The sequence below is a fragment of the Scyliorhinus canicula genome, chromosome 5 (genome assembly GCF_902713615.1).
Source record: "Scyliorhinus canicula chromosome 5, sScyCan1.1, whole genome shotgun sequence".
Classification (NCBI taxonomy): domain Eukaryota; kingdom Metazoa; phylum Chordata; class Chondrichthyes; order Carcharhiniformes; family Scyliorhinidae; genus Scyliorhinus; species Scyliorhinus canicula.
In genome coordinates, this window is record NC_052150.1 from 54,005,531 (window position 1) to 54,077,619 (window position 72,089).

Here is a 72,089-nt window from a genome sequence, read left to right on the forward strand (position 1 = left end):
GGTTGTTGTATCAGGCTCCTATGGCGAGCGTACGGATGAATAGGACAACGTTGGACTATTTTAGGCTGCATCGGGGGATGTCGTAGACAAGGATGCCCCCTTTCCCCACTGTTGTTCGCGTTAGCCATAGAGCCGCTGGCAATTGCACTGAGAGCCTCAAGGGGCTGGTTCGGGTGGTATTGGACCCATTAGAGGGATGGAAGAAATTCTAAGGATTCTGGGGAAATTTGGCCGGTTTTCGGGGTATAAACTAATGTGGGGAAAAGTGAGATGTGTGCGGTCCAAGCAAGGGGATAGGAGAAGCAACTGGGGGAACTGTCGTTTAGACTGGTAGGGGGTAGCTTTCTGTACCTAGGCATCCAGGTGACACGGCACAAGCTAAATCTGGCCCGACTAGTAGACCAATGAAGGACGATTTTCAGAGGTGGGACGCACTCCCGTTGTCACTAGCTGGGAGGGTACAGACAGTGAAAATGACGGTCCTCCCGAGATTCCTGTTTGTGTTTCAGTTTCTCCCCATCTTTATTCCGCGGTCCCTTTTTAAAATGGGTCAATAAGGTAATCAGACAGTCATCGAACTCGAAATGTTAGCTCTTTTCTCTCCCGACAGATGCTGCCAGACTTGCTGAGATTTTCCAGCATTTTCTCTTTCGTAATCACTGGCTTTGTATGGGCGGGAAGACCCCACGAGTAAGAAAGGGGATGTTTGAGCGGAGCTGGGGGGACAGCGGGCTGGTGCTGCCGAACTTCAGTAATTACTATTGGGCAGCGAATATAGTCATGATCAGGAAGTGGGTGGTGGGAGGAGGGTCAGTATGGGAGCGTGTGGAGGCGGCTTCATGCAAATGCACCAGCTTGGGGGTGTTGAGAACGGTGCCTCTGCAGTTCCTGTCAGCATGGTACTCCACCAGCCCCGTGGTGGTGGCGGCTCTGAGGGCAATGGAGGAGGCATGTGGGAGCAGAGGGAGCATTGGTGTGGTCTCCAATCAGTAATAATCACCGGTTTGCCCCAGGAAGGATGGATGGTTTCAGAGATGGCAGAGAGCAGGGATTGAGAGGATGGGGGATATGTTTATAGAGGGGAGCTTTCCTTGCCTGTGGGAGCTGGAGGAGAAATTTGGATTGGCAAGGGGACACGAGTTTAGGTACCTGCAGGTACGGGACTTCCTACGTTGGCAGGTTTTAACCTTCCCGCTCCTACCACCAAGGGGGATACAGGACAGGATAGTTTCCAGAGTGTGGGTGGGAGAAGAGAGGGTCTCTGACATTTACAAGGAACTCATGGGGTCAGAGGGGGCGCAGACGGAGGAGCTGAAGTGCAAGTGGGAAGAGGAGGTGGGAGGAGAAATAGAGGATGGTCTCTGGATGGACGCGTTGAGTTGAATCAATGCATCAACAACATGTGCCAGGCTCAGCCTGATACAATTCAAGGTCGTTCACTGGGCTCACATGACAGTGGCCTGGATGAGCAGGTTCTTTTGGATCGAAGATAAGTGGGCAAGGTGTGCGGGAGGGCCAGCGAACCATGTCCACATGTTCTGGACATGCCCAAAGCTTAGGGGATTCTGGCAGAGGTTTGCAGATGTCATGTCCACGGTGTTAAAAACAAGGGTGGCAATGAGTAGAGGTGGCGATTTTCGGAGTGTCGGAAGATCCGGGAATCCAGGAGAAAGAGGCGGACGTTCTGGTCTTTGCTTCCCTGATAGCCCAGAGACGGATACTATTAGCTTGGAGGGACTCAAAGCCCCCAAAGTCGGAGACCTCGCTATCTGACATGGCTAGCTTTCTCTGCTTGGAGAAAATGATGATGTGGAGATGCCAACGTTGGACTGGGTTGAGCACAGTAAGAAGTCTTACAACACCAGGTTAAAGTCCAACATGTTTGTTTCAAACACTGGCTTTCGGAGCACTGCTCCTTCCTCAGGTGGCAAAATCAAGTTTGCCTTGAGAGGGTCAATGTTAGGGTTTGCCCAGAGGTGGCAGTGTTCGTCGACTTCTTTGCAGCAAATTAACCATCAGCAGAAGCGGGGGGGGGGGGGGGGGGGGTTAGCTTAGTTTGGAGTAGGGGGTTAGTAAAGGTGGGACCTGTAAGGGAGGAAGACAGCTTTTGCACTATGTTTATAAAATTCATGTACATTGTTTATTTTGTTGTTGTTGTAAAGCCACAAATACCTCAATAAAATGTTTATTAAAAGTATATATCACATTCCAACACATCTAAAAAGTGACATATCTACAGTGATGTTACATATTGATGATTGACAACTGACATTCCAACCAAATGCATTTGAGACTCATCCAAGCCAATTAGCGCATTACAAGGGTAGGGACAGATGGAGCCAGACTGAACATTCTCCTTAAACAGAGGTACAGGCAGCCATTTTTCATTCCGGGATCACTCTATACTATTTACTGAACTACTTGCTGTTCTTATTTTCAGATTTCCACTCTAACTCTTAATGTCTGCGCAAGCTGTTTTTGCTTTGAGCAAGAAACCATTATTGTATTTTGCAAGTTAAATCTGTTTGTAAACTAGTAAGTCGATTATATCTCTTGAAGTCTTCTGCTGGCAGGGCTTATTGAGAACATTTGATTTGTAACCACAAGAAGATCTCAAACTCGCAATTATAATCAATAGACACAATAAAAGATTTTATTTCGCACCCGAGATGTGTAACTCAAATTTCTACTGAGTTCAAAGTGTATACGAGACAACACTTAAACCGCATGGTAGATTTCTACAGGGGTGCTGATCAAGCTAGCTAGCTACTGGATTGTGTCGAGCCTAAAGTGTTGTTGGAGCTGCAACATCCAGGCAAGTTGTGAGGACGCTGCCATACCAGAATTGTGCCTTTTAGAGTGACAGGTTTTGAGGAATCAGCAGATGAGTTACCCGCCCTTTTAGAGTGACAGGTTTTGAGGACTCAGCAGACGAGTTACTCGCCATAGAATTCCCAGCTTCTGACGTGGTCTTGTAGTCACAATATTTATATGGTTGGCCCAGTTCAGTTTCTGGTCAAATTTGTCCCAGGATTTTTTTTCCCTCTTATTTTTCAAATGGCAGCTATTCATGATCCTACATACCTCTTGTCTTTTTCCACTTGTCCCATTACAACTTTCTTTGGCCTTGCATTGTGAACCTTTCAGTCATTTAACCTTTTCTGCCCGCCACCTTCTCAAAGACATTTCCTTTTATTTCCAACCCCCACTTGTTTAAAACTCCTTTTATTTTTATATCTTCCCAGTTCTGATGAAAGGTCAAGGACCTGAAATGTAAAGTGTACTTCTCTCTCCACAGATGCTGCAATATCTGCTAACCGATTACTTCCATCATTTCCTGTGTTGATTTTACGCAGAATTTTTATGCATACCATCGTTTTCACACAAAGTTGCTGCAGTTTCAGTCATGACTTGCTTATTCGTTTGTAGAGACACCATATAAATTGCTTCTATAGGCTGTTTGCTGATAGTCTTTCCTGTAAAACAGACTGCTTGCTGCAAATCCTGCTGTAACCTACATCCTACCTGCAACCAATCTTAATTGATCACTTCTTTCCGAACATTCCACTCAAGTGCTGCAACACACTGAAAAGGTACAATAGTAGAAATCTACACTTTTTACAAATTCAATAAGCAAGTGAAAGTAAAACCTTCCCATCTAATTGATCATGGATCATAGAATTTGCGGTGCAGAAGGAGGCCATTCGGCCCATCGAGTCTGCACCGGCTCTTGGAAAGAGCACCCTACCCCCTACCCAAGGTCAACACCTCCACCCTATCCCCACAACCCAGCAACCCCACCCAACACTAAGGGCAATTTTGGTGCAGATAAATACCATCTGCTGTCAAATAGAAATTGGAGACAAGCTTGAACGAAGATTTCATATGGAACAGCCTTGCACAGGTAAAGATCAATTAAAATGGGGCCACCAATAACATAAATTATTCAATTATTTTATTTATAGGTATTTCTGTACAATACAATGATTGAATGTTGTGACAATACTATTCAGTTAACAGGCATTTATAAGAAATAACCTTATAAATCCAAAGAATCACAAAAATGTTGATCTTGTAATTAAATTCACGAGTCGATAAAAGTCCTTCGTCATTCGCTGAAACCTATTGCTGAAAGCACCAGTATTTGTTAAAGTGCTACCATTTGAAAACATAACTTGACCTGTTCATCACTGTTTGGAAAGACCTGTGAATATTTATACAAATTCATTAAAAAATGACTTCACTTTCATGCCGAGCAAGGGCGGGTGGTAGTGTTGTTCCACAGGGGCCTTGAAAATTAAATCTGCAACGAGAAATATATTCCATCAGTTAGATCAATTTATTTCTTGGAACGGGCAGGTGTAGGGATAGAAAGAACACAGGACTGGGCGGGAGGAAACCACTTCAGCTACTCCAAATTCTACAGAAGGCTGACACAAGCAAACAACACTTTCCCAACTCTTTTGAGGATCACTGTAGAATTAGGTGGTTAGTCAAAACTTTCACCACCTAATTTTTCCATATAGAAGGGCCCCGTTACCCATTTAAATTGATGCATCACCAATTCACCAGGTATGCCTAAAAACAGTAAAGATCAATTTGCTGGCAAACATGCACTCGTACAGGTTGGGTGCATCGACTTTATAGTCAGAAATTAGATACATTATATCCAAAATATATACCAATTTGTACCACTGTGCCCAAATAGCTTTTATATAACATATAATAATCTTTATTGTCACAACTAGGCTTACATTAACACTGCAATGAAGCTACTGTGAAAAACCCCTGAATATAGCCTATGTCAGAATGTTGGATTATGCCCACCATGCAGGTTGAGTTTGACACCCCTATCTTAGTTCAAATGTACCAAAATGGTCATCGTACTGTTGTTTTAAGCAACCAATTACTGGTAGGTTAATATAGGAAGAATCAACATTTTCCTGTCTCCATTTTTTCAGTTACTCTTCATTTCCAACTGGAAATTGTAGTTGCCAAAGGAATGATATACAGTTGGGGGAATTTAGCAAAGTTGCTTCAATTAATATAAAATCTGATTGAAATCTTGCTCTGACACCAAGCAAATGGATTTTCAAAAGTTGAATTTCCTCTGTCACCAACAAACACTCTCAGCAAGTCGCACTAACAAATGTTAAACTGATTGTTTTCAGCATTGTAGGGTCTGATCACTCAAACAGCAATGAGAGATAATTAAGGAATTATTATTTAAAGTGCCCATTTTTTCCCCCCAAGCTGCCGCTGTCCCCTGAGCAGGGTGCTTCGGGGTCGGACGGGACCCGAGAGGGCCCGTTCCACCCAGCACAATTTAGCACCCCGGACTTGTTCAATTTCTCAGGGGAGGGGGTCAGCGATAAACCCCTGCTTCTTAGCGGGTTATAGTTTGGAAGACCCTCTGCCACCATCCCAGACCTGTTTCCGGAGTTGTATTCGGGGCCTTCCAGTGACGAGGTGGGGGGGGGGGGGAAGCAGGCATCTGCACCACCGCCTCCCGCTGGCACAGAGCCCTGGGAGGAGCCCGAGGAGGTCCCTGTCTGTCAATGATCCCGGTGGCAGGATCAAGGCAGCCCCCGAGTTGGTTGATAGGCCCGTGTTGCCCGCTGCACTCAGTGTGGTGGAGGATTCGGGCCCGGAGGGCGACTGTCCGAAGAGTGCCAGCTGCCAAGTGTCGGGAGCGCAGGATGCACGAGATGCTCTGCAGCGGGGTGCGGGTCTCACCCGTGCCTGACACTGTGTCGCCCCTCACCCCCTCTGGGGGACTCCCGGAACCTGGCACATCATAATTGAAGGTTCTTTTGTTTTTCTGCCTCTGTAGACAGTTCAGGCAGTGCCATATTTGTCACCCCTTCACCAATGCCCTGACTCCCTTCCTCTCCGCCACCCTTCTTTCCCCTCTCTCCCCCCACCACCCCCTTCCTTTCCCTTCTGTTGATACAGAGGCGAGGGTATCTGGTCTCTCTAGTGCAAAGTTTAGTGCCTGTACCATTTGTTTTTGTAGAAACGTGTTGTAAACTGTTTTAATAATCAGAGTATCCACACCACCACCCCCATCCCATACACTGGTACTGAGGGGAGGGTACCCTGTTTTTCCAACATGAAATTAGTGTTTGTACCGTTTGGCCTTGTATATATTTTTTTACTGTTTTAATAAAAAGATATGGCCAATCCATCAACCTTTCACATCTTTGGGTTGTGGGGGCGAAACCCACCCAAACACGGGGAGAACGTGCAAACTCCACACGGACAGTGACCCAGAGCCGGGATTGAACCTGGGACCTCACCGCCATGAGGCAGCAGTGCTAACCACTGCGCCACCGTGCTGCCCTTAAAAATGTTGTGTCCATCTTGACAGGAAACAGAAAAAGGGCAGAAAACAGGTTGGAAGCTAGCCAATAAATTTAATTTGTAATTTTATTTGTTGAGAGGTTAAACTAGGATTTTTAAACAGCTTTCTTTAAACACAAAACTAAGATTACAATAATTTAACTATTATCAGCACCCCTCCCAAAAGCACCATTAAGAGTTCTGAAGCTGATGTCGCAAAATAACAGATCCACCTGGGCATCAAAATCGTTAAGTTCCTGAAATTCAACCCAGTATAGTCTCTACTCTCATCAATAAAGGTTCTGCTCAAAAAGCACCCACCGAAGATAAAGTAATTCAAAACCAAACCATTAATTCCAACATTAAAAGAGGTTTTATGAAGCAAAATGAGGGATGGGGGCTTGTTCAAAAGGATGTAAATTTTGCATGTATGTAAATGCATGAAAAATGGGAAACGGAGAAGCTAATAAAATTTAGTGTAAAGCCCTCTCTACTGCCATTGTTATACGACTCACCAGAACACTGGTCCAATCACAGTTCAGGTGATGATAAATATCCTATGATAAACTGAATTCAAATACTCGAAACTGGCATGATCGGATTTGAATACACCTTCCCTCGATTGCTAATGCAGTAACATAACTGCTGTACTAGTGTACCCTTACTAATCCCAGGAATGGGCAGATTGCCTAATGATGAAAGGCTTGGAGAGGTTAGGTTTTCATCCATTAGAGATTAGAAGAGTAAGAGGTGCCTTGATCCTGAGGGGTATTGACACGACGGATGTGGAGAGGGTGTTTCCACTTGTGGGAGAATCTAGAACTGGGGATCAATTTTTAAAAATAGTGATTTAAGACACAAGACAAGGAGAATTTTCTTCCTGCAGAGGGTGGTGCGTCTCTGGAACTCTCTTCCTCAAAAGGCACTTTGAATATTTTTCAGGCTAGGTAGATAGATTCTTGATTAACAAAGGGGTAAAACGTTACCAGAGGTAAGCAGGTATGTGGAGTTGAGGTTGCAATCTGATCAGCCATGATCTTATTGAATGGCGGAGCAGGCTCAAGGGGCCAAGTAGCCTATTCCTGCTCCTAATTCGGATGTTCGTAATCCGAGATAAAGTTAACAGTCACTTGGACAAATGTGGTTTAATCAAGGAAAGCCATCACAGATTTGTTGAAGGCAAATAGTTTAAAATTTCTAATACAAAAGCAAAAGAAAAATACGATGGATGTTGGAAATCTGAAATAAAGTTAGAAAATGCGAGAAATACTCAGTGAGCCAGGCAGGATCTAGGATGAGAATTTATCAACCTGAAATGTTAAATTTGTTTCTTTCTCCACAGATGCTGCCAGTACTTTCAGAATTTCACAGGGTTTGAGAGTGTAATTAACTTGATTTAAATTTTTTGATGAAGTAACAGAAAAGGCTGATGAGGGTAAAACAGTTGTTGGGTGTTTATGGATTTCCAAAGGGTGTTCAATAAAGTGCCACATAATAGGTCATCAGCAGAACTGAAGTCCATGGAATAAAAGGGACAGTGGGAGCATGGAGACAAAGTTGGTCGAATGACAAGAAACCGGGTAGCATGGTGGCGCTGTGGTTAGCACTGCTGCCTCACGGCATCGAGGTGCCAGGTTCGATCCTGGCTCTGGGTCACTGCCTGTGTGGAGTTTGCACATTCTCCCTTGTTTGTGTGGGGTTCGCCCTCACAACCCAAAGATGTGCAGGGTAGGTGGATTGGCCACTCTAAATTGGCCCTTAATTGGAAAAAATGAATTTGGCACTCTAAATTTAAATAAAAAAGAATGACAAGAAACAGAGCAGTGGTAAACTGTTGCTTTTCAGTTCAGAGGAAAGTGTATGATGCAGTGTCCCCAGGATGAGTACAAAGACTAATGCTTTTCTATGTCAATGAATTAGATACACAGGGCACAATTTCAAAGCTTGCAAATTACACAAAACTTGGTAGTACCTGAATTGTGTGGTGGCTTCTGTGATAACAGTATTGAATTCTGCTACTGGTACACCCCTCGCAGCCACCTGGGGAGCAAACAATGCTGCAGGATAAACGATCGATGATGTCCCAACCTTCGAAAACAATTTCAAAAGATTGTATTGAAATTGAAGCAAGACTAATTTGTCGCAGAAACTTTCAGAGGATAATCTGCCAGACTTTGTGATTTCATTAGTGGAAAGGATCATAAGTGGTCAGTTTTATTAGTGCGCTGCTGAAAGCTGAAACATATTTAAGGTAGCATATTAGAAACTCAATTCTGGGATATCAGAGGAAAGAGATCACACAATAAACATTTCTTCATGAAGTAGACAAGATCCATAAACATGGAATCGTTTCCTTCTAACTTGCACGAGCAGCTTTACTGAGAAAAGTGTATACTCATGTAATATACAAATTGTACAGGGCAGCACGGTGGCGCTGTGGGTTAGCACAACCGCCTCACGGCGCTGAGGTCCCAGGTTCGATCCCGGCTCTGGGTCACTGTCTGTGTGGAGTTTGCACATTCTCCCCGTGTCTGCGTGGGTTTCGCCCCCACAACCCAAAAATGTGCAGAGTAGGTGGATTGGCCACGCTAAATTGCCCCTTAATTGGAAAAAATAATTGGGTAATCTAAATTTTAAAAAAATAAATAAAATATACAAATTGTACTAATAATACCACTGAAACGCGGCTTTGTTCAGAATCAGTGTTCTATTGTAATGGTGCAGGTGGTGAGGAAGAAGAGGGGAAAAGAGGGGGCAAGAAAGAAGCAATAGAAGGAAATCTATGACAGTGGGCAATAAAAGGTCCTGGGGAATGTAGATCTGAACAAAGAGAGGAACCAGGGCAGTACGTTCATGTTGATCATCTGCACTCACTCCGCCAAGGAAAGCGGGAGTGCACCCCATCTCAGTAGGTCCTTTTTTACTTCCTCCATCAGACTGGTCAGGTTCCACTTGTGGATCCCTGTCCAGTCATGGGCAATCTGGATCCCCAGGTAGCGGAATTTGCTTTGGATTAGTTTAAATGGTAGACCTCCATCTGGGCCCCTGCCCCTCTCGGGTTCACCAGGAATACCTCGCTTTTGCCCAGGTTAAGTTTGTACCCAAGAAGGCTCCGAAATCTCCCAGGAGCTTCATGATTTATTTCATGCGCTTTGTGGGTGCGAGATGTAGAGGAGCAGGTCATCCGCATAGAGTGAGACTCTGTGCTCTCTGCCTCCTCTTCGGATTCCCTTCCAGCTTCACGCCACTCTCAGGGCGTTCGCCAGGGCGAACAAGAACGGGGACAGCGGGCATCCATACCTTGTGCCTCGGTGTAGCTGGATGTATTCAGAGCTGGTGGCGTTGGTCCGTATGTTCGCCTTGGGGTGTTGTACAGGAGTTTCAACCATGAGGTTCATAGAATCATAGATTTTACAGTGCAGAAGGAGGCCATTCAGCCCATCGACTCTGCACTGGCCCTTGGAAAGAGCACCCTACTTAACCCCCACACCTCCACCCTATCACCATAACCCAGTAACCTCACCTAACTTTTTTTTTTCTTTTTTTTTAAATATAATTTTTATTGGAATTTTTTACAGAAAATATAAAACATAACGACAAACAATGAAATGCAACAAAATAACCCATAATAACCGTACCACCCCCAGACTGTATCGACGCATGTATCCCATCCCCCACCCCCCCCAACCCCAATGAACAACAAAAGAACTTCAAATTAAATTTAAATTAAATAAACAAACATAGTCATCGTCCGCCCCCCCCCACCCACCTTTTCCCTCCCCCACCCACCTTTTCCCTCCCCCTTCCCCCCCGGGTTGCTGCTGCTACTGTCCCCGTACCCTATCGTTGAGCCAGAAAGTCGAGAAAAGGTTGCCACCGCCTAAAGAACCCTTGTACCGACCCTCTCAGGGCGAATTTGACCTTCTCTAGCTTAATGAAACTCGCCATGTCATTGATCCAGGTCTCCACGCTTGGGGGCCTCGCATCCTTCCATTGTAGCAAGATCCTTCGCCGGGCTACTAGGGACGCAAAGGCCAGCACACCGGCCTTTTTCGCTTCCTGCACTCCCGGCTCCACCCCAACCCCAAAAATCGCGAGTCCCCATCCTGGCTTGACCCTGGATCCCACCACCCTCGACACTGTTCTCGCCACCCCCTTCCAGAACTCCTCCAGCGCCGGGCATGCCCAGAACATATGGGCATGGTTCGCTGGACTCCCCGAGCACCTGACACACCTGTCTTCACCCCCAAAGAACCTACTCATCCTTGTCCCAGTCATGTGGGCCCGGTGCAGCACCTTGAATTGGATGAGGCTAAGCCGCGCACACGAGGAGGAAGAATTAACCCTCTCCAGGGCATCAGCCCATGTCCCGTCTTCGATCTGTTCCCCCAGTTCCCCCTCCCATTTAGCTTTCAGCTCCTCTACTGGAGACCCCTCCATCTCCCTGACTCCCTCAACGCCATAGCCAAAGGTTCAATCGCCAGTGCAAAGAGCAAGGGGGACAGGGGGCACCCCTGCCTGGTCCCACGGTAGAGCCTAAAGTACTCCGATCTCCTTCCATTTGTAACTACACTCGCCATCTGAGCCGCGTAGAGCAGCCTCACCCATTTGATGAATCCCTCCCCGAATCCGAACCGCTCCAGCACCTCCCACAGGTACCCCCACTCAACTCTATCAAACACTTTCTCCGCATCCAGCGCCACCACTATCTCCGCCTCCCCCTCCACTGCCGGCATCGTAATAACATTTAGCAGTCTCCGCACATTCGTGTTGAGCTGCCGTCCCTTGACAAATCCTGTCTGATCCTCGTGTATCACCCCTGGCACACAGTCCTCTATCCTGGTGGCCAGGATCTTCGCCAGCAACTTAGCGTCAACATTGAGGAGCGAGATAGGCCTATATGATCCACACTGCAAGGGGTCCTTATCCCGCTTTAGGATCAGAGAGATCAGTGCCCGCGACATCGTCGGGGGCAAAGCCCCCCTCCCATGCCTCATTGAAAGCTCGCACCAACATGGGGCCCACCAGATCCGCATACTTTTTATAAAATCCACCGGGAACCCGTCCGGCCCCGGCGCCTTACCTGACTGCATTTGTCCAATCCCCCTGACTAGCTCCTCCAGCTCTATCGGCGCCCCCAGCCCCTCTACCAGCTCCTCTTGAACCCTTGGGAACCGTAGCCTGTTCATGAAGCTCTCCATCCCCCCTCTCCCCATCGGAGGTTCTGACCGGCACAGTTCCTCGTAGAAGTCCCTAAAGACCCCATTTACTTCTGTCCCCTTCTGCACTACATTCCCACCCCTATCCGTCACTCCACCAATTTCCCTAGCCGCATCTCGCCTGCGGAGCTGATGCGCAAACATCCTGCTCGCCTTCTCCCCATACTCATATACCGTGCCCTGCGACCTCCTCCACTGTGTCTCCGCCTTTCTGGTGGTCAACAAGTCAAATTTGGCCTGCAAACTGCGCCGTTCCCCCAGCAACCCCTCCTCCGGTGCCTCCGCGTATCTCCTGTCCACATCCAGGAGCTCTCCCACCAGTCTCTCCCTCTCCTTCCTCTCCCTCCTTTCCCTATGGGCCCGGATGGAGATCAGCTCCCCCCGGATCACTGCTTTCAGAGCCTCCCAGACCATCCCCACCCAGACCTCCCCCGTATCATTGGTATCAAGATACCCCTCAATACTTCCCCGGACCCTCCTACACACCTCCTCCTCAGCCAGCAGCCCCACATCCAGGCGCCAGAGCGGGCGCTGGTCCCGCGCCTCCCCCATCTCCAGATCAACCCAGTGCGGAGCATGGTCTGAGATCGCTATGGCCGAATACTCTGCATCCTGCACCTTCGGGATCAATCCCCTGCTCAGGATGAAAAAAATCTATTCGGGAATAGACCCTATGGACATGGGAGAATAAGGAATACTCCCGCGCTCTCGGCCTCCCAAACCTCCAGGGATCCACCCCTCCCATCTGGTCCATAAACCCCCTCAGCACTCTGGCCGCCGCCGGTCTCCTACCCGTCCTTGAACTGGACCGGTCCAGTGGGGGATCCAGCACTGTGTTAAAGTCTCCCCCCATGATCAGGCCCCCTGCCTCCAGGTCCGGAATGCGGCCCAACAAGCGCCTCATGAAGCCGGCATCATCCCAATTCGGGGCATATACATTAACCAGCACCACCTTCTCTCCCTGCAGCCTACCCTTCACCATAATATATCTGCCCTCCTTGTCCGACACCACCTCAGCCGCCTCGAACGCCACCCTCTTCCCCACCAGGATCGCCACCCCCCGGTTCTTCGCGTCCAATCCTGAGTGAAAAACCTGCCCCACCCACCCCTTCCTCAGATGAACCTGGTCCGCCACTTTCAAGTGGGTCTCCTGGAGCATAGCCACGTCCGCCTTCAGCCCCTTCAGATGAGAAAATACCCTGAATCTCTTAACCGGCCCATTCAGCCCCCTCACGTTCCAGGTAATCAGCCGAATCAGAGAGCAACCTGCCCCTCTCCCCCGCCGGCTAGCCATAGCTTATCGACTGCTCGCCCCAGGCCAGCTCGCCCCGCCTGACCCGTTCCCCATGGCGATAACGCCTCTCCTCTACCCCCCAGGCCCACGCCCGCTCCTTCCTGGCCATTCCAGCAGCAACCCGGTATCCCCCCCCCACCCGGCTAGGACCCCACCTAGCCGCGACGCACCCGCCATGGTACTTCCGTGAGTCAGCTGACTTCTGCTAACCCGGCAGCTCCTGCCAAAACCCATCTCCTCCCGGCATGGGGTCATCCCCCTCTTGCCACACCTCCTTGGCACCGTCTGGTGCGGGAAAGAAAACCAGTAGAGGCCACGTCCCCACCTCCAGCTCCGCCCCCCCCTGCCCCGCAGCGCGGACAACCAGAGGAAAGCCCGCGCTTTCACACTGCCACACCCCACCCTTCCGACGCAGCTCCTCAAAATCCAGTTTCACCCCAACCCCCGGCCCCGTACAGAAGCGAACATATAAAGCACATACCCCCAACGTTCCCCACATACCCCACACCCATACCCAACAGACAAACCCAACAGACAAACCCACCCGGAAACAGAGCAAAAAGAAAAGCAGCATAAAAAAAACACGTGTCAAAATTGAAGAACAGCAACAGCGAAAACAGCAACGGCCATAGTGTGTCCCCAGATCCTAGTTCGAGTCCAGTTTCTCCGCCTGTACAAAGGCCCACGCCTCCTCCGGGGACTCAAAGTAGTGGTGCCGGTCCTTATATGTCACCCACAGACGCGCAGGCTGCAGCATTCCAAATCTGACCTGCTTGGCATGCAGCACCGCCTTCGTCCGGTTGAACCCGGCCCTCCGCTTTGCCACCTCCACACTCCAGTCCTGGTAGATTCGTACTACCGAATTCTCCCACTTGCTGCTCCTCTCTTTCTTGGCCCAGCGCAGCACACACTCCCGGTCACTAAATCGATGGAACCGCACCAGCACCACCCGCGGGGGTTCATTTGCCTTAGGGCTCCTGGCCAGCACTCTGTGAGCTCCCTCAAGCTCCAGGGGCAAATGGAAGGACCCCGCTCCCATCAACGAGCTCAACATACCACGGGAGATCCGACCCCTCCAGCCCCTCCGCCAGGCCCAGGATCCTCAAATTCTTTCGCCTCGTGCGAACGTCCAGCTCCTCCAAGCGGTCTTGCCACTTTTTGTGAAGTGCCTCGTGCAACTCCACGGCCTCCTCCTCCCTCTCAGCGGCCTGCTGCTGCAACTCCCGGATAGACACCTCCTGGGCCGCCTGAGCTCCAAGCAGCTTGTTGGTAGTCGCATTCAGTGAGTCCAGCAACTCGGCCTTCAGCTCCGCAAAACAGCGCAGAAGAGCAGCTTGCTGCTCCTGCGCCCACTTCCACCAGTCCTTGGGTGTTCCGCCGGCCGCCATTTTGTCCTTCTTCCCCCGCTTTTCTTGGGGAGCTGCTGCAGCCTTTTCCTTTGCCCCACTCCGGGTGAGCACCATAAATTATGGGGAATGCTCCTCTAGACACCTTCCCCCACCGGGATTCGTTGCGACAGCGCCGTTTGGGGCCCTCAAATCGGCCCAAAAGTCCTTAAGTAGCGGGAGCTGCGGTGCGGCTTAGCCGCAACTGCATAGCCGGTTTTCTGACCGCTCCACTCCTAGTCCAGGCCATCCACCGGTGGAGAATCTGAGAAGGAGTGTTCCCACACGGGGAAAATTCCAAACAGCACCACTACGAGCCCTTAAAAGAACCCCAAAGTCCGAAAATAGTGGGAGCCACTGAACGTGCGGCTTAGCTCCGCATCACCGCTACCGGAAGTCCGTCTCCGCTTCTTCAATGGCCTTGGTGAGATCTTTTCACAGTTCTTCCCTCTGCTGCTAGAATTCAGCTTTCATAAAGGCCCTCAGGTCAGCTTGAGACCTATAAGCTGGCCCTTCCCCCGCTAGCATGCTTGCAGAGGCTTTTGTTTGTTGCTGTTCAGACAAATCTTGCACTGTTTCTGAGGGTCTGATAACCAAGAAACATCCTATTCCTGGGGGAAAATACTCCTTGAACATTCACCCACGCCTTTTCATCGAAATTCCAACTCGTGCTGCCCAAAAAAGAGCTCTTTTCTGCAACCTTAGGCAGGAGCTGCCTCTGTGTGCTCACTCACTTCATGATGCACACCGGAAGTCCCCACCTAACTTTTTTGGACACTAAGGGCAATTCATCATGGCCAATCCACCTAACCTGCCCATCTTTGGACTGTGGGAGGAAACCAGAGCACCCGGAGGAAACCCACACAGACACGGGGAGAACGTGCAGACTCCACACAGTGACCCAAGCTGGGAATCGAACCTGGAACCCTGAAGTGGCGAAGCAACTGTGCTAACCACTATGCTACTTTGTGTTGTCAAAGACCTTTTCTGCGCCCAGAGAGACAATCATTCACCTCTGGTGTCTCTCCCCAGATGGCTTCATTATCACATTCAGCAGTCGTCTGATGTTTGCATCATTACCCTTACTAATATTCATTTTTTTTTTTAATACAAATTTTATTTTAATTACCAATTGCCAAGTGTGCGGTGGCATAATGTTGGGGTAATATGTGCAGCCAGTGGCTCCCACTAGATTACTGCACTTTTTGCCAATTTCTCTCAATTTCAGGGTGTATCTTCTCTAGAACACCCACATAATTAATGGGATAAGGATCCTATATGATTGAAATTCCCAGAGAAGTCAGGGGAAAGAAGGTGGACGGCAGATGTTTGTCGACGGAATCGAAGGTCTCTCAGAGCTCGTTGGCAAGTAAAATGACGGAGACAGCCTCTGGGGCTCTGGCCACTCCAATAACGGCCAAGGTCCTTTAGAGTGCCTGAAGCTAATATTCAACAAGTAAAGTTTAACAGACTTTTGGTTCCAGGTATGGTCCAAGCATCCTGGACTTAGTGCCTCCCCTCCGAAAACCTGCTGCCATTCCCAACAACGTAAATCTGTGAACAGATTTAACACTTGTGGGGCTGGAAGCAAAGAGGAGGAACTGGTTGAAATGTGGAGCCCGACATGAGAATGAAGCTCTCTAGCTTGGAACCAAATATAACTTCACTAGTGTCTCGTCAAAAGCTGTGATGACATTTTTGCAGTGGAAAGCGAAAGTGGGGGAGGTAGGATGGGTAGGTGAATGTTGAGTCCTTTTACCCACATAGGTGGTCCATGGACAAAAATATTTGAGAAGCACTGGTATAATGCAGGATAGAATTAGAATGCACTATCTCTTCTGCCAAAATTATGTCTTGTATACATACTTGTGTACTCCCTGTTGCATCAGTAAGCTTTTTTATTTCCATACATTAGCCATCTTTACAGCCAAAGTGAGATTGTCAATACGCAAGCAACTCTGTGTCATCAAACCACACTCGCTAGCAATTTGGTTGAAACATCCAAACCGTTTCCTTTTAAGATTTTCGTAACCGTAATGAAAGAATGAAGAATCCAATCAGTCCAGGTTGGTTATAAATTCAGATCTTAGGTCGTAGAAGGACAGACAACCACTCCTCAAACAAACTGCTTTCAACATTTCTTATTGGCTTTTGTGTACTAAGCCTCAAGCGCAGAATCTTTGTTAGATTCCATCCGGAAGCTAGGATCTCACAGACATGATTCACAGGATAGAGTGCACCTAATGATCCAGAAGAACATCAGTCTGTTTAATAAAATCTTCTTGTGCTGCAAAGGAACCTGCATTCAGTTTGAGGTAAAATGTGACATTAAAAAATGTAGGTCGGGGCAGCACGTGGCACAGTGGTTAGCACTGCTGCCTATGGCGCTGAGGACCCGGGTTCGAATCCCAGCCCTGGGTCACTGTCCGTGTGGAGTTTGCACATTCTGCCCGTGTCTGTGTGGGTTTGACCCCCACAACCCAAAATGTGCAGGTTAAGTGGATTGGCCATGCTAAATTGCCCCTTAATTTGGAAAAGGACAATTGGGTACTCTAAATTTATTTTTAAAAATGTAACCCCTATTAGTTATATCTGGCATGTCATGTGCATCTGATCAGTCTTCCACACAGGATCTAAAATGCCACGTACAATGGCAATTGTGAGAAGGGTGAGAAAGTACAGCACGTTCAACCATGATCATACTGAACGGTAGAGATAGCTTAATGTGGTTTACTTCACTTTGTCAAAGCTAAATTGGAAATTAAGAGAACAGGCAAAATCTGGAGTTCATAAGAGTTATTGCGGACAAAAAGAGGCCCTTTGGCCCATCCTGCCTGGCTAGGCTATTGAACATCTATCTTTTCTAATCCCATTTTCCAGCACTTGGCCTGTAGCCTTGTATGCCCTATTATTTCAAGTGCTCATCTAAATGCTTCTTAAATGTTGCGACGGTTCCCACTTCGACCATCACTTCAGACGGTGAATTCCAGATACCCACCACCCTCTTGGTTTTTCCTCAAATTCTCTCACCTTAAATCTATGGCCCTTAGTTTTGACCCCTTTAAGGGGGAATGCCCCTTCCCATCCACCCTATTATCTATATTCTTCATAATTTTGTATACCTCGATCATGTCCCCTGTCAGCCTTCTCTACTCTAAGGAAAACAACTCCAGCCTATTTTCATAACCGAAACGCTCCAGCCCAGGCAAAATCCTGGTGAACCTCCTCTGAACCATCTCTAGTGCAATCACATCCTTCCTATAGTGAGGTGACCAGAACCAGATACTAGCTGTGGCTGCGGAGTCTCAGGCCTTTCTCCCAGAATTTTGATATAATAAACTGCTTCTTTACTCATCCTCAGGCCTTTGTGTGAATATTTTCATCTCTAACAGAAAGGGATCATGTTACACTACTTTAAAGATAAGATCTGACTCCTGTCAGACCCATGCAGAGACTCTACCTGTATTTCTTAAGATGCTTCTCAGCTTGTTCTCAGACAAGTCTGCACCACTTTCAAGACTGTTAATCTCTTTTAACTGAACTGCAGTGACAGCAAACTGCTCAACTTCTGGTCACAGCTTCATTCAGATCAGAACTGAACTGTTTTCTGCAAAATGCCTGATGCCTTAGCTCCACCCACTAACGACACCACCGTGAAATCTAATTAACTCCGCAAGGAATCCCCTTAATCAAAACAGCATTCTAATACCCTAAGGTTTTTACAATGGTTTAATTGCATCCCTGGCTCCCAACCTTTCAAACTACAATTTATTTTAAAATATAGCTGCAGCAGTCTCACACACTCACCCAAACTTTTAACCCTTACTGCACCAAATACCTATAGAATACATCGGAAATTCCTACATTCATCACAATAATCAGCCATGATCATAATGAATGGCGGAGCAGGCTCGAAGAGCTGCATGCTCTATTTCTGCTCCTATTTTTTATGTTTCTAAATCAGAAATGTTTCCAATAATTTCCCTACCACAGATGTTATCTCTACTTCCCTTTCTGAATAATGGTACCACATTAGAGACAGCATGGTGGTTAGCACTGCTGCCTCACAGCGCCGGGTTTGATTGCAACCTTGGGTGGCTGTCTCTGTGGAGTTTCAACATTCGTCCCCTGTCTGCATGGATTTCCTCCGGATGCTCCGGTTTCCTCCCACAGTCCAAAGATGTGCAGGTTACGTGGATTGGCTATGTTACGTTGCCCTGAGATGAGGTTACAGGGATTGGGCTTAGGCAGGGTGCTCTTCGGAGGGTTGGTGCAACTTTGATGGGCTGAATAGCCTCCTTCTGCACTATAGGGATTCTATGATTAGCTGCCCTCCAGTCCACTGGCACCTCCCCTGCGGCCAGAGAGGATTTGAAAATTAGCATCTCATCACCTGCAATCTCCTCTCTTGCCTCACACAGCAGCCTGGGATACATCTTGTCAAGCCTGCTAAAATCAGTAATGCCTCCTTCCTCCCAATGTTAATTTGTTGAATTATACCACAGACCCCCTCCCTAATTTATAGATCTACATTCTTCTCTGTATCATACACAAATGTAAAGAAAACCTAATTTGAAACCTCACCTACATCTTCTCGCTTCTCATTCATATTGCCAGTTTGGTCCATCACGGGCCCTACTCTTACCCTGGTTACCGTCTTGCCCTTAATATAGTTACAAAGTACCTTGGAATTTTCCTTTATTTTGCCCGCCAGGGTTTTGTCATGCCCCCTCTTAGCTCTCCTAATTGTTTTTTTTTATGTAAAAGTATCCCTCTTCACTTTCTATACTCTTCCCGGGCACCACTGTTTTGAGTCCCAGGTATCTTCCATAAGCCTCCCCTTTTTTCCTTATCCAATCCTGTATATTCCTTGACATCCAGGGTTCTCTAGACTCATTGGTCCCGCCATTTATCTTTATGGGAACATCACTGTGGATGCTGTCAGTCCGCCTTGGTCACATTTTGCATTATGTTAAAATTTACTAAATGGGGAAGTACTTCTGAAAGCGGAAGCACAAAGGGATTTGGGAGTCCTTGTTCACGATTCTCTTAAGGTTAATGTGCAGATTCAGTCGGCAGTTAAGAAGGAAAATGCAATGTTAGCATTCATGTCTAGAGGGCTAGAATACAAGACCAGGTATGCACTTCTGAGGCTGTACATGGCTCTGGTCAGGCCACATTTGAAGTATTGTGAGCAGTTTTGGGCCTTGGGAAGGATGTGCTGGCCTTGGAAAGGGTCCAGAGGAGGTTCACAAGAATGATCCCTGGAATGAAGAACTTGTCATATGAGGAACGTTTGAGGACTCTGGGTCTGTACTCGCTGGAGTTTAGAAGGATGAGAGGTGACCTTATTGAAATGTACAAGATACTGCAAGGCCTGGATAGAGTGGACGTGGAGAGGATGTTTCCACTTGGAGGAAAGACTAGAACCAGAGGACACCATCTCAGATTAAAGGGACGATCCTTTAAAACAGAGATGAGGAGGAATTTCTTCAGCCAGAGGGTGGTGAATCTGTGGAACTCTTTGCCGCAGAAGGCCGTGGAGGCCAATTAATTGAGTGTCTTTAAGACAGAGATAGGTAGGTTCTTGATTAAAAGGGGACCAGGGGTTATGGGGAGAAGGCAGGAGAACGGTAATGAGAAAATATCAGCCATGATTGAATGGCGGAGCAGACTCGATGGGCCAAGTGGCCTAATTCTGCTCATATGTCTTATGGCCCTCCCCAATTCAGAACTTTTGCTTCTAGTCCATCTTTGTCCTTTTTCATAATTACCTTACATCTTATCGAGTTATGGTCACCATCACTGACACTTCTACCACCTGCCCAGCTTCATTCCCTAAAGTCAGGTCCAATTCCACCCCTTTCTCTTGTAGTACTTTCTACATGCTGGCTCAAAAAGCTCTCCAGGATGCATCTTAAGAATTTCGACCCCTCTAATCTTTCACACTACTATCCCAATTAATAATGAGAAAGTTGAAATCCCCTATTATTATTACTCTATTATCTTTACACTTCTCTGAGATTTGCCGACATCCCCGATTGTTTGGGGGTCTATTGCACATTCCCAGCAACATGATTGGCCTCTTTCCTCAATGCAGTAATCAGCTCCTTGATCAATAATGGAACACCATCTCCTCATTTACATCACCCCCTCTTGCCTGAAGATGCTATATCCCAGAATATTGAGCTGCCAGTCCTGCCCTTCCGTCAACCATGTTTTTGTGATAGTAAATCGGAGATCATCCTCTTTGGGCTCAAGATGGAAAATAGTCTGATCCAAGTGCCGAGGAGCTGTGAACGAGCAGGTTAATTTAGGGGTCCATGTACAGAAATCACAAAAATTAATACATAGGTAAAAAAAACTTAAGAGCTAATCAAATGTTAGCTTCCATCATAGGGGTTGCAATAAAAAGTTGAAGTTATGCAACGGTTATGTAAAGCACTGGTGGAACCTATATAGAGTATTGCGTTCAGTCCCAGGCATTGCACCTCAGGAAAGATAATTTGAACAGATGAAGCGGGCCATTGTTTGCTGCTGTACTATGCAGTTGCAATAAGAACGGTATTCTCAACTAACAGAATGTTGCTATCAAGCCAAAAAGATGTTCTGCCTATCACACTAATGAGTAATGTGATATATGAATTTCAATGCCGGTGTGATGCCAGATATGTAAACCCCACACAATCCAACGACTGGCAGATTGTATCAAATGGCACGTCCATTTGGCTGTTCATAACAGGCAAAGTACTGACCATTCTCAACCAACCCATGCTTGCAAAATACAAATCATAGTGTCCAACATTAGAGTTGATTCCACAACTGGACAACACTTGCTAAACAATCCTGACTGTCCTAACAATTACACTGAAAACCAATTTAAGATGGTCAGTGTGGCTTACTTATGCATGCTAAAAGTCACATATACTGACACACAAGGCTCTGTTCTTTGCAGACAGTAGGGGCATGTCCACACTTTTGCATCTTTTTTAACTAAACAAAATAATTACTATGGTTTATTCACCCCAGGGTAATTCCTTGACCAATTGGAGTCAACCTGTCTGGTTTAAATTTGAACAATCTAATTGAACTTATGATTAAGAGGAGTTGATAAGGTAGACAAACTATTTTTTCTGCTGTGATAAACTGAAGGGTATACAGCCTTGAAGGATTCGGAATTTGGGTTTACCTCCATTTTGGATTGTTCCTCCATTTTGTGTTGGTCAGAACAGAACAGATTGTCTGTTAATTCAGCTAAATTTAATTTTGGACAAAACATGCAAACCAGACCTAACCTAAGGAGGCTGGCCCCTCTCATCTGCTTTGCTTACTCTTAGGAGTAGCTCATGGTCAAATGACATTGGTCACTGCTCATTAAACATGTGTTGTTCTATTTGCCTTCAGAAATAACTTACAGCATGCTGACAGAAACGTAATTTACTTTTGCCTCAGCAACATCTGTCCGATTGGCCAGTGAAGATAACCTAAGAGGCAGTAGACAAGGGCCTCCGCTTCAGATAACAGAACCTGTAGCGTTTGCAGGATACGTGATTGGTGTTATCCGAATGGCCGAGCTGAATGAGACTTTTAATAAAACCAGAAGGCTGTTTATGACACCCATTGATTCAAGGCCTGAGACCAGATGAACGAAGGACAGACAATTATCACAGGAGTGCTAATCCGTCAAGGCAACTGGTCTATTCCAATGTTGCTATCAGCAGAAACAGCAATTAGTGGAGGACTGTGATATCAGAGTCCTGAAGTAGAAACATAGATGCTAACATAATGATGTGTCTTATAAGTGTTAAGAAGAAGTAATTACATTTGGCTCTGTATTGGATTCTGTAACAGTATATGGTTACTTGTAATGACATAAGTTTTAGCTATCATTATTTTACACTATGTATGAAATAAAAAATATATAGGGAGTGGTGTAGGTCACATTATAATCTGTGCCACATATTTATGTTATGAATTCGCTCTGTATAACCTTTATAAATGGTAATCATGGATATACACTTATTTTAAGGACACACCTTGTATAACCTTAAGTATAATTCATATTATAATCTAATACACCAAGCATTATAAAATATTCTGTGAATTAGGAGTGGTGCCCATATTATCCTTTGCATTAAAAGTAAAATGGTTTGGGGCAACTTCTAGGTTCACTGTATGAGGTTAGTTGGGGCCTCATGGCCAGATAGGTGATGAGAGAGGCTGACCCTTTGTTTTCATAAGAATCCATGCTGCTGCATTAGCCATTATCGGAGAAAAGGAATTAGAAGCCATAAATTCCTCCCCTAGAGGATGGAGTCTCTGGCTAGCACATATCTAGAAATGGGACCTATTACCAATTCTAAAGGTTACCGGAGACTCCTCGGATATTAAGGATAGTAGCATCAATGTAAGCCTACGTGTGACAATAATAAGGATTATCATCAAATGGAGATCTTGAGGGTCTTGAATAAACATTACTTGTTAGGGAAGGGCGAGGCTAGAAAATAGTGGGAAGAGCAAAGAGACTAAAAATGTATTGCGCCCTTGTGCCTGTAAGCCAAGATGAGTTCTGTTTGATTTCTGACGTGGTGTTAGGGCAGACCTGTTTTCCCGGCCACCTCAAGATCTCTAATAAAGTCTATTAACAGAACTCACCACGCCTGATCCTTGTCTACTTTTTTGATTCTAACAGCCTTAAAAATAAAGCGAGGCTTTTCAGGGCTGGATGATGTTGTGAAACAATCACTTCTTCTTCAAAACGTAGGGTGGAAATCTCAAAACGTTGTTGAGGATAGGTTAATTAAATTTGAACACAGATTGAAATATTTTGTCCAACAAAAATTGTAAGAGATACACAGAACTAGTGCAGGTAAATTGAGTGAAGATATGGGGTAACCAGGTTGAATTGAAGAACAGGCTTGAGGAGTTGAATCACTATTCAATTTATATGCCCCAAATCCAAGATATAATTTATATTTAGTTTAAGTCCCATCTCTTACAAATTTAAGTCTTGGTGGTCATAACAGTTAGAGTTTTCACTTAATGAAAAAACTAATGAATCAGTAATTGTCCTGTACATTTTAGTTGAATCAGGATCTACCTGGAAGATCAGTTTGATTTTGAAAGGATGATGTTTTCCACTTTGTATCAGTGTTTCAGAACCTACAAGGATTCCACTACTGAATGTGGAAGATATCTTCCAAAAGACACCTTCCTGTTTAATAGTTGGCCAGTCAAGAGAAATAAAGCTTGATAAATTTATTTCATCAACCAAGACAAGCAGTATCATTGCCTAACTTCATGGCATCCTTTTATGTCATTGATTTGAGTTTTAAACGTAAGCAGTGTGAAAATTATAATTGATACAAATATGCATTTCTATGATGTTTTCATACTATTTTATGTCAGTTACAAGTAATGCCACTCAAATGTGGAGCTTCAACAATTATACTTTTACATTATTAGCTACAAAAAGCACTGGTCACCATGCTACTAGTTTAGTGAGTCTTGTTTTTTAGTATCATAGAATTTACAGTGCAGAAGGAGGCCATTCGGCCAACCGAGTCTGCACCGGCTCCTGGAAAGAGCACCCTACCCAAGGTTAACACCTCCACCCCATCCCCATAACCCAGTAACCCCACCCAACACTAAGGGCACTTTTTAGACACTAAGGGCAATTTATCATGGCCAATCCACCTAACCTACACATCTTTGGACTGTGGGAGGAAACCGGAGCACCCGGAGGAAACCCACACACACACGGGGAGGATGTGCAGACTCCGCACAGACAGTGATCCAAGCTGGAATCGAACCTGGGACCCTGGGGCTGTGAAGCGATTGTGCTATCCACAATGCTGCCCTATCAAGGAATATTGCCCTCATCGACATTGAGTCACATTCAGAAAACAATCCTGTCTGTGTAGTAACAAAAAAAAACTTACTAAAAGACAAAGGTCACAGATTTCAAGTTCCTTGTTCACTTCCATCAGTATATCAGAATCTAGGGTCTCTCCAAACCACACCACATGTGGACGAAGTAGACCATTACAGCCAGATTTTTCACACCTAAAGAAATAAACAGAAAATTGAACTCTACCAAATACCTATCAAAATCACATAGAGGTGTCTTAACATTACATTTATAGAGAAAAGCTGTTCCATACTCTCAACAGATATTTGTACGAGCTTCTAGAGACCCTGTTAATCACCACCACAAATTAAAGATGGAAATCCAGCTCATGGTTCATAGCAAGGGGAGAGCAGAATAGGGACAAACCTACGTCCAATTCTTTATTGGCACCCCACTACGTTGGGCCAATAGTCCTGCCCCTTAAAAATAAGTACATTAAAACTACTTCCTTACTTGAGCATTCCTAGTTGGTTCCATACATCTGACTATAACACATGGGCTGAGAGAGCAGAAACCAAATTAACAAAGGAGCATTTGGATCAAGGAATAGCTTTTCAGTCCGTGTTTAATGCTCCACGTGCATGATCATATATTCTCAGTTTACTTAATCTGCTGAGAAAGTTAGCAACCTTCACCAACATTCACTATATGCAATAAGATATGTCACAGCACTTTGCAGGGGACAACGAATATACACAAAAGCAGATGGGGAAAGGAGGACCAAGACTATCAAGAGAGCAAAACCACTGCCAACATTGAAAGTCTTGAGTAGACTTTGAAAGGCAGGGAGATGGCAAAGAGAATAAGCTGAAGGAAGGAGAAAGACATTGAAAAATGGGATACCAAGGTGGTGTAGAGTGTCCCAAGTAGGCTGGGATTGGAGGATTAAAACGTGCAGAGAAATGGGACTGTAGATCACATTATAATCTTTCATCCAGTACTTTTGGTGAGCCTATCAACACAGAATTTATTTCTCACAGACATTGCTCTTTACTCTCTTGCCCTAATCTTTATCCTCCCCCGATTATGTACCTTTCCCAGCCAATTCGTCAGACAACTGATATCCCAGGCCTTTGTCATTTCTATTCTAGAGATTCCATTCTCAAAAACAGCAAGAAGAACTTTGCAGAATAAGCAGATATCACAATCCTGCAGTACAGCAATCTTGGAGGTACTTAGAAACCCCACTGGATCAAGTCTATATTAAACAAGTTACGATACTTCAACGTAATTCATTTTGAAGAGCCCCAAGAAATGTGGGAAGGTGCCAAATAATTTCAAGGTGTCCCATTTGTCAATTCTAAACCATTTGATGGGGAAATAATTTGGTGAATTAAAATGTTCTCGTCAACTAGTCTGATGAGTCCTTCCCTGGAGGAGACAGTCTACAGTGTGATGTACTTGCATTGATTTTACAGTGTAGAATGTAGCAATTACATTTGTTTTAATATATAGTTAATAGGGAGGTAGAGCAAGTGATTAGGAAGACAATTGGAATGTTGGTGTTGATTGCAAGGAGAATAGAGCATAAAAGAAAGGAAGCGTTGTTGCAGTTGTACAGGGGTACAGCAAGATTACACCTCGAGTATTTTTAATAAAAGTTAAGGGTCCCACATTTAAGACTGAGGGGGTTGGGGGAGGGTTAATGGTTGGTTACGGGGAGATTGACAGGAAAATGGAGTTGAGGCCACAATCAGGTCAACCTATCGAGTGGTGAAGCAGGTTTGAGGATCCAACGGTCTACTCCAGTGCCTAGTACATTGTGTATTGTAATATGTTCGGTGATCAATATGTGAGGGTATTAGCACTATTACCTGGGAAGATGTTCAACTGGAATTTTGGCATCATCTGTATTGGGATCCGGTGCACTAGAAATAATTAAGAAGCATCATAAATATACCATAGCAAGATTTCCAGCTTCCTTAAAACACAATTCTGCAGTTTTTCAATATACATCTGCCAAATGCACAGCAATTTCTTCTGATTATTCCCAGTAAACAAGCTTTAATCTAATTTCCAAAAAAATGATTTTTAAAAAAAAAATATAGAACAGTACAGCACAGAACAGGCCCTTCGGCCCTCAATGTTGTGCCGAGCAATGATCACCCTACTCAAACCCACGTATCCACCCTATACCCATAACCCAACAACCCCTCCTTAACCTTACTTTTTTTTTAGGACACTACGGGCAATTTAGCATGGCCAATCCACCTAACCCGCACATCTTTGGACTTTATCACATTTTTCTTCACTTCATCCCCAAAAATTAATCATGCAAAGTTAGGATTAAGTAGGACATTGCAAACCACAGATCTCAAGAGAAATTACTGACTGGACAGAACATGCTCAAGACATCAAAAAGGATTCCCAGCCTTTAAGCTGGTTTCTATCTTTTTTACCCCTCAGACAAGCCAGCAAAACGTTGCATTCCTTCAGGGTTGGAATGCCAAGTACAAACAACAGTGAAGACTACAATTTGGCTTTCTTAGCTGCACTGTGTTATTAGTTTTACAGAATCATCACATGCACCTCAAAGTTAGTTCTATTAAGTCATTACCCTTTTCCGGCTAAAGCTGGACATATGGGACTTCTGTAATTCTCTGCTACATGTTTACAGATTGTGCAGCGTGTTTTGAATAAACTGCCTAAAAGAACAAAATTAAAGATTAAAAATTAAAACAAAACATTAAAGCATGAACATACAAGTTTAGTAAGGAATTGAGAAAACAAGTTACAAAAAATACATCTGCTCCAAATTAGTGTTAAAAAGATTTTTCTCAGCTCTAATGAATACCAGTCGGTCATCCTAAAGGTGAGAGGATTGATGGGCCAAATACCTGGTGGCTCACATGTCAGCACAACTACAAAGTGGCGTGACACTCCTTTTATAGGATACTGCCATAACTTTATATTAACTGGTGGTTTATTTTCAAGTACACAGTAAACTATCCAGTCCGGAATGCTTTTTGAGTTATGTTTAATATTTTATCACTGTACCTGATACCTTGCTCGCTTCAAAACTGTGCTTCCAAAAAATTGCACCCTCCAGTCAGAAAGGGTTAAATGTTCATTATCTTTACTAAACCTGCAGTCTCAATTTGTTGCACGCCTGAGCAGTTGATTGGAGAATCCATGAATTGCTTGGGGCTGCTCAACAAATTACCTAACAACTGAGCTTTCCAAACAATAGACTTCTAGACTCGAAAGGCTAGTGCATCAGTTAGGAATGGGATTCACAGACCAATCACCTAGGGAAATGTTAATGCTCCACTGTTGGAGTTTTTAACGTTCGTAACCACAGTCCCCGAAGACATTTTGTCCAGAAAGCAAGAAACTAGGTGTACTGAGGGGGTTTGTGTGGAGATAGTGAATATGTATGTCAGACGATAAAGTATGGAAAATGTGACCAATTTCTAATAACTTACCTATGCATGATAAACAGTGAAGGGTATATATACACACTTCCATTTCACAAACATTACATCTTGTTTACAAGTTTTTGGTCATGTTTTTAGGTCCGTGTGCACTTCCAAATCAACAGTTCTATGTTCAATTCCCACTATCTTAACACAGTTCAGCGTTCTGGCCATCGGTTGGCTCTGTGGATCACATCCCTGAAGTCTTTCCTCACAAACTGTATTTCTATTGTATCTATGTATTAAAGCAAATTCATCCAATGGCTGTGTTTGGGTTGATTTGGGTTTAGAGGTATGATGGTTTTGCCAGGCAAGTTTCTAAAGGGGCCGAGACTTGTAATTTGGGCTGACTGTCCAGAAGTTACTAAATAAATATACAGCATACACTTCCGTAACACCTCACTAAATAATCTATCTTTTGCCTATGCAAGAAATACCACAAAAGATTTGCTGACATTAGAAAACATTGTTAATATTCAACAGTCTTCTAAAAGGAATTTTGCTTCAGAGAGAACAGTTATCACTCCAGATTGCTGGAGCAGTGCATCTCACGATTAGCAGTGAATTTGAGTTCAGATTGATGGTTGGAAGTATTAGTTGAGAATGGTGTGGCAAATTCAGAATGTTTCAGGATATCCTGAACAGCAGGTTTTACGGTTTCTTAACCAATTAAATTTAAGGATAGAAAAAAGTCAACAAATAGAACATAGAACAGTACAGCACAGAACAGGCCCTTCGGCCCTCCATGTTGTGCCGAGCAATGATCACCCTACTTAAACCCACGTAACCCGTATACCCGTAACCCAACAATCCCCTCATTAACCTTACACTACGGGCAATTTAGCATGGCCAATCCACCTAACCCGCACATCTTTGGACTGTGGGAGGAAACCGGAGCACCCGGAGGAAACCCACGCACACACGGGGAGGACGTGCAGACTCCACACATACAGTGACCCAGCCGGGAATCGAACCTGGGACCCTGGAGCTGTGAAGCATTGATGCTAACCACCATGCTACCGTGAGGCCCAATGAGAAACAATGAGAAATGAGAAACAAATAATTTCAATGAGCGTCAAATCAGAGACACATAGAAAAACACGAGGCAGCTGGGTCTTTGGAGGAGTTGGTGGGGAGGCCTGTTTCCTCAATTACTGTTTTAAAAAAAATTTAGAGTGTCCAATTAATTTTTTTCCAATTAAGGGGCAATTTATCGTGGCCAATTCATCTACCCTGCACATCTTTGGGTTGTGGGGGCGAAACCCATGCAGACACGGGGAGAATGTGCAAACCCCACACCGACAGTGACCCAGATCCGGGATCGAACCTGGGACCTCGGCGCCGTGAGGCAGCAATGCTAACCACTGCGCCACTGTTCTGCCCCATCTCAATTATTGTTGATCATTTCATTTACCTTGTTGCTGGTTTTACTAAATACTTTAATGCATGTATTCACATTATCCACTGACTCAAATGAAGGCTGTGAGGAGAGGAAGAGAGAAAAATGAAGAACTAAAAGAAGAATAAAGGGCAACAGGGATTTTTAATTTGGAATTTTGATAATTAAAGACAAATGTAATCATAGTTGCTTACATTTTGAAATGATCACCTAAAGATTAGAAAGGTGTTTATAATGCTCACTATATTAACAGAAGGAGGCTTTGTCTGGATCTTGCAGACTCAAAGCGGTGCCATGTTTGATGCAATTGAGAGCTGCAACAGCACTGCAACTTCCGGCGATCCCACTTACACTGAAAAGTGGAAGTTGCAGGACACCTCAGCAGACTCTGATGGAACACAAGCTGATGGTTTTGCGGAGCAGGTTTCTGAAGGGGCAGAGACCTGTAAATTTGGGCTGACTGCCCAGAGGCTACCCTCGTTTTGCTGGGAACGTTTCAGGGTTGCTACGAGTAAGCGCAGTTCCTGCTGAGGAGCGTATACCTTTAAACCCAAACCAACAACCCAGCTCAAATGCAACCGTCGTATTCTGAAAAAGTGATGGATCTCCAAATCCAGTTGGCTCCTATTTAATCCATGCCACCCAAAAGCACCAAACTGATTGAATGACCATTTACCAAATTACAATAATCAAGAAAAGAATAACATGAAGTATATTTGATCTAATTAGACAACGATTTGCTTTAAAGCAATTTTCATGCTGACTGGATCCTTAGACGTTAAGGCTGCTGAGACTAATTGCCTATCAAGTTGAATTGTCTGTCATTGCATTTGGTTGGAACATTTCATTTTTTACACTGGATGACCAAAGAGATCATGTCATTATTTATGTAATTCAGGCAAAAATATCAATGATTAATCTTCTTCAGGATTAGTTTGGCACCAGTTACACACATTTTATTAAATTATAATGGATCGGCTTTAAATTTTAATTGCAGTATTAAAACTTAGGCTATGACTGCACAAATTTTCACTGGATTAAAATCACAGCATAAATGCCTAGATATATGGATGACTAAATTATTATATTAATTGAAAAAGAAACTGCAAATTATATTTTAAATTCAAAAGTATGAACTCCACCTTGTTATGTAATAGATTTTCACTGGTCACCTCCAAGGTAATTTCCACAAATTTTAAAAGTATTTTAAAAGTGTTAAATGTGATTTATAGTTTCCAACAGTTGAAAAGTGCCCGAATAATCTTTAAATATTAAAGATAATTTTTTAAAACCTTGGTCATTGAGCTAAACACAGACCTCAAGGGGCTGCTCTTCAGCACTTGGCGTCAAAAAAGGGTGTGATTTTGGGACTTCCGGTGGCTGTGATGGAGTAAGAAGTCACACATTTGGGAGCTCCCGTTTTAAAGAGACTTTTCGGCTCTTTTGAGAGCCCAAAACGGAAATTTTTCGACGTCTCCCGGTGGGGGAAGGTGTGCTGAACAACTTTCCCCGCAGTCCATGCCTCGAACTCGGAGTGGAAAGGGGGAAAAAACGGCAGCAGCTCCTCAGAAAAAACAGGGAAGGAATCCAAGATGGCCACCGGAGGAGCCCCAGAGGATTGGAGGCTGTGGGCCCAGGAGCAACAAACTGATCTCCTGCGCTGCTTTAAAGAATTCAAGGATGAGGTGCTGAGCTCTCTGCAGGAAACGAACAGAAGGCTGTCAGAGATTCAGTCCACCCAGGGTGCTGCCATCAAGGAGTTGCAGACGCAGGTCACTGAATGAGAGGAGGAGGCCGTGGTCCTCGTGAGTAAGGTGGAGGGGCACGAGGCACTCCACAAGAAGTGGCAGGAACGCTTCGAGGAGCTTGATCACCGTATGAGGCGGAAAAACCTGCGGATCCTGGGCCTTGCGGAGGGGCTAGAGGGGTCGGACCTGACAGCCTACGTGGCTGTAATGCTGAACTCGTTAGTGGGGGCCGGGTCTTTCCATCTGCCCTTGGAGCTGGAGGGAGCGCACAGGGTGCTGGTCAGGAGGCCTGAGGAAGATGAACCCCCGCGTGCGGTGCTGGTGAGGTTCCACCGGTTCAGTGATCGGGAGTGCGTGCTGCGCTGGGCCAAGAAGGTGAAGAGCAGCAAGTGGGAGAATGGGGTAGTACGGATCTACCAGGATTGGAGTGCGGAGGTGGCTAAGCGGCGGTCCGGATTTAATCGGACGAAAGAGGTGCTTTATAGAAACTGGACTTGAACTAGGGGTTGGGGGTTGCGAGGATTGGATAGAGTTGGAGATGGGAGAGGTGCGGGAACAACGTCCGTTGTGGCGGTTGGATGTGGGGTTGTTGGCGGAGGAGGAGGTGCGTAGGAGGGTCCGGGCAAGTATTGAGGGGTACCTTGAGGTGAATGATACGGGGGAGGTTCAGGTGGGGATGGTCTGGGAAGCCCTGAAGGCAGTAATTCGTGGGGAGCTGATATCCATCCGGGCACACAGGGAGAGGAGCGAGAGGGATAGACTGGTGGGAAAGATGCTGGAGGTGGACAGGAGGTATGCAGAGGCACCAGAGGAGGGACTGTTGGGGGAGAGGCGCAGCGTGCAGGCTAAATTTGATTTGCTGACCACTAGAAAGGCGGAGGCACAGTGGAGGGAGGCACAAGGGGCAGTGTACGAACATGGTGAAAAGGCGAGTAGGATGCTGGCTCATCAGCTCCGCAAGCGGGATGCGGCTAAGGAGATTGCTGGAGTGAGAGACAAGAGTGGGATGTGGTGCGGAAGGGGGTGGAGGTGAATGAGGTCTTCAAGGACTTTTACGGGGAACTGTACCGGTCGGAGCCAACGGGGGAGAGGGGGAGAATGGAGAGGTTCCTTGACAGGCTTTCTTTCCCGAAGGTGCAGGAGGAGAAGGTGGAGGGGCTGGGTGCGCCGATTGAGCTGGAGGAGCTAGTTAAGGGGTTCGGGCAGATGCAGTCAGGGAAGGCACCGGGGCCGGATGGGTTCCCGGTGGAATTTTATAAAAAGTTTGTGGACCTAGTGGGCCCCTTGCTGGTGCGGACACTTAATGAAGCGTGGGAAGGGGGGACTTTGCCCCCGACGATGTCGCGGGTGCTGATCTCGTTAATTTTAAAGAAGGACAAGGACCCCCAGCAGTGTGGTTCATACAGGCCCATATCTCTCCTCAGCGTGGATGCTAAGGTGCTGGCAAAAATCCTGGCCACTAGGATAGAGGATTGTGTGCCAGGGGTTGTGCACGAGGACCAGACAGGTTTTGTGAAGGGAAGGCAGCTGAACACGAATGTGCGGAGATTGCTGAATGTCATCATGATGCCGGCGATTGAGGGGGAGGCAGAGATAGTGGTGGCGCTGGATGCGGAGAAGGCCTTCGATAGAGTGGAGTGGGGGTACCTATGGGAGGTGTTGGGGAGGTTTGGATTTGGTGAAGGGTTCATTAGATGGGTAAGGCTGCTATATGAGGCCCTGACGGCGTGCGTGGCCACGAATAGGAGGAGGTCGGAGTACTTCTGGCTTTACCGAGGGACCAGACAGGGTTGCCCCCTGTCCCCCTTGTTGTTTGCACTGGCAATCAAGCTGCTGGCGATGGCGTTGAGAGATTCAGAGAGGTGGAGAGGCTTGGTGCGAGGTGGAGAGGAACATAGGGTGTCGTTGTATGCCGACGACCTGTCACTGGATGTGGCGGACCCGGTGGGAGGGATGCCGGGAGTGATGGACTTGCTAGCTGAGTTTGGGACCTTTTCAGGTTATAAATTAAATTTAGGCAAGAGCGAGGTGTTTGTGGTGCACCCTGGAGACCAGGAGGAAGGAATTGGTAGGCTCCCACTTAGGCGGGTAGGGGAGAGCTTTAGGTACCTGGGGGTGCAGGTGGCCAGGGACTGGGGGACTCTTCACAAGCATAACTTCACCAGACTTGTAGATCAGATGGAGGAGGAGTTCAAGAGGTGGGACATGCTGCCATTGTCGTTGGCGGGGAGGGTGCAGTCCGTCAAAATGACGGTGCTTCCGAGGTTCTTGTTCCTCTTTCAGTGCCTGCCCATATTTATACCCAGGGCCTTCTTTAGGAGAGTGACTAGCAGTATTTTGAGCTTTGTGTGGGCACATGGGACTCCGAGGGTGAAGAGGGTTTTCCTGGAGCGAGGAAGGGAGAGAGGCGGGCTGGCGCTGCCCAACCTTCTGGGGTACTATTGGGCAGCCAATGTGTCAATGGTGCGTAAATGGGTGATGGAGGGGGGAGGGGCGGCGTGGAAAAGAATGGAGATGGCGTCATGTAGAGGTACGAGCCTGGGTGCCATGGCAACGGCACCGTTGCCGCTCTCCCCTAAGAGGTTGACCACGAGCCCGGTGGTGGCGGCGACCCTAAGAATCTGAGGACAGTGGAGACGGCATCGGGGGGAAACAGGGGGCTCGATGGAGGCTCCACTGGGTGGCAACCATCGGTTCATCCCGGGGAACACGGATGGGGGATTTAGGGGGTGGCAAAGGGCGGGCATCAGCAAATTGAGGGACCTGTTTATTGGCGGGAGGTTTGCGGGCCTGGGTGAACTGGAAGATAAATTTGGCCTTCCCCAAGGGAACATGTTCAGATACCTGCAGGTAAAGGCGTTTGCTAGGCGACAGGTAGAGGGATTCCCTTTGCTGCCCTCGCAGGGGACGATGGACAGAGTGCGTTCGGGGGTGTGGGTGTCTGACATCTATAAGGTAATGCAGGAGGTGGAGGAGTCGTCAGTGGAGGAGCTGAAGGCTAAATGGGAGGAGGAACTCGGGGAGCAGATAGAGGACGGGACTTGGGCGGATGCCTTGGAGAGAGTTAACTCTTCCTCCTCATGTGCGAGGCTTAGTCTCATCCAATTTAAGGTGCTGCACCGGGCCCACATGTCCGGGACCAGGATGAGTAAGTTCTTTGGGGGCGAGGATAGGTGCACCAGATGTTCGGGGAGTCCAGCGAACCACGCCCATATGTTCTGGGCATGCCCAGCACTGGAAGAATTCTGGAAGGGGGTGGCGGAGACGGTGTCGAGGGTGGTTGGATCCAGGGTCAAACTAGGGTGGGGACTCGCGATCTTTGGAGTTGCGGTAGAGCCGGGAGTGCAGGAGGCGAAAGCGGCCGGTGTCCTGGCCTTTGTGTCCCTAGTAGCCCGCCGAAGGATTCTGTTACAGTGGAAGGATGCAAGGCCCCCAAGCGCGGATACCTGGTCAGTGACATGGCGGGATTTATAAAATTGGAAAAGGTCAAATTTGCCCCGAGGGGATCAATACAAGGGTTCTATAAACGATGGCAGCCTTTTCTGGACTTCCTGGCTCAGAGATGGGTAACTTGGTCAATAGCAGCAGCAACCCGGGGGGGGGGGGGAGGGGGTGCACTATTGTAGTGTCTATTCTGTAACTTTATAGTGTGTTAATTTGCGTTGTTGTTAAAATGCTGTGTTGTTCATGGAGGTGGGGCGAATGTATATGATTGTTAATATTATTGTTATTTTCGGTATTTTACTGAGGTGTGTCAATGTTGTATAAAATCAAAATTTTTCAATAAAAATTATTTCAAAAAAAAAGGCTGTGACTTTGCCAGCAGTATGCCGTGCTAGAAGACCACAGTTCTGACAGTAGGCCCTGCTGCAGGAGAGAAGTTTTTCCTGCAAACTACAAGCCAGGTAAGCTAGTTTTTTTTGTGTAGTCAGCAGTGTAAACCACAGCTTCACTGTTGACAGGAAGATCCAGACCAATTAATCTGCCTGCTACAATTTATTAAATTATCCAGAGATGGAATCGTTGGGAAAAACCAGAGAATAACTGGGCCACAGCATGGGAAGGAAATAGGCTACCAAACAAAAACAGTTGAAAGAAATGTAAAAAAAAAGATGAAACAAAGAAAGATTTGAAAAGGAAGAATGCAAAGAGCAGCAAAAAGAGCAATGGAATAAAACAAAGAGGGAAGGGTAACAGGCATCTTAGGTGTTTTTTTAAAGTCATCTTATCAAACTATCACATCCAATCTGTACCTCAGTCAAATTGGTGACTGAGGCAAGCAAATCTGGTTGGAACGTAACTGGGATTTTCTGCTCTAGTACATTATCTAACAGGATGCCCAAGCAAAATTCAGATTCACTCTGGTCACTAATCAACTTGTGCTGTGACCAACCTCCTTAATAATGCAGTTTATATTTTCCCCTCACTGCAGACATTACAAGTGCTAAGATAAATAGGAATGACTACAAATCAAGACTTTTAGTGTACAAAACAATCACATACCGTGAATTTCATATATATCTTTTGATCCTGCTCTTTTATGAAGTTCATCAATGTTTTGAGTGATGACCACAACCTTTCGTCCTTGCTTGCTCAATCTCGCCTCACATTCAGCAATAGCAATGTGGGCAGAATTTGGGTTTTTACTCAGCATCAGTTCACGGCGATAGTGATAGAATTCCCATACTCTAGAAGGATTTCTTGAAAATGCTTCTGGGGTAGCCAAGTCCTGTTAATAGACAAGTACACATGTGAGATACTCCTTGCCTAAGAATACACATCAGGGATGTACGAGCTGGTACCCTCATCAGCCACATGCGACTCTCAAAGGCCAGTCACTTCGGTTTTATTTGATTTGCTGTGATTGTGATCTGTGGACGTGAATATTAGGAACTGCTGTTTAGCATGCTGTCTCATTGACAAATAAATTCCAGGTCAGAACAGTAAAATTGTTAATCTCAGCAACTTCATACATATGCAACTTTTCTGGAAGGCAGAATTTACAGTACAGAAACAAATAATTTGACCCAATCAATCCAAGCCAGTTTTAAACTTCACCGATGGCCCTATATTGCCACGATATGCAGTAAAATGGCCCCTGACGATAAAGCTTGGACACAGCTGCTTTGAACAACAGGTATAAAAAACAGTAAATGCAGCAGATCTGGCAGCATCTGTGGCGAGAAAAAGAGTTAACAATTCAAGCCTGTATGACTCTTTTTTGAGTAAGAGGTTGCTGCAGTCACACAAATGCAAACAGTTAACCGTTTCTCTCTCCACAGCTGCTACCAGATCTGCTGAGAGTTCCAGCATTTTCTGTTTTTATTTCAGATTTTAAGCACCCAAAGTACTTTTATTGAAAAACAGATATTTGCATGCAGATTTCAACCCTCTAATTCAAGAGTGGTTTGCAAGTTATTTTGAAACATGCTTTAATTTGGGCAAATAAGTTAAACATAAGAGTAGTATATTTCATACAAGTAAACTTTGCTGCTACAACGGATTTTAATCGGTTTGACGCTACACCGAGCAGGCAATCTGTTCTACAGCCCAATACGCAAGAAACAAGGTTGAAAATCATCCTCCATGTTTCTCCAAAACAACGACCCATGAAAAAGATAGATTAAATTACATTCTGGACTTTACAATACTTAACCACAGCAACAAGGCTACAGTTTGATGTTTTGGACTATTTAGCTTTTTTCTGCGTGTTCAATAGGTGATGGGCATTAGTGCTGGAGAAGAAATGTTTTCTGCTTTTTCTCCAGGAGTAAAAAAAGGCACAAACAGTGCTCTGTAATTTTGTATCCTTCAATGCTTCAGTGAGAATTAATCAGAATAGTCTTTCTTTGGTGAGTCTAACAATTTAGTGAAAAGTTGGCAGATATTTGTTCTGGGACAACCAGAGTCAGAGTTGCCAGAAATTGGAGAGCTTAGGTGTCAGTCTAGCCCTGATTTCGAAACCATGGGCATCATACAACTAATTGTAAGGGGCCTCACGGTAGCATGGTGGTTAGCATCAATGCTTCACAGCTCCAGGGTCCCAGGTTCGATTCCCGGCTGGGTCACTGTCTGTGTGGAGTCTGCACGTCCTCCCCGTGTGTGCGTGGGTTTCCTCCGGGTGCTCCGGTTTCCTCCCACAGTCCAAAGATGTGCGGGTTAGGTGGATTGGCCATGCTAAATTGCCCGTAGTGTAAGGTTAAGGGGGGTGTTGTTGGGTTACGGGTATACGGGTTACGTGGGTTTAAGTAGGGTGATCATTGCTCGGCACAACATCGAGGGCCGAAGGGCCTGTTCTGTGCTGTACTGTTCTAAATCTAAATTCTAATTGGGGACAAAGTCTCATAGCGAGCGCATTTAGTCAGGTGGTTCCCGGCACTCACGGTGCCAAGAAACACATGGTTATACAAGGCAACTTGCGTTGTACAAGGGGCCTCTGCAGTGAATGTTTAGCCGAGATCGCATTGGATCTCACGAGATGTTGCAAGCCAGATAGATCCCGGGAACGGAGTCTCTCAGGTCTTATCGGCCATGCTATGCCACGGCAAGTTGCCTTTTATGCGCAGCGTGGGCACTGGATCGCGCCCCATATCTAAAGGTACAAACCCAACTTCTCAAGGCATGAAATCAATTTGGCTATTTGAAAAAATCTTAAATCAAGAACTTCAAAATTAAAAGTGAAATATTTAAGTGAAAGGGGGGCCAGTTAGCGAGACAGCGAGCTTGTATTTCAAAGTAACGCCAACAGCGAGAGGTTTGATCTCCTTTCTACCTGATGCAGACTTGGGTCCTGTTTCCTCACCCTGTTTTGTAGTAAAATCACAATGCTTGAATAATAGAGGGTGCTACCTGGAGAAGATAATCTAGGGGCAGGGGAAATGTTGATAAATCTGACGAAATACAGAAGTCAAAAGAACAAATGTTGGAATCTGAAACAAAGATAGAAAATTGCAGCAAATCTACGAAAAGGGTATCCAAGCAGTCACAAGGATCTTGAGCAATTTATTTTTAAAAACTCTTTCAGATTTTGCCATGCACTTCCAGCACTTTTATCAAATTAAAATTCAGTGCAAAACACCGTTCTTTCCAAATGAAAGTATAAAATGTGAGGAAAATGGTATTTAGCTCTATTGTTGCTGAAATGTGCTGTAATTCTATATACAATTAATTACCTATCATGACAGGGCCGGCACGGTGTTGCAGTGGTTAGCACTGCTGCCTCATGGCGCCGTGGACCCAGGTTTGATCTCCGCCCTGGGTCACTGTCCCTGTGGAGTTTGCACATTCTCACCAAAACGATATGCAGGATAGGTGAAGTGGCCATGCTAAATTGCCCCTTAATTGGAAAAAAAAAGTTGGGTACTCTAATTTTTTTTTTAAAATTACTTATTGGCATCAAAGATTTCATTTTAACATGAAATATGACTAATATTCTCCTGCCACTACTTTTGTGGATTACAGGGACATACCTGAGCTTGCCATTTCCTCCAGAAGCCACCTGCCCCACGGAAGGTGGGGACTCCGCTCTCTGCACTAGCTCCAGCACCTGTTAGAATGGTTATGTGCTTGGCTTTTGCAAAGACTTCCCGAAATTCGGCCAAATCTTGAAAGAAAAAGAAATAAAAATGAAATTTCCAATCAAGGTACAGGTGTTGTACAATAAAGGTTCCAAGGATAATTTCACAAGGGTGCACTGCTTGGAAGGAGTCACAGCTGATGGAGTGCATCAGATATTTGGACACATGCTGCCGATGGCTTCCAGCAGACACGTTTCACAGACTCAAAATTATCCACGTGGTATTTTGAAAATCTCAATCACAATGAATGTTTTGCATCATTTACAGTTCTGTGTATAAATGGTACAGGTTTGTTGTTCATACCACTGTTCCAGCTTACCTCTGCACTGTGGATGTACTCCTGCAAATTGTCAAAAATCAAAAAGTATAAAAGCACATTTATATATTAAGTTTTCAGAGACGTTATGTTCTGAACCACTTACAACACAATTCTAATGCTGTTGTGTTGAATTATCTATTGCACTTGCCATATTGAAATGGACTGAAAATACCAGAACTGAATGTACGACAATCAGCAAAGACTGAACAGGCTAGGAATCTTTTCCCCAGGGGAAAAAAAAGACAGGCTTTGAAAGGGTAAACAAAAAAACTCTTTGCGCTTGGGATGTGTGAAAGAGAGAAAAAAAGTGTTCTAAACTAGGAAAATGATTTGTTGAATGAGAAGACTGGTGGAGTGGAAGTTAGGGACAAGGCAGATTTCTGAGGGAGTGAAAATAGAATTGCAGAAAATATAATGAAAACAGTTGAGGAAGTGTTGGTATGGAAGTTATTTAGACTAGATGTGACAGAGAAGGAGATAGATACTGAAACAGAGTCATTATGTGAAGGGGAGCTTGAGGAAGTACAGTCGAGATAGCTGTGGGAGTCAGGAGGCCTATTGGTTGATAGCCAGAAAGGTTGAGGGACGGAAGGGAAGAATCCATGATGGACCAAGGGAAGGGTGGAAATTGGAAGCAAAGTTGACAAAATGCTTCCATTCAGGACGAGTGCAGAAACTGATACCAAGACAGTCATCAACGCACTGGGAACAAACAAAGAGACAGGATCCAAGTAAGCCTGGAATCAAGAATGCTGCACATACCTAGGATGACATTCCAGTATAGTACTGTGGGAGTGCTGATTTTGTTTTTGAGGTATTGCCTTTCGGATGAAACAATGAGCTATACTACGGTTCTCATAGCAACACTTTATTTGGAGGAAGTGAATAGAGTTATAAATAGCAGGTTTCAAAAGCAAGGAGGTTGTTAAACCTTTAGAAATCACTAGTTCGGCCTCACCTAAGGTGCGGTGTCGAGATCTGGGCACTCCCATTTTTGGAAGGACATCAAGGCCTTAAAGCAGACTTGCCCAACCCATGGCCAAAGCCTCTGTATCCAGTCCCCTGAGCCAGTGTTCAAACTATGGTAAGTTCAATGCTGCTGCTCCTCCAATCACAGACCACACACCAGTGAGTCTGTCAGCAGTAAATGCAAGAGAGAGGCAATCTCTTATTGGAGAATCAGTGAGCAGAGAAGGACGAGTCGCTACTGTTTTGTTTCCATGGCACGCCTCACTTTGCCTTTGGCTGCTCTCTCGCTCTCCCATGAAGGCACCTGCCCCATAAAGGAGCACAGCAGTAAAGGTGGTGGAGCAGGCCAGAGAGGTCATGAGGAATGTAAGGTCATTGTTAATTAAACCCATTTGCTAAGCTCTGCCTGATACCCTTCCTTTTCCTGGTGACCAGGAGTTGGGGCCTAGCCTGTTTCTCTCTAACTCTACTTCTGAAGCAAAAAGGCAAAAAAAAGTTTTTATTTATTAACTCTGCTGCTTGACAATTTTGAAATGGACATTTTTATTATTTGCTCTTTTAAAACAAAATCTATTTGTTATTTTCACATTGATTTTTTTTAACAAAAATCATGTTTAACTATTTGCCGAACTTTATCTTGGCAAAATTCGCTTGAGTGGGGGAAAAAAATGAAATATGGACCCCATGTGAAAAGATAGGATAAGCCTGCCTAAAATGACGTAACAGGGTTTTACCAGAATACTTCCAGGGATGAGGGACTGCAGCTATGGTGCCATTAGACAAGGTGTGATTATTCTGCTTAAAGCAGAGAAGTTAAGGAGAGATATAATAGAGGTCTGCAAAATTATGAAGAGCTTTCATAAGGATAGATAAGAAAAAAAATTATTCCACTGATAGGAAGGACACCAACCATAGGAAAGAGATTTTAAGATAAGTAGCAAAAGATCCAGATGGGAGATGAGAATTTGTTTTAAATGTAGCATCGGTGAGGCCACACGTGGAGTATTGTGCACGGTTTTAGTCCCCTTCTTTGAGGAGAGATGTTGTGGCATTGGAGGCAGTTCAGAGGAGGCTCACTAGGTTGAGTCCAGAGATGAGGGGTTTGTCGTATGAGGAGAGATTGATCAGTTTAGGCCTATATTTGAGTTTAAAAGAATGAGGGGAGATCAAATTGAGATATACAAGATGATGCAAGGTATGGATAATGTAAATGTAGAGCGGATGCTTCCTCTTGTGGGGCATTCTAGAACGAGAGGTCATAGTCTTAGGATAAGAGGTAGAAAATTTAAAACAGAGTTGAGGAGAAATTACTTCTCCCAAAAGGTTGTGACTCTATGGAATTTGCAATCCCAGATTGCAGTGGATGCTGGGACAGTGAGTAAATTTAAAGAGGGGTGAGACAGATTTTTAATTGGTAATGGGTTGAAGGGTTCTGGAGAACAGACATGATGGTGGAGTTAAGGCCAGGATGAGATCAGCCATGATCGAATGGCAGAGCAGCATCAATGGGCCAAAAGGCCTAATTCTGCTCCTATATCTTATGAACTTATGAAAAGACAGCTAGTTTTAAGATCTGAAATATACTGGACTCCCGGTGGCAGCCATGGAGGAGTAGGTCGCAGATTTGATAGCTCCTGCCTGAAACGGACTTTCGGACCTTTTCCCTGGATTTTTGAGGACTTTATGAAATAAATCAGTGGAGTAAGAAGGATTCCACCCCCCCCGCCCCCGATGTATGGATAGCTGGACCAGAAGTGGCTGTGTGAAGCGATTTAGTCCCGATAGAGGGAAGCGAGTGGAGCTGGCAGTGCGGTGAAGCATGGCAGACAGCAAGGACCAGGGAGTGGCGGCTCACTGGCTGAAGGAGCAGCGGATGGAGCTCTTCAAGAGTTGCTCTGCCGAGCTAAAAAAGGATATGCTTGACCCGATGAAAGCATCGATTGACCAAATGGTCTTGACTCAGGCGGCCCAGGGGAAAGCGATTCAGGAGATTGAGTTAAAACTATCCAACCAAGAGGACAAGATAGCTGGACTGGAGCACAAGGTGAAGGTGCTAGATCACTGCCACAGGAAGATGCAGAAGCTGGAGGAGCTGGAGAGCAGGACCAGGAGGCAGAATTTAAGAATCGTTGGCCTTCCTGAAGGCATTGAGGGACCAGATGCAGGAGCATATGTGTCGGGTATGCTGGAGTCGCTGATGGGAGCGAGGGCTTTCCCTCGACCCCTAGAACTGGACGGAGCGCACAGAGCCCTCGCAAGGAAGCCCAAGTCGAATAATCTGCCGAGGGCCATGGTGGTTCGTTTCCATCGTTTTTCAGATAAGGAGCGTCTTGCGGTGGGCCAAGAAGGAACGGAGCAGCAAGTGGGAGAACAGTGAGGAGCGCATCTATCAGGACCTGGGAGCAGGGCTGGCCAAGAGACGGGCTGGGTTCAACCGGGCAAAAGCAAACCTCTTTAAAAAGGGGGTGAAGTTTGGGGTGTTATACCCAGCGAGGCTGTGGGTAACGCATGAAGAGCGACACTACTATTTTGAGTCACCAGATGATGTTTGGACATTTATTAAAGAGAAGTTGGACTCGAATTAAAAGACACTTAAGCTCCGGATTTGGGATGTGGCAGTGGTTTGTAATTGTGTTCTGTTTAAACAAGATTGTATTTAGTCTTGGACGAGAGAATGCGCTGGAGGGATGGGGGGGGAGGGCGCTTTGTCTCGCAGGGAGTTGATACGGGGGGTGGGCTGAGATTTGCATTATCCTTCGGGAAATTGGGTCTTGTTTTAAGTGAGTGTTTCTGTTCTGGTTTACGTTAATGTCTTCTTGAAAGCTGTTGTTTACTTACTGGGAAATATGATCCTGTAAATAGTTTTTTTCTATGTGGGGAGAGGGGTCCGAACAATAAGGTGATAGTCTGATCGGCTCCAGCGGCGGGTGCTATCGGGGTCAGCAGACTCTCGGAAGTGTACTGGGGGGTGAGCTAGTGTTAAGTTGGTGTCTGACTTGGGAGATTAGGTTTCTGGCGTTATGGTGGTGGAGGGGGGGGGGGCTGCTTTGCTGGCATGGGAGCAATTATTTTCAGGGAATAAATGGGAGGTCGGGGAGGGGGGGACTGCTGCTTAAGGGGTTGCTCGGGGAAGCGGGGGGGAAGAGGGCTCGGGGCTGGCCTAAAAAGTGTGACGTCCAGGCTGATTACATGGAACATGAGAGGTCTGAATGGGCCAGTTTAGAGAGCACGCGTGTTCGCGCATTTAAAGGGACTAAAGGCAGACGTGGCAATGCTTCAGGAGACGCATCTAAAGGTCACAGACCAGATGAGATTAAGGAAGGATTGGGTTAGTCAGGTATTCCACTCAGGGCTGGACTCGAAGACCGGGGGGGGGGGGGGGGGGGGGTAGCAATTTTGATCAGCAAGCAAGTGGCATTTGAGGCTGGGAGAATTGTGGCTGATAAATGGGGTAGGTATATAATGGTGAGTGGGAAGCTGGAGGGGGTCCGAGTGGTGCTCGTAACGTCTACACCCCAAACTGGGACGACGTAGACTTTATGAGGCGCATGTTAGGCAAAATCCCAGGTCTTGAGTCACACAACTTGATCATGAGGCGGGACTTCAATACGGTTATTGAACCTGAATTGGACCGCTCAAAATCCAGGACAGGGAAGAGGCCAGTGGCAGCAAAGGAATTGAAGGGCTTTAAGGAGCAGGTGGCCCCTGGAGGTTTACACAGCCGAGGGTAAAGGAATTTTCTTTTTTCTCCCACTTCTACAAAGTTTATTCCCGTATTGACTTTTTTATTGTGGGCAGGGCGTTGATCCAGAAAGTGGCGGGGGCGGAATACTCGGCGATTACAGTCTCAGACCACGCCCTGCACTGGATGGATTTGCAGCTTAGGGAGGAGAGAGGGCAGCGTCCGCTGTGGAGACTAGATGTGGGGTTGTTAGCGGACGAGTTGGTTTGCGGGCGGGTAAATAAGAATATCCAGAACTACATGGAAACAAACAACACGGGCAGCACGGTAGCATTGTGGATAGCACAATTGCTTCACAGCTCCAGGGTCCCAGGTTCAATTCCGGCTTGGGTCACTGCCAGTGTGGAGTCTGCACATCCTCCCCGTGTGTGCGTGGGTTTACTCCGGGTGCTCCCGTTTCCTCCCACAGTCCAACGATGTGCAGGTTAGGTGGATTGGCCATGCTAAATTGCCCGTAGTGTCCAAAATTGCCCTTAGTGTTGGGTGGGGTTACTGGGTTATGGGGATGGGGTGGAGGCTTTTGATCATGTGGAGTGGAGTACCTGTGGGAGGCTGGGCAGGTTTGGGTTTGGTAAGGACTTTATTTGGTGGGTGCGATTGCTCTACCAGGCTCCTGTGGCAAGCGTACTTAGGTCGGGGTATTTTAAATTGCACCGGGGACGAGGCAAGAGTGCCCCCTCTCCCCGCTATTACTTGCTCCAGGCATTGAGCCGCTGGCCATGGCGTTGAGAGCCTCAAGGAACTGGCATTGGGGGGGGGGGGGGGGGGGGGGGTACAGACCGTTAAAATCATGGTCCTCCCCAAATTTCTATTTGTATTTCAGTGCCTTCCCATCTTCATCCCTAAGGCCTATTTCAAGCGGGTGAATAAGATCATCTCGGGATTTGTGTGGGCGAATCGGACCCCACGAGTAAAGAGACTGTTGCTGGAACGCAGTCGGGGGGAGGGTGGGCTGGCGTTGCTGAACTTTTGCAACTGTTACTGGGCGGCCAACATAGCCACGATTAGGAAGTGGGTATTGGGGGAGGGGTCGGCATGGGAGCAGTTGGAGGCGGCGTCATGTAAAGGCACCAGTTTGGGAGCACTGGTAACGGCACCTCTGGCGTTCTCGCTGGCCCGTTACTCCACAAGCCTGGTGGTGGTGGCAGCACTGAAGATCTGGGGGCAGTGGAGGAGACACAAGAGGGTGGAAGGCGCGTCGGTCTGGACCCCAATATGTAATAACCACAGGTTTCTACCGGGTAGGATGGATGGCGGGTTCCAGAGCTGGCAGAGGGCAGGTATCGAAATAATGGGTCACCTGTTTATCGATGGGAGCTTTCCCAGCTTGCAAGCACTGGAGGACAAATTTAAACTGTTGCCAGGGAACGACTTTAGATATTTGCAAGTGCAGGCCTTCCTGAGGAAACAGGTGGTCGCCTTCCCGCTCCTGCCGCCATGGGGGATACAGGATAGAGTAGTTTCCGGTACCTGGGTGGGGGAGGGGAAGGTGTCGGATATCTATCAGGAGCTGTTGGAGGCAGAGAAAACCCTGGTGGAGGAGCTTAAGGGCAAATGGGAGGAGGAGTTAAGAGGAGAGTTAGAGCCAGGTCTGTGGGCGGAAGCCCCAAGTAGGGTCAATTCCTCCTCATCATGTGCTAGGCTCAGTCTAACCCAGTTTAAGGTGGCCCACCAGGCACACATGATGGCGGCGAGGATGAGCAAGTGTTTCGGGGTAGAAGATAGATGTGCGAGGTGTGCGGGAAGCCCAGCAAACCATGTCCATATGTTTTGGACATGCCCGAAGCTTGGAGGGTTCTGGCAGGGGTTTGCCAAGGCTATGTCCAAGGTGCTAGGCACGTGGGTGGTGCCGAGTCCAGAGGTGGCGATCTTTGGAGTGTCAGAAGATCCGGGAGTTCAGGGAGTGAAAGAGGCCGACGTTCTGGCCTTTTGCTTCCCTGGTAGCCTGGAGACGGATCCCTTTAATGTGGAGGGTCTTGATACCCCCGAGTGTAGAGACTTGGGTCAATGACATGGCTGGGTTTCTCAGCCTTGAGAAAATACAGTTTGCCTCAAGAGGATCTATGCTAGGGTTCTCCCGGAGTGTTATTTTATGTTATTTCATGTGGTTTGTGAAGATAGAGCTGATTGGGGAAATGTTTATTTTTTCATCATGTTAATGTTCAATGTCTACTGTTCTCTTTTCTGTTATTGTTATAAAATTTTACAAATACTTCAATAAAAATATTTTTTAAAAAGATCTGAAATACACTGCCTGGAAAGGGTTGTGAAAACAGATTCAATAGTGGCTTTTAAAAGGGATTTGGATATTTGAAAAGGAAAAAATACAGGAGTGGGACTAGCTCTTTCAAAGAGTTGGCATAGGCGCGATGGGCTGAATGGCCTTCTGAGGCCATGAGTGCTAAAGTCATATACAAATATACAAACCATACACTGAGCAGAAATGAGAGAAGAAAAGGGACCAAATGTTAAAGGTAAAGAGAGAGGTAGAAAAGCAGAGACCAGAAGTACGAGCAAGTAAAGGACCCTAATGATTGAAGACTCTACCACTGTTGGTGGGTTGGATAGGGCGGAGGACACATTTGAAGCCAACATGCATGACCTAAGCACAAGTGGGCTACGAGGCTAGAGAAAGTGGCAGAGGCAGGTGGAATACAATCTTCTAAATAGTTTTGAAGGAATACTTTGAAATCGAGGCATTGGTAGTTAATGGACATCAGCCGAATCAGTGATTGGTGATGTGGTGCAGTGCTAGAGATCAGCAGTGGAGTTCGAAATAAACCAAGAGTTCAAAGTGAAAGGAGGTCAACAAAGCAGAGATTAATCTTTCTGTACAAGTTGAGTGGGAGCCAAGGGAAAGGTGAATGATGTTGCTGCATGTGAATAAACAGTCTGGATAATGGGTAGTATGTAGAGTCTGAAGCTTAGTTTGGGGTCATGGAGGACAGAGCTATTTAAAATACATTCTGATGTCAGTCAAGATTCAATAAACAATTTTGCAGTTAGGATTCCAACAAAGTGGTTAAAAGTCATACTGCATATCAGCTGTCACAGGTCTAAAAGTGATGCATTCACATCTGAACTTGTCATTGCTCTTGTGGTGGTGTCCAATCTACACAAAATTTTGCAAAACTGCATCTTTACTGATTAACAGTTAATTATGAGTAGCCCAGCCACAAAAAATATATAAATGCAAGCTATTGCTGTTGGTCACCATTTAGATCTCAACTAACCAGTGAAACAGGCTCACCTCCCTGGTGGTGACCTCGGTTTGTGAGACCTTGCACTTCACAAATCTGCTAATGCTTTTACCCAACAGTGGCTACTCAAAATTAATTGGCTAGATTAAATGCTGAGGTGCTTAGAAGACACTTGATAAATACAAATTTTTCCCCTGGGGGCTGGTTTATCTCACTTGGCTAGACAGCTGATGCAGAGCTAAAGTTATTCATGAAGGCAATGCCTTCTCAACCTTGCCAATCGCCTGAGGTGTGGTGATCCTCCGGTTAAATCACCACCAGTCAGCCCTCCCCTCAAAAGGGAAAGTAGCCCAAGGTCATCTGCGACTAAGGCGATTTTACCGTTACAAACTTTTCTGCTTACGTACAATGTGCTCTACATTTTCTAAAGTTACTTTTTTGTTAATTATTACTTAAATTATGTCACTCACCGTCAACTGTAGCAAAATATTTATTCTGCCATTGGGTGGCACTCCTAAATATAAATAAAGTGACTTCTAGAGCTTGAAGGTTCATTGCATAGATTTTGTGCTCAGCTGTAAAATTAAGAGTCACCCCTTCTGTCCCACGAAACGCACTCAGCCACTTGCGCCCATCTCCATATTTTGACACAACTCAATAGCATCACACAAGCACATATAAATAAATCGGCCCACATTGATTCACAGGCTGTTACATGACATTTTAGGGCAATGCCATGCCTGTACATTCCTTAAGCTTGACTGCATTGGTGCACTGATGCTGCTGACCAAGTTCATTGTATTCTTGTCTAGTCTCTAGAACAGCAAACTTCCACAAACACACTGAACACAGCTTAGCCTATCCTAGTAATCGTTCAACTGATCTATACAGAGCAAGCACATCAATACGTTGTTAGTAAGGAATGAAGTTAAATCGATAGCAAGGAGTGATATAGGATCAGAAGGCATAGAATCTCTGTGGGTAGAGTTGAGGAATCGCAAAGTTGAAAAGATCCTGATGAGAGTTATGTACAGTCCCGTTAGCAGTAGTCAGGATGTGCGGAAGAAAATAAATCAGGAGATAGAAAAGGCATGTAAAAAAGGCAATATTACAATAATCATGGGGGACACCAATATGCAGGTGGACTGGAAAAATCAGGTTGGTAGTGAATCCCAAGAAAAGGAATTTTTGGAACGTTTAAGACATGGATTTTTGGAGCAGCTTGTGACAGAGCCTACTAGGGAACAGATAATTCTGGATTTGGTGATGCGTAATGAGGCAGACATGATTAGGGAACCCTTAGGGAGCAGTGACCACAATATGATAGAATTTACCCTGCAGTTTGAGAGGGAGAAGCTGCAATCAGATGTACGGTATTACAATTAAATAAGGATAACTACAAAGACATGAGGGAGGAGCTGGCCGGAGTTGACTGGAAAAGGAGCCTAGCAGGGAAGACAGTGGAACAGCAATGGCAGGAGTTTTTGGGGGTCATTCATGAGACACAACAGAAATTAATCGCAAGGAGGAGGAAACATGCTAAGGGGAGGACAAGGCATCCATGGCTGACGAGGGAAGTCAAGAACAGCAAAGAAGCAAAAGAAAAAGCAGACAAAGTGGCGGAGATTAGTGCAAAGTCAGAGGATTAGGACAGTAAGAAGTCTTACAACACCAGGTTAAAGTCCAACAGGTTTGTTTCAAACACGAGCTTTCGGAGCGCAGCTCCTTCCTCAGGTACTCTCCATTCACCTGAGGAAGGAGCTGCGCTCCGAAAGCTCGTGTTTGAAACAAACCTATTGGACTTTAACCTGGTGTTGTAAGACTTCTTACTGTGCTCACCCCAGTCCAACGCCGGCATCTCCACATCAGAGGATTAGGAAGCCTTTAAAAGAGAGCACAAGACAACTAACAAAGCAATGGGGGGGGGGAGAGAAGATGAAATATGAGTCCAATCTAGCTCATAACATAAAGGAAGATGGGAAGAGTTTTTTTCAAAATATAAAAGGTAAAAGAGAGGCAAAAATAGACATTGGACTACTGGAAACTGTGGCTATAGAAGTAATAATAGAAAACCAAGAAATGGCAGAGGAACTGGAATAGTTACTATACATCAGTCTTCACGGTGGAAGACACGAGTGGGGTGCCAGAGCTCCAGGAGAATCAGGGGGCAGAGGTGAGTGCAGTGACCATCAGCAAGGCGAAGGCTCTGGGGAAACTGAAAGGTCTGAAGGTGGATCAATCACCTGGACCGGATGGACTACACCCCAGGGTTCTAAAATAGATAGCTGAGGAGATTGTGGAGGAATTGGTGGTGATCTTTCAGGACTCACTGGAGGCAGGAAGGGTCCCAGAGGACTGGAAAGTGGCTGACTTAACACCCCTGTTTAAGAAGGGAGGGAGGCAGAAGACGTGAAATTATAGGCTGGTTAGCCTGACTTTGGTCATTGGTAAGATTTTAGAATCCATTATTAAAGATGAGATTGCAGAGAACTTGGAAGTGCATGGTAAAACAGGACTGAGTCAGCATGGCTTTGTCAAGGGGAGGTCATGTCTGACAAATCTGTTAGAGTACTTTGAGGAATTAACAAGGACGTTAGACAAAGGGGAACCGGTGGGCATGATTTATTTAGATTTTCAGAAGGCCTTTGACAAGGTGCCATATCTGAGACTGTTAAATAAGTTAAAAGCCCATGGTGTGAAGGGTAAGATCCTGGCATGGATAGAGGATTGGCTGGCTGGCAGAAGGCAGAGAATGGGGCTAAAGGAGCCTTTTTCAGGATGGCAGCTGGTGACTAGTGGTGTGCCTTCCTTGGAAGAAGGAACTGAAGGCACTGTTGCTAAGTTCGCAGATGATACACAGATAGAACATAGAACACTACAGCGCAGTACGGGCCCTTCGGCCCTCGATGTTGCGCCGACCTGTGAAACCATCTGAAGCTTATCTGACCTACACTATTCCATTTTCATCCATATGTCTATCCAGTGACCAATTAAATGCCCTTAAAGTTGGCGAGTCTACTACTGTTGCAGGCAGGGCGTTCCACACCCCTACTACTCTCTGAGTAAAGAAACTGCCTCTGACATCTGTCCTATATCTATCACCCCTCAATTTAAAGCTATGTCCCCTCGTGTTGGTCATCACCATCCGAGGAAAAAGACTCTCACTGTCCACCCTATCTAACCCTCTGACTATCTTATATGTCTCTATTAAGTCACCTCTCAGCCTTCTCCTCTCTAACGAAAACAACCTCAATTCCCTGAGCCTTTCCTTGTAAGACCGTCCCTCCATACCAGGCAACATCCTAGTAAATCTGCTCTGAACCCTTTCCAAAGCTTCCACATCCTTCCTATAATGTGGTGACCAGAACTGCACGCAGTACTCCAGGTGCGGGCGCACCAGAGTTATGTACAGCTGCAGCATGACCTTGTGGCTCCGAAACTCAATCCCCCTACTGATAAAGGCTAGCACACCATATGCCTTCTTAACAGCCCTATTAACCTGGGTGGCAACTTTCAGGGATTTATGTACCTGGATGCCGAGATCTCTCTGTTCATCTACACTACCAAGAATCTTGCCATTAGCCCAGTACTCTGCATTCCTGTTACTCCTTCCAAAGTGAACCACCTCACACTTTTCCGCATTAAACTCCATCTGCCACCTCTCAGCCCAGCTCTGCAGCTTATCTATGTCCCTCTGTATCCTATAACATCCTTCAGCATTATCCACAACTCCACCGACCTTCGTGTCATCTGCAAATTTACTAACCCATCCTTCTACACCCTCTTCCAGGTCATTTATAAAAATGACAAACAGCAGTGGCCCCAAAACAGATCCTTGCAGTACACCACTAGTAACTGAACTCCAGGATGAACATTTGCCATCAACCACCACCCTCTGTCTTCTTTCAGCTAGCCAATTACTGATCCAAACCGCTAAAGCACCTTCAATTCCATACTTCCTTATTTTCTGCAATAGCCTACTGTGGGGAACAATTTTCTGCAATAGCTTACTGAAATCCATATACACCACATCAACAGCTTTACCCTGATCCACCTGTTTGGTCACCTTCTCAAAAAACTCAATAAGGTTTGTGAGGCATGACCTACCCTTCACAAAACCGTGTTGACTATCGCTAATCAACTTGTTCTTTTCAAGATGATTATAATCCCTATCTCTTATAACCTTTTCCAACATTTTACCCACAACCGAAGTAAGGCTCACAGGTCTATAATTACCAGGGTTGTCTCTACTCCCCTTCTTGAACAAGGGGACAACATTTGCTATCCTCCTGTCTTCCGGCACTATTCCTGTCGACAAAGACGACATAAAGATCAAGGACAAAGGCTCTGCAATCTCCTCCCTGGCTTCCCAGAGAATCCTAGGATAAATCCCATCTGGCCCAGGGGACTTATCTATTTTGACATTTTCCAAAATTGCTAACACCTCCTCCTTTTGAACCTCAATTCCATCTAGCCTGGTCGACTGAACCCGAGTGTTCTCCTCGACAACACTGTCTTTCTCCAGTGTAAACACTGACGAAAAATATCCATTTAACGCTTCCCCTATCTCCTCTGATTCCACACACAACTTTCCACTACTATCCTTGATTGGCCCTAATCTTACTCTAGTCATTCTTTTGTTCCTGATATACCTATAGAAAGCCTTAGGGTTTTCCTTGATCCTATCCGGCAACGACTTTTCGTGTCCTCTCCTCGCTCTTCTTAACTCTCCCTTTAGGTCCTTCCTGGCTAACTTGTAACTCTCAAGTGCCCTAACTGAGCCTTCATGTCTCATCCTAACATAAGCCTTCTTCTTCCTCTTGACAAGTGCTTCAACTTCCTTAGTAAACCACGGTTCCCTTGCTCGAAAACTTCCTCCCTGCCTGACAGGTACATACTTATCAAGGACACGCAGTAGCTGTTCCTTGAAAAAGCTCCACATTTCGATTGTACCCATCCCCTGCAGTTTCCTTCCCCATCCTATACATCCTAAATCTTGCCGAATAGCATCATAATTGCCTTTCCCCCAGCTATAATTCTTGCCTTGGGGTATATACCTATCCCTGCCCATTGCTAAAGTAAACATAATCGAGTTGTGATCACTATCACCAAAGTGCTCACCTACATCTAAATCTAACACCTGGCCGGGTTCATTACCCAGTACCAAATCCAATGTGGCCTCGCCCCTTGTTGGCCTGTCTACATACTGTGTCAGAAAACCCTCCTGCACACACTGCACAAAAACTGACCCATCTATAGTACTCGAACTATAGTATTTCCAGTCAATATTTGGAAAGTTAAAGTCCCCCATAACAACTACCCTGTTACTCTCGCTCCTGTCGAGAATCATCTTTGCAATCCTTTCCTCTACATCTCTGGAACTATTCGGAGGTCTATAGACAACTCCCAACAGGGTGACCTCTCCTCTACTGTTCCTAACCTCAGCCCATACTACCTCAGTAGACGAGTCCTCAAGCGTCCTTTCTACCGCCGTAATACTTTCCTTGATTAACAATGCCACACCCCCCCCCCTCTTTTACCATCTTCTCTGTTCTTACAGAAACATCTAAATCCTGGAACCTGCAACAACCATTCCTGTCCCTGCTCTACCCATGTCTCCGAAATCGCCACAACATCGAGATCCCAGGTACCAACCCATGCTGCAAGCTCACCCACCTTATTCCGGATGCTCCTGGCGTTGAAGTAGACACACTTCAAACCAGCGTCCTGCTTGCCGGTGCCCTCTTTCGAACTTTTAACCCTATCCCTGACCTCACTACTCTCAACATCCTGTACACTGGGACTACAATTTAGGTTCCCATCCCCCTGCTGAATTAGTTTAAACCCCCCCCGAAGAGCACTAGCAAATCTTCCCCCTGCAGAGGGACAGGTTGTATTGAGCAAGCAGGCGGGCAGCAGAAGGACTTGGACAGGCTAAGAGAGCTGGCAAAGAAGTGGAGATGGAATACAATGTGGAAAAGTGTGAGGTTATTCACTTTGGAAGAAATGGAGGCGTAGACTATTTTCTAAATGGGGAAATGCTTCGGAAGGGACTTGAGTTCTTGTTCACAATTCTCTTAAGGTTAACGTGCGGGTTCAGTCGGCAGTTAGGAAGGCAAATGCAATGATAGCATTCATGCCGAGAGGGCTAGAATACAAGACCAGGGATGTACTTCGGAGGCTTTAATAGGCTCTGGTTAGACCCCATTTGGAGTATTGTGAACAGTTTTGGGTCCGTATTTAAGAAAGGATGCACTGGCCTTGTAAAGGGTCCAGAGGAGGTTCACAAGAATGATCCCTGGAATGAAGAGCTTGTCGTACGAGGAACGGTCGAGGACGCCGGATCTGTACTCGGAGTTTAGAAGGGTGAGAGGGGATCTTATTGAAACTTATAGGATACTGAGAGGCCTGGATAGAGAGGATGTTTCCACTAGTAGGAAAAACTAGAACCAGAGGGCACAATTTCAGACTAAAGGAACGATCCTTTAAAACGGAGATGAGGAGGGATTTCTTCAGCCAGAGGGTGGTGAATCTGTGGAACTCTTTGCTGCAGAAGGCTGTGGTGGCCAAATCATTGAGTGTTGTTAAGACAGAGATAGATAGGTTCTTGATTATTAAGGGGATTAGGGATTCTGGGGAGAAGGCAGGAGAATGGGGATGAAAAAATATCTATCAGCCATGATTGTATGGTGGAGGGCAGCGCGGTGACGCAGTGGTTAGCACTGCTGTCTATGGTACAGAGGACCTGGGTTCGATCCTGGCCCTGAGTCACTGTCCGTGTGAAGTTTGCACATTCTCCTCATGTCTGCGTGGGTTTCACCCCCACAACCCAAAGACGTGCAGGGTAGGTGGATTAGCCACATTACATTTCCCCTTAATTGGAAAAAAATAATTGGATACTCTAAATTTATTTTTTAAAAATGATTGAACGGTGGAGCAGAGTCGATGGTCCCAGTGGCCTAATTCTGCTCCTATGTCTTATGGTCTAATACAAAGAAAGCATTTGCACATTTAGACAAGTTAAGTGTTGCTTTCTAGATCCAGTCAGGTAAAAGCAACCAATTAATTTCCTCTTAAATGTTCTACTACTTGAGCTACTGTATTAGCTACCCATTATTTAAGTTAGGTAACAAGCACTTTTTCCAGAAACAAAACACAAATAATTATCGACTGCTCCAACTGGCATGTCCTACACAGTTGTAATGTTTTAAGCATCAAAATACACACACTCCCCACCCACCCTGGGCCATATTATCCCAAGAAGTAAACCGATTAATATGCAAGTCAAGCAGGGGAAAACCCTGCAGTCCCTTTCCAACAATCCTTAGCAATCAAAATGAGTTCACTTCAAATTAGTCCAAAACATTTCAGGATACCTACTGCAGAGTTACAGCACAGACAAGCCATTAAGTCCAACTGATCTGTATCAGTGTTCATGTCTCACAAGAGCTTCCATTCACCTTTTCATCTCACCCAATCAATACATCCTTCCATTTCTTCCTCTTCCATGTATTTATTTAGCTTCTCCTTATACACATCTATGCTATTTCACAATCTCACTGCTCTCTGGGTAAAGATTTATCCCGATTCCTTACTGAATTTATCAGTAGCTTTCATATTTATGGTCCCTAGTTTTGGACCAGCCCCATGACCAAGTGGAAACATTGCTTTGCCTACCCAATCACAGAATCATAGAATTTACAGTGCAGTAGGAGGCCATTCAGCCCACCGAGTCTGCATCAGCCCATCGAGTCTGCATCAGCCCTCGGAAAGAGCACCCCACATAAGCCCACGCCTCCACCCTATCCCCGTAACTCAGTAACCTAACTTAACCTTTTTGGACACTAAGGGCAATTTAGCATGGCCAATTCATCTAACCTGCACATCTTTGGACTTTGGGAAACCCATGCAGACACGGGGAGAACGTGCAGACTCCACACAGACAGTGACCCAAGTCAGGAATCGAACCTGGGACCCTGGAGCTGTGAATCAAACCATTTAGTAGAATATTGACCTACCAGGTCATCCACAATGTCTGCTTCTCCAGAGCAAAGAACCCAGCCTGTCTGAGTCTTGCCCGATAAGAATATCCCACACCAGCCCAGAACAGTCTCAACCCATTTGAAGGAATTCAGTGAGTTAATATTCAGTGCTGTGCGAGCGAGCAACCCATTTCACAAGGTCGCAGACATCTGGGAATATGGAGAGTTGCCTGACATCTACCCGGCTCTGTGAGAAACTCTGTTACATCAATACAAAATAATTCTTTAACAATTAGATGTTTTGTGGCACATTGTTACAGGATGTTTAACCTCATTCTATATTATTGCCCTCAACAAAGGTACCTACCTGAACTTTGACGGCTCATTTCAATCTGGGTCTGTTGCAGTTTGGAAGGTCGTTTCAAGCAATGTCCCACCTGTGAAACAAGCTTCCTGGCGTTGAACTGAAGAAGAATCATTGCAATTACAGGCTGATTCTGAAACAACAATTAAAAATAAAATGATGGATGAATAGAAGAAACCTTACAAGTGGTTAAGCTCCTGGTCTGCTGCTGTGGATCCTCAACAAAGACAAGCATTAGGGTGTAAATAGACTGGGGTGTGGGGGAGGAGCTGTGAGTAAATTAGACAAGGGCAGAGGCCGAGGTGAGACTGGAGCTGTTGCTGTGTGTGACTCAAGCTTTATGTTTAAAGGTGATCGTGGAGCTGTCAGCAGAGCGCCAGCTGGGCCTGTCCCCGAGAAGACTCGAGCCCAGATCCAGCCCGAGGTCCTGCGGCCCACAGGCGGTACCTGTCCTCCTCAGCCCCGGTTAACCACCTGCAGAAGCTGAGGTGTCTCCCACTCCCCACCCTCCCGTCCCGGGCAGGGTAAAATGACCCACTGCACTCGCTGATTTACCTGCGCTTGCACAGAAGCGGCGGGAAGAGCAGCACACAGCTGCAAACTGCACCTTCCGCCCCACTCCCCGCACCAGCGGCTGTTCAGACCGGGACGGAAGGGAAGAGGGCGCCCCCTGCAGCACTGGCGGCTACTCCTCCCAGTGCAGCGTGGAGGGCAGCACGTCCCCTCTCTCAGGCCAGTGTAAACAACAGCGCCCCGCCCACAAGGGCATCTGCCAACAATGACTGAACTCATCCTAATCTGGCAGCCCTGCAAAATGTCTCCTTCAATGCATCACCCTCCTTTGGCGCAGAGCCATGAGCGAGCCCCACTCACCATTGAGGAGAATGCTGCAGCACAGTAACAGAAAGACACAAGAATTAGAAGGAGGAGTTGGCCACCAGGCCCTTCAAGCCTGCCCCGCCATTCAATATGATCATGTGCCCGCTTCAACTCCTTTTCTGTGCCATGATCCCATAGCCCTCCATTCCTCGATCTATCAAATATTTACCCACCTCCACTTCAACTACTTATGGTGACCATGGGTAGCACAGGCAGCACCGTAGCACAGTGGTTAGCACAGTTGCTTCACAGCTCCAGGGTTCCAGGTTCGATTCACGACTTGGGTCACTGTCTGTGTGGAGTCTGCACGTTCTCCCCGTGTCTGCGTGGGTTTCCTCTGGGTGCTCCGATTTCCTCCCACCGTCCAAAGATGTGCAGGTTAGGTGGATTGGCCATGCTAAATTTCCCTTAGTGTCCAAAAAGGTTAAGTGGGATTATTGAGTTACGGGGATAGGGTGGAGTCATGGGCTTGGGTGAGGTGCTCTTTTCAAGGGCTGGTGCAGACTCGATGGACTGATTGACCTCCCTCTGCACTGTAAGTTCTATGATTCTATGACCCAGTCTCCACCACCCTCCGGGGAAGAGAGTTCCAGAGATTCACGATCCTCTGCAAGAAGAAATTTCTGCACATCTCAGTTTTAAATGACCGGCTCTTTATCTTGTTGCTATGTCCTCTTGTTCGAGACTCTCCGGATGTCTCCCAGGAATCAAAGACTGAATCTATGTCAGAGAATGGTAAAATGGTTACACAACAGAAGAAGGCCATTGTGATCCGTTATGTCCGTGTCCGTTCGCAAGAACAACTCAACTAGTTTCACACCCCATCTTTCCCCCACTGTTCCTTCCTGCAATTTTCAAATTATGTTTGTAAGGCCTCAATTAAACCTGGCTACACCACACTCAGGCAGCGAATTAAATACTGAGCACATCTTGTCTAAAAAAAGCATTCCCCCACCATTGCTTCTTTTGCTAATCATCTTTAATCAGTGTCCTCTGCTTCTCCTGTTATGGGCCAGGGTTTAGAGAACCCCAAAGTGTATCATGGAGTTCACCTAACCCACAACTGTTACTAGATTGTGGTAGGGGAGCACACGGCCCACTCTACAGCTATGGTACAGCAGAGAACGAAAGGTATTTTTTAAAGCAAAACAATGTTTATTCTATGAACTCAAGTTAACCTTTTTAAAACATACAGTGAACATCCTAGCGACCATCAATTCAAATACAACCCCAAAGAATACAACACAAAGTAATCCTTACTTTACTTTTAACATCCATAAGACATTTAAAAAACCCTTTTAACAGAAGCACATCAGGTTTAAATTCACAACTGAGAACAGTTATCACTCTGAATTCACCAAATGATCAAGAGATAGTCTTTACATGGAAGAGAGAACAACATTACACATTCTGTGGCTGACTGCAGCTCCAACACTGAAACAAAACCAATAAAACACAGACACACCCAAGCTTTTCTCAAAGTGAAACTAAAAGGCAGAGCCAGAACTCAGGTCCACCCACACTCTGACATCACTGCAGTAACATGAGCAGACAAACATTTCTTAAAGTGGCATTCTCATGACACCTCCCCCCCAAGAAAAAAAAGAACCATCAACTTCAAGATAGTTTCATTTTTCACCTTTTCACTATCCTTTAAGAAATGCACTCAATAAATATACCTTTTTGTTTCAGAAAACAACATACGCAAACAGGTATAATAATATAGTCCATTTTTGTTCTTCTTCCTCCAACTGAACCTGCTTCTGTTCTTCACATTCGTGACAAAGCATTGGCCATCACGTTATCTTGTCCTGCCACATGTACTATTTTTAAATGAAATGGCTGTAACAATAAACTCCAGCGAAACAGCCTCGCATTGTTATTCCGGAATCGCTCCAAAAGCGTCAATGGATTATGATCAGCACATATAATGGTGTCAGACGGATTGCTGGTCACATAAATGTGAAAATGTTGCAAAGCCAGCACCAAACTCAAAGTCTCCTTCTCAGTTGTTGAATACTTTTTCTGGTGAGAATTAAATTTCTTTGAAAAATAACCAATAGGCCGCTCTAGCCTTTCATTGTTGTCTTGTAGAAGCACCACACCTACATCACTCGCGTCAACCGCCACTTTGAATGGTTTCATATAATTTGGGATGGCTAACACAGGAGCAGAGGTTAACACAGCCTTCAGGCCGTCAAATGCCTGTTGACACTCCGCTGTCCACTGGAATTTGTTACACTTCTTGAGCAAGTCCGTCGGTGGAGCAACCACACTGCTAAAATTCGGGACAAATTTCCGGTAAAATCACATTATTTCCCGCGTGTCGAGGGTATAGGAAACTCCCCAATAACTTTTGTTTTCACATCCCGTGGGCCCATTCGACCCTGTCTGATTATATGGCCAAGGAAAGTGACTTGGGCTTTTCCAAATTTACTTTTGGCTAAGTTTATCACCAAACCCACCTCCTGAAGTCGATCAAATAACTCCATCTGATGCTTCAAATGCTCTGTCCATGTCTGTCTAAAAATTACCAGATCGTTGATGTACCGCACAATGTGGCTGGGATATTTGTCATGCCAAATGGCATAACTTTGAAATGGTATATACTATCTGGAGTCACAAAAGCTGAAATCTCCTTCGCTCTTTCGGAGCAAGGTACCTGCCAGTAACCTTATCCAGTTCGGAAATAAAAGCTGATTGTCCAACCTTCTCAATGCAATTCTCCAAATGTGGGATAGGATAAGAGTCCTTTCTTGTAACTTTCTATAGTCCACAAACAACCATTGGGTACCGTCTTGTTTAGGTACAATCACTCTGGGTGAGCTCCATTGGCTGCAACCCACTTCAATTATGCCATTTTTAAGCATACTCTCAATCTCTTTGTTAACCTGTGCCAATTTTAAAGTGTTATGTCTGTATGGATGGTGTTTGATCGGAACAGCATTTCCCACATCTACATCATGTATAGCCATTTTAGTACTTCCCAATTTATCTCTACAAACTTGCCCATGTGATATCAATAACTCTTTCAGGTCAGTCCCTTTTTCCTCTGGAAGGTAACTCAACAATTTTAACATCCTCATTTTCCAATTTAATTTGAGGTTAGTTAAATTCACAGTCATCTGGATTTTGGTTCGTCAATTTGAGTTTGAATCATTAAAATCTCCTCCTTTTTCTCTCCTTCCCTTTCAAAGTACCTTTTAAGCATATTGACATGGCACACTTGGTGAGACTTCTTTCTATCTGGCGTTTTTACCACATAATTCACCTCACTTAATGTCCTTTCAATCTGATAAGGTCCACAAAACCTTGCTTTTAAAGGTTCACCTAGTACTGGTAACAATACTAAAACTTTATCTCCACTGGCAAAACTATGAACTTTGGATTTCTTGTCCTCTACCCATTTCATCACATTTTGTGCAACTGTCAAATGTTGTCTAGCCAATTCACCTGCTCTATTTAATCGTTCGGTGAGATTTGACACGTAATCAAATAATGTAATTTCCGATTTCTCACTCACCAATTTTTCCTTAATCAATTTAAGTGGTCCTCTTATGTCATGGCCAAATATTAGTTCAAAAGGACTGAATTTGGTTGACTCATTAGGTGATTCCCTAATTGCAAACAGTACGACTGGAATTCCTTTATCCCAATCCTCTGCATAATCTTGACAATAAGCCCTCAACATTGTCTTTAATGTCTGATGCCACCTTTGTAACGCTCCCTGAGATTCTGGATGGTACACAGTTGATTTAAATTGTTTTATTCCTAAGCTATCCATAACTTCTTTGACTAACCTTGAGGTAAAATTCAATCCTTGATCCGATTGTATTTCTGTGGGTAGTCCATATCTAGTAAAGAATTTAGGTAACTCCTCCACAATCTTTTCAGCTGTAATATTACATACTAGAATGGCCTCTGTAAACCTAGAAGACACATCCATTATAGTCAAAAGATATTGGGCGGGACTCTCCTGTACCCGGCAGGGCGAGGGTCCCGGTGGGACGAAGTGGTGTGAACCACTCCGGCGTTGGGCCGCCCCAAAGGTGCGGAATCCGTTGAGTGCCAGCACGTGCTGGCGCCATCCCCGCGTATGCACGGGAGGGTTTGTCTCCGCATCGGCCATCGCGGAGGACCACAGCGGACGATGCGGAGAAATAGAGTGCCCTATGGCACAGGCCCGCCCATGGATCGGTGGGCCCCGAATGGGGGCCAGGCCACCGTGGGGGCACCTCCCGGGGCCAATTCCCCCGCGACCTCCCAGGAACCCCGGAGCCCGCCCGCTTCGCCAGTTCTCACCGGTAAGGGACCTACTCTGATTTACGTCGGCGTGACCGGCTATAGACGGGCAGGACTTCGGCCCATCGCGGGCCAGAGAATTCGGGCGGCCCCGGCGCCCATTGAGTCGCGCCAGACCCTGCCATTCTCCGAGGCGGATGGTGGGACTCACGCCGGGCTAGTTTTTGGGGAGTGAGAGAATTGGGAGGACAGCGGGGGCTGGGATTCACGGCAACCCCCGACGATTCTTCCACACGGCGCGGGGTCGGAATCCCGCCCATTGATTTCCACTTTTCGTTTTAGAAAGTGGTCCTATGCAATCAATTAGGACCCTTGTAAAAGGTTCCTCAAATGCTGGAATGGGTATTAAGGGTGCTGGTTTTATCACTGCTTGAGGTTTCCCTATCACTTGACACGTGTGACATGAATGACAACATTTAACTACATCTTTATGTAGTCCAGGCCAATAAAAATGTTTTTGTGTTTTAGCTTGAGTTTTCCTTATTCACAAATGACCTCCCACTGGTACCTCATGTGCAACTCGCAACACCTCCTTCCTGTACCCTACCGGCAATACTACTTGATGAACTTCTGCCCACTTTTCATCCACCTGCACATGTAAAGGTCTCCATTTTCTCATCGAGACATGACTTTTACGGTAATAACACTCTGTGATACACTCAGATTCCTCTTCCGTGGATAGAACATAGAACATAGAACATCGAACAGTACAGCACAGAACAGGCCCTTCGGCCCTCAATGTTGTGCTGAGCCATGATCACCCTACTCAAACCCACGTATCCACCCTATACCCGTAACCCAACAACCCCCCCTTAACCTTACTTTTATTAGGACACTACGGGCAATTTAGCATGGCCAATCCACCTAACCCGCACATCTTTGGACTGTGGGAGGAAACCGGAGCACCCGGAGGAAACCCACGCACACAGGGGGAGGACATGCAGACTCCACACAGGCAGTGACCCAGCCAGGAATCGAACCTGGGACCCTGGAGCTGTGAAGCATTTATGCTAACCACCATGCTACCCTGCTGACCCTTTCTGATACTTTCTGATACATCCGTTTTATTTCTATATCTTTCTGTTTCTCAATCATCTGATCAAAAATCGTTTCTGATAATTGTACTTCAACTTTATCTTCAATCTTTGATTTCTCCTCTTGTCTTAACATGTGACTTTGCAACCTTGTTACCACACAATCTGGAAAAATCCCAGGACATTCGTCCTTCAACACTTTAGTTGTCTGATTTCCCACTGGCTTATCAACCACAGTAGGCATCACTCCCACCTGCAATCCAGCTATATCATTATCCAAGATAAATTGTATTCCTGGACAAGATAGTTTCTCTATTATAGATCATAGATCATAGATCATAGATCATAGAATTTACAGTGCAGAAGGAGGCCATTCGGCCCATCAAGTCTGCACCGGCTCTTGGAAAGAGCACCCTACCCAAGGTCAACACCTCCACCCTATCCCCATAACCCAGTAACCCCACCCAACACTAAGGGCAATTTTGGACACTAAGGGCAATTTAGCATGGCCAATCCACCTAACCTGCACATCTTTGGACTGTGGGAGGAAACCGGAGCACCCGGAGGAAACCCACGCACACACTGGGAGGCTGTGCAGACTCCGCACAGACATTGACCCAAGCCGGGAATCGAATCTGGGACCCTGGAGCTGTGAAGCGATTGTGCTATCCACAATGCTACTGTGCTGCCCGTATTACTCCTTCAAAAGTATAATTTCTCTGAGAGCTTCATACGTTTGGTCTATTTTCAAAGCCGTTATCCACCTATCAAAATTACTCTGTTTGACCCTTTCAAACTCCATGTATGTTTGACCAAATTGTAGGCTTCAGGCACTAGTTCATATGCACCTAAGATGGATTTTTTCACCTCCTCACACATCCCAGTTACCTCCTCCGGTAGTGATGCAAACACTTCACTAGCCCGACCTATCAGGTTTGTTTGAATCAGCAATACCCACATGTCCTGTGGCCGTTTCATTTTTTTAGCCATCTTCTCAAATGAAATGAAAAAGGCTTCTACCTCCTTCTCGTCAAACCTTGGCAATGCTTGGACATATTTAAATAGATCCCCACCAAGCCTTCAACTTTGACGCTCTTTCTCTTTATCCTCATCATCAAATTGTACATTTCCCTTTAAATCCGCCTATTTTAATTGACTGTCATGTTTTATGGCCATTTTCCGAAGTTCAAACTCTCTCTCTTTCTTTTTCCTCTCTATCACTTTCGTATTCAAGCTGCTTTAATTCTTTCTCATGTTCCATTTGTTTAATTTGTAACTGAATTTTTGCCATTTCCAATGAGTCCGACTGTATCTCAGGCAATTTTAAATGCTTAGCCACCGCCATAATTACCTCATCTTTTCGCATTTTGTTAACTGCAATGTTTTTGCCAAATCTAATAGTCTGCTTTTAGTCTCTGTCCGTAAGGCACTGCATGTGACCGTCTCCACCCCAAAAACTTCAGAGCCTCTGAAAGAGCCATTGTCCACAACACACTCCCCACTTAAACTAGAATACCACACCTGAAAAGCAACCACAATATGCTCACCCCTCACTGTCTTTAGGCTCACTAAGCCAATCCAATAGATAGACTTTTATCCCGGACAAGCCCCCAATTTGTTATGGGCCAGGGTTTAGAGAATCCCAAAGTTCACCTGACCCACAACTTTTACTAGATTGTGGGATGGGGAGCACACGGCCCAATCTATAGGTGTGGTAAAGCAGAGAACGAAAAGTATTTGTTAAAGCAAAACAATGTTTATTCTTTGAACTCAAGTTAACCTTTGTAAAACATGCAGTGAACATCTTAGCAACCATCAATTCAAATACAACCCCCAAAGAACACAACACTAAGTAATCCTTACTTTCCTTTTAACATCCATAAGACTTTAAAAAAAAACCTTTTAACAGAAGCACATCAGGTTTAAATTCACTACTGAAAACAGTTATCACTCTGAATTCACCAAATGATAAAGAGACAGTCTTTACATGGCAGAGAGAACAACATTACACCTTCTGTGGCTGACTGCAGCTCCAACACTGAAATAAAACAAAAAAAAAACACAGACACACCCAAGCTTGTCTCAAAGTGAAACTAAAAAAGCAGAGCCGGAGCTCAGCTCCACCCACACTCTGACATCACTGCAGTAACATGAGCCAGCAAACATCTCTTAAAGTGACATTCTCATTCTCATGACACTCCACCCTTCCACCAGTGGGAATAGTTTCTCCCTAACCACCCTGTCCAAATCACCAATGTTTTGAAACACCTCTGCCACATTTCCTCTTAATCTTCTCCAAGAAAACCAACCCATTTCCAATCTGTCCACTTAGCTGAAGTTCCTCATCCGTTGAGCTATTCTCATGAATCCTTTCTGCACCCTTTCTAATGCCTTCATATACGATGTTGATCGATAACACTCTGTGAAACACCTTGGGATATTTTGCTATATAAATGCAATCATCCTGCTTCATACCTGATCCAATTTGAAAAATCTTGCCCTTTCAAAAACGTCTGAATGAAACTATTTGCCTTTTTCTGATCACTTACTGTAATGTCACCGCATACTGTAATGTCACCAGCACATTTTAAGATATTACAGGAAGTGCCCTCCTTCATATTATTTTGAATAGTGTGAATGTGTGGAACACCTTCAGAGCTAGGCATTATCTCAAGCCAAAGATTCTTGCATTCATCATCATTCGTCCTTTCAATCTGCAAACTGGTTTTCGATTCAATAACTAATTTGCTCTTAATCCTGTGAGATTTTTTTAAACCTAAATAATATTCAGGGGCTGTGTTATATGACCAGGGCAAAGCTTCCAACTGATTAAATTTCTTTCCTGGAATGTCCGCTGTGTGGTAATGTTACAGCAGGCTATTTGGTGGAATATGATAATGTCACTCAAAAACGTCTGTTAAATAACATTACTTCTAATCGTCTAAGTAACATTTCCATGAATTGTTTTAAAACATGGAATCTTAAACACTAGAAGGTGGGTGTAACTGAAGCAAACAAGCTCTGAAAGAGAAAAATGACCTTGACATTCACATGCAAGTCTTAATTTAAGTGAGTGTAAATATCAGTGCCACACACTTCGAAATGCTGCATGTACTTTATGCATTTTCTTGGCTCACAGATACAAGGCCTCAATTTTAACAGCTCCCTCATCTGCCACCATCATAGCCACCTTTATGAGCTTTTATTTACAGATATACATCACAGACATGCACCTCCTAATCCAGTCTGTTACAATAGAATAGAATCATATAAAGGCTACAGCACAAAGGAGGCTATTTGGCCCATCTTGTCCATGCCAGCCCGAGGAAACTCAGGCGCTCTTTCTAATCCTACCTACCTGAACCCGGTCCATAGTCCTGTATCTTACAGCAGTTAAGGTGCACTTCTCGGTAACTTTTTAAAAGAGTTTAGGGTCTCTGCCTCCACCTCAGGCAGATAATTCCAGACTTTCACTACCCGCTGCATAAAAAGTTATTCCTCATGTCCCCATTACACCTTCTGCCACTTATCTTGAATCTATCAACAGGATTCTCCACCAGCGTGATTCTCCATTTTGCCGGCGCCCAGGACAGCGTGGGGCTGCCCATGATGGGGGGGGGGGGGGGGGGGGGGGGGGGAAGGTGGGGGGTAGACCCTGGGGGGAATTGGGGAAGGACAAACGCTCGTGGAACTACCATGCCATTCCCTGGATCTTGTGTAACCATTCCGGAGGCAACCATTGTCCCTGTCCGTCTGCCGTGCCGATCACCCATAACCCCACCCACTGCTGAGGCTGCTGGCTGCGCGGCTGAAGACTTTTGCTGAAAGGGAATTGGTAATCATAGTTCAGTGAACATTTCACAGATATCAAGTGGATGGGTGGGCAATGTAGCATGTGGGAGTCATTGCCTCGCATCCCAATCGCACTCTGATGCCAGAACACTGTGCTTGAACAATGCGGGATGTAACACCACGCACTCAACATCCGAAAATCCAATGGATGGGACACAGCTCCGGGGACATGCCCATGGCCGGAGGGTGGGAGAGTGCCATAGGGAGGCAGGGTGCCTGGAGAAATGGGTGAAGGGTCCGGAGGTCGGCCCGCATTGCGGAAGAAAGTGACAGAGGCATCATAATGGTTGTGCAAAATGGAGTATAATGTGCTGTACAATACAACACTCCTGGTGGCGCTGTCCCCAACCCCAGTCTCCAACTCCTACTTATCCCCCCCCCACATCCCCTTCCCCGGTGCCCTCAGCGATCCTCAATGTGCCTGGCCCTCGTAGCACTACCACTACTTCTCGGTGTTTCCCCAGATGCACATCTGAGGTGGAGGCTGCCAGCTGCCTATCTTGTCCCGTGGCCTTCGATGCTCCTGGCGAGCGTCCTCTGGGGGCTCTGGAGCCAGGAGAACCCTGGCTCACTTGTCGGCGGCACAGGCACAGCCACGCCACCCTGTCCCATGTGCTGACCTCGAGACACGGCCTCAACAGGGTGGTGGAACTCGGGAGAGCTGGTGCTCATCATCGCATGGGCAATGGGTTGGCACTAAGCGCCCTCTCCTCCGATAGCTGCCCTTAGGGCCCTGGGATTCTCCTCGGGGCGGAGGGGCAGCTGGTTTGAGCCCCGGCTGCCCCTGAATCATCTGGCTCTTCCACCTCCGGCTTCTCTCCATGGTCTGCACCATCATGTCGACGCCCTTGGTGATGGTCCTCAGTGACTGGGCCATGCTCTGCAGCGCCTCGGCCATGCCCATCTGAGAGTGGGACATGTCCCGCAGAACCTCATCAAGGTCGGCCTGGTACTGGGTGACATCCCCCAGCAAGGTGGCCATTCTGCCTAGACCCTCAGCCAGAGCCATCACTGACTGCGCAACGTCTTGGTCACCTTCAGACATCGTGCACCAGGCTCTCCACTGTGCTCGGCACCTTAGCAGTGTTGATCTCGGTGCCACTCATTGCCTGCACCATCTCTTGTGCCCATAGCCTCTGGGACGTCTCCAATTGGCTATGGATCTTCTGGAACAAAACTGACATCTCCCTCTGAACTTCCTGGCTGCTCCCTATTGTCTCCATCAGCTCCGGGTAAATCATTTCCACAGGCTCAGCATCAGACTGGGACCCAGCTGGGTCCTGGGATCCAGCAGCCCTCTAACTGCTGTCTCGCCTGGGGGGGTTCTTGCCTCCACCTGATGTACATCATCAGCAGTGCAGTGCTAACCAGATTGTGCCCCAGAAGCCTGTCCACTAACTTTCCCACTGAGATGTGTGTATCTCACTGATAGAGCATGGGGAAGACAGCTGTGCCATGACTATGGTTGCATCCTTGGACCTCTCGTCTCGCGCAAAGCGCGATCGCCCGGAGAATTGGCTCCGACGCCGAAAACGGGTATGACGCTGATTTTGCATCGAGTTTGGATTCTCCAACCCCTGAACTCACCAAATTCACGGCGGCCCAGAAGTACAGTATGCATTTCATTATCTGCCCCAATGACCGATTCTCCAGGGCCTCAGCGATTCTACGAGTTCCTGACGCCAAGTTCCCGATGGCTTGGTTCTAACCACGTATAAAGAATCGTGATACCGGCGTGTTGGCTGTGTAGCCATCTAAAATGGCCACCTGCAAAGGACCATGGGAATTGTAGTCAACCTGGACACAGACAAGTACACAGCCTCTGTGTATTGTGCAAAGAAGCCAGACCTGACCAAAACTTGCACCCATTAAAAGTCAATCACCATTTCCCGCAGGACAATAGAGTTTGAATCAAGGAGCTACAGCAGCAGCAGACTAACCGACGCCACTTTCCCTTATTTGGAAAGGCCGGCATGCCTGTAACAATGACAGCTGGGACCCGCCCAGCCACCGCGGTATCCACCCCTTAATTGGCCAGGATCAATGAGGGTGATCAAAACCCTATCGATCCATTGGAGCTGGAGATAGGACCGCCCAAAAGGGCGCAAAAGAGAAGAAGGATAAGAAGCCCTGTGCAGTAGGGATCGGCCTCTTTTGGACTGGCCTGTGTGCGACCAATTGCAGCATATCAACCAGCCAAGTTCTTGGACCCACGATCGCTACCTGAATGACGAGCCAGCCGAGACAAACCTGAAGACTTCCAACCGACCCACGTGGACACAGGTAAAGGCCTTATCTCCCGCAGAGAGCCGGTCACCCTGAAGTTAAGTGAAGGTCATCTTAGTTATTAGGTTTAGTTTAGTGCTTAGCTGCACAAATCATTGCATACAGAACAAGTGTGTTTGTTAATAAACTGTCTTTTGGACTAATATACTGGTTGTGTGGTTATTCAGTCAATATAAGAAACAGCTTGTGGTTCACATAGAAATAAAGAAGTCAACATTTATTGGCGACTCCACCAGGACCTCGATTAGAAGTGACTTTGTTACTCTGAGAGTGAGCCCACAGCTTTGAATTAAATTTGGAAAAGAAAAATGAATTACAAGAGTAATTCTCATATCGACCAAATAACCGAATTTCGGAAGTGTGCACTAAACGCACGCGTCACTAACAGGGAAGGGTAAGGTAAACTCGTCAGACTTGAATGCAAATCTAGAGGGATTGTGAACCGGAATATAGCCATCAGCCGTACCCGTTGTTCGATCGACTCCTTATTCCCACTGTTCCAAATTAAAAGTAGAGAAGAGATGGCAGCACAGATGTTAGAGAAAATGATGAATCCACAGCAGCAATCCGAGGTTACAGTAATCAACAAATCAGAGCAGTGCCCCATTTGGGAGGATGTGTTGAGAAAGTATTTAAAGGGGAAAGGATGGCCTCTTTGGTCGAATTTTTGTGCAAATACTGAGTCAGGTCCAGGAAAGATAGGACAAACTTGGTGGGAGAATTTATGTGAAATCTATGAGAAAAATGCAGTAAAATTCAGAAAGAAAATGGCAATAGTGTGCTGCTTGGCACAGTTGCGAGGCATCGAGGAGGTCGTCGAGAAGCTCTGCAGTCAGTTAGTAGAGAAGGAGGAGGAGAATCAGGGAAACAGTAAAGAAAGCGAGAACATTATTGAGGAACATTATTAAGGGCAGCACGGTAGCATTGTGGATAACACAATCGCCTCACAGCTCCAGGGTCCCAGGTTCGATTCCGGCTTGGGTCACTGTCTGTGCGGAGTCTGCACATCCTCCCCGTGTGTGCGTGGGTTTCCTCCGAGTGCTCCGGTTTCCTCCCACAGTCCAAAGATGTGCAGGTTAGGTGGATTGGCCATGATAAATTGCCCTTAGTGTCCAAAATTGCCCTTAGTGTTGCGTGGTGTTACTGAGTTATGAGGATAGGGTGGAGGTGTTGACCTTGGTAGGGTGCTCTTTCCAAGAGCCGGTGCAGACTCGATGGCCGAATGGCTTCCTTCTGCACTTTAAATTCTATGTAAAAAAAACTCCGGGAGAAATTAGCCGCTAAAGACAGGAAAATCGCCGATGTTAAACGAGCCCACTAGTCTTGCATAGTACACCTTAGCAGCTTCCAAACCCAGTACGACAAGGCCGATCAAGACACACAGCGCACAGTTTTGGTAAGAGAGGCGACTGAACACCAGGTCACTCAGTTAACAAAAAAATGCGCCGATTTACCGGCCACTTTAAGAACGTTCCATCAGCCAACTAAAGAACAAAGGCACAGTACCGTTGACAACGCTAAATGCCAGCGAAAGATAGATAAGCTCCAGTCATTACAGAGAGAAGGAGAAGGGATCAGACAGGTCCAGATATCACCTACAGCACCCCACTTTTCGGTAACCCAGTTAAGGACACTTGCACTAAAATCACTCCATTTCAGCCCACCCCAGATCCACATAGCTTCTTTGAGGAGGTGCGCCAACAAAAGGTTATGTACGGATTAGATGAGAGGGAGGAAGTAAAATTGATAGTAATGAGTCTCAGCCAGTCAGTAAGGTCAGCTTTGGCAGACCCCCACAAGGAGGAGGAACCCTAGAGGAAATGAAGGCCGCAATGTTAGATGCTATTGGATACAACAAAGGGGATCCAGTAGAGGGTCTAAACAAATTTAGGCAAAAGAGAGGGGAACATCTGACGGCCTTTGCCGGTCACCTCTGGATACATTTCAAGGCAGTATACGGAAACTTAGACCGCACTCACCTCGATGAGGAAGACACCATTAAATGGTCCCGTACATTAGTTTCACACGCACCTGAAGCAGGTAAAAAGGCTTGCGCGAATTATGACCCGTCAGATACCACGCATAATGAGATTTGGATACTCAAACGCTTATCTAGGGCATGGGAACAGTCCCTTCAGGATCAGACGGATCAGGATGGAGTAGAAGCCACAATGTACCCAGTCAGAACTAGCCAGGAACCCACATGGATAAATGAGGGCAGAAGAGAGGAACATTTCCCCCGAGAACAGTACCCCCGAGCACAAGCCCCAGCCCACACACCACGAGGTCCATGTTACACTTGTGGACAAGTGGGACATTTTGCCCGTGATTGCAGACAGAACCCTCCACACAATCAACAACCCCAACAGCCCAAACCCCCACCCATAAACAATAGACCAGACCACGATCGCCAGCCACAACAGCTAGAAGGCACCGTTCGCCTCATGCATACCGTAAACGCCCGTTCAGACACCCTCTCTGATAACTCCTTAGATTGACGGTGTCCTGAGTCTCCAAAATGGATCTGTGACACACGCTGGGATAATGACGGATGACCGGTAGTCACAGGCACAGTCCGGGGACATGCAGTTGATTTTCTCTGGGACACAGGAGGGTCGCGAAACACACTAAACTCTTCAAACCTATTCCAAAAAACACCCTGGCCCACCACAGATACCATCACACTCTGGATTCACAGGCCACATGCAAGAGGGGTACATCACAGCCCCTATACCCATCCAGATAGGAAATGTAAACAGTAAACACCCTGTTGTTTTAGTCGACCTACCCCCAACCACAGAACACATCATAGGTATAGATTTCATGAACGCTCATAACCTCTCCTTCAACCCCGTAAACAAGTGTGTCTGGCAGATGTCCAAAACCCTCAGTGGGAGATTACGAAAACAGGATTTTCTCAGTAGGGGACTATTGGTTTAACCCTTCGGCAATTAGCAGAGACGACACCATTAGAGGGGTATTAGCCATACACAAAGGTGCGTTTTCCCAACACAAGGACGACTGTGGGCACATTCCACTGCCTGTGGAAGTAGTTGAGTCGGAAACGTTAGGGACCTTCAAGCGGCTATTGGATAGGTACATGGATTAGGGTAGAATAATGGAGTGTAGGTTAACTTCTTAAGGGCAGCACGGTAGCATTGTGGATAGCACAATTGCTTCACAGCTCCAGGGTCCCAAATTCGATTTCGACTTGGGTCACTGTCTGTGTGGAGTCTGCACATCCTCCACTTGTGTGCGTGGGTTTCCTCCGGGTGCTCCGGTTTCCTCCCACAGTCCAATGATGTGCAGGTTGGGTGGATTGGCCATGAAAAATTGTCCAAAATTCTATGATTAACCTAGGACAAAAGTTCGGCGCAACATCGTGGGCCGAAGGGCCTGTTCTGTGCTGTATTTCTCTATTTTATTCTATTCTATTCCTGGCACAGTTATGATTTCAGGTCCCGACCCCAAACCTCAGAAGCAGTACGAATTCCCACAGCAGGCTGACAGCAAAGTTTTAAAAGTAATTAACAGTCTGTTAAAACAAGGAGTGATTCAACCCATGGCCTCCACTAATAATGCCCCGATTTGGCCGATAAAGAAACCAGACGGTTCATGGAGACTCACAATTGACTATCGCAAATTAAATAAAGTTACCCCTTTAACAGCCCACAGCATTGCCGCGAGTCCCACGACCATGCTTAAGCAGGGAGTGCAAGCAAAGTATTTCACCGTGTTGGATATTAGCAATGGCTTTTGGTCCATTCTCCGAGATCGAGCTTGCCAATATAAATTTGCGTTCACCTTTCAAGGCCAACAGTACACATGGACATGTCTTCCCCAAGGATTCCATAACTACCCCTCCATTTTCCAGAGACAGCCAGTTGCTGGTCTATAAATTCTCCCACCCTGAATGCCTAGTTCAGTATGTAGACAACCTGCTCCTGCAAACCGATACCAGGGAAGAGCATGTGGCTCTGTTAGTCGAATTACTAATCCTGCTCCAGTCCATCAGATGTAAAGTAAACCCCAAAGAGGCATAGATACTGAGGGAAAAGGTAGTCTATTGAGGCACCATTATCACCCACGTTTAGTGGGTGTGGTAGTCACCACTGATGTATATATTGTATATATAGGTGCTTTACGGTAAGGCCCCTGCACTACAGGTACAGGGGTAGATCCCTACCTGCTGGCTCCGCCCAGTAGGCGGAGTATAAATATGTGTGCTCCCTGTACAGCAGCCATTTCATCAGCTGCTGTAGGAGGCCACACATCTCAGTGTAATAAAGCCTTGATTACATCCTACTCTCGTCTTTGCGTAATTGATAGCGCATCAATTTATTACACTGAGATTTTTCAGAGACGGACCTCTGCATCAAACCGGATCGCCTGCAGCTGCATCCTCAAGCAGACAACGCCAAAAAGGATTTTGAACATTGGCTAGCCTGTTTTGAAGCGTACATCGGGTCTGCGGCAGACACAATCTCAGAAGCACAGAAGGTCCAGATCCTTTAAACGCGGCTGAGCTCCAACGTGTTTCCACTCGTCCAGGACGCGCCGACCTACGCAGAGGCCATGGCGCTACTGAAGGAAAACTACGCTCAGCGGACTAACAAAATCTACGCCGGGCACCTCCTCTCCACGCGGCGCCAACTTCCCGGTGAGTCGGTGGAAGATTTCTGGCGCGCCCTGCTCGCCCTAGTTAGAGACTGTGACTGTCAGGCCGTTTCGGCCAGCGAACACTAGCTTTTGTTAATGAGAGACGCATTTGTTACGGGTATAGGGTCTGGCTACATCCGGCAGCGCCTCTTAGAGGGGGCCACGCTCGACCTCGCGGCGACCAAAAAACTAACGCTCTCACTTACGGTTG

General features: G+C 46.1%; 1 protein-coding gene across 1 annotated transcript; it reads right to left on the minus strand.

Annotated features, from left to right (window-relative positions):
* Positions 1-3,938: 3,938 nt before the first annotated feature.
* Positions 3,939-55,583, minus strand: sirt5 (sirtuin 5). Its single transcript, XM_038797091.1, has 9 exons — positions 55,422-55,583; positions 54,870-54,999; positions 38,183-38,316; positions 35,217-35,442; positions 26,708-26,795; positions 25,965-26,018; positions 24,182-24,305; positions 8,315-8,430; positions 3,939-4,303 (listed from the first exon to the last, which is right to left on the minus strand). The coding sequence occupies exons 2-9, from the start codon at positions 54,979-54,981 to the stop codon at positions 4,228-4,230; spliced, it is 930 nt and encodes a 309-aa protein (XP_038653019.1). The 5' UTR covers positions 54,982-54,999; positions 55,422-55,583; the 3' UTR covers positions 3,939-4,227.
* Positions 55,584-72,089: the final 16,506 nt, after the last annotated feature.

What these genes read in the sequence shown, in the direction of transcription:
- sirt5 (XM_038797091.1), bottom strand. Translation starts at nt 54,981, where the DNA reads ATGATTCTTCTTCAGTTCAACGCCAGGAAGCTTGTTTCACAGGTGGGA. An exon ending in GGAGGAAATGGCAAGCTCAG is followed by an intron (nt 35,443 to 38,182) that starts GTATGTCCCTGT and finishes GTCTATTAACAG; the next exon opens with GACTTGGCTACCCCAGAAGC. An exon ending in TCTGTGACCTTTGTCTTTTA is followed by an intron (nt 8,431 to 24,181) that starts GTAAGTTTTTTT and finishes TTGTTTTCGAAG; the next exon opens with GTTGGGACATCATCGATCGT.